This window comes from Phaseolus vulgaris, chromosome 2, assembly GCF_000499845.2.
Source record: "Phaseolus vulgaris cultivar G19833 chromosome 2, P. vulgaris v2.0, whole genome shotgun sequence".
Taxonomy (NCBI): Eukaryota; Viridiplantae; Streptophyta; class Magnoliopsida; order Fabales; family Fabaceae; genus Phaseolus; species Phaseolus vulgaris.
Genome location: NC_023758.2, coordinates 37,432,244 through 37,504,332, shown reverse-complemented (window position 1 = coordinate 37,504,332; position 72,089 = coordinate 37,432,244). Strand labels below are relative to the sequence as shown.

Genomic DNA, 72,089 nt, shown 5'->3' with positions numbered 1-72,089 from the left:
CCGTTTACCTTCTTTCATCTTCCAATTTCATTACACTAGCTCTTTCATTTCAAATACAGCCTTTCATGTGGGATCTCCTACATGCTCCAATTACACATTTCTTTCTTTCATCACCCCATGTTAGGACGTTCCATGAACACCATCATTGTCGAGCTGGAATGGAAAGAAGAAAAAAAATTAAAAAGTGAGACTGTGTGATTTAAAAAAGAGAGTACATAAATTTGATTAGAAATTTTATAATAAATGTGATTGAAAAATATTATATTATTTATTTCTTTTATATTAAAAAAATATTTAATTTCTTTATTTTAGTTTATTATATATAATAGAATACACTAATAAATACTAATAATATAATTATTAAAATCATTATAATTAATTGTATAAACAAAAATATTAATTAAATAGAGGCTAATCGGTTATAGGAAAATGTCTAATCGATTATCATAGGTTTTTTTCTTCTTTTCATTTTGACTGTTTTTGCATGTTTCGAGTGTATTGAGTTTTCAATTTTCTCTTCCATTACATCTGCAGCAACAGCAATTCTATAATGAGTTTGTTGAAGTTATTCGTTTGTCACGGCGCAGCATATTCTGTGCGAGATACTTTGACATCATAAATGTAAATTACTTTCATCTTACGTCTAAATAAATTATTACTTTATTACAATATAATGTTTTATTTTGTAGGGTAAATGTCTTTTGTGAACAGTGGTGACAAGAGTATTTTCCTTTTGTGCCAAGGAAACACCGAACCTATAAATAGTTATTGCTCAAAAGTTAAAGGGGGAAATAGGGTTTAAGCACTTACGAGTTTGCAATTAGCAACAAAATCTCAAGTATCTTGCATAATGATGAGATATGGAGGGGTAAAAAAATTTGCCAGGGACACGTATATTAAAAAGACCAGGGACAAACGAGTAGAGCAAAAACGAAAACAAAGACTCAAGTGCTAACACCTGCATGATGGAGGCATACCTGCATGAAAAGTGGAACATCTAGATGACTATTTTCTTTATAAAAAATTCAGCTTTTATTTTTAGATCCTTTGGAATACAGAGCTCACACTTGTCCATGGATATTCGATACTGATTTCCCTTTCCCCAAATCCTTGTTTCCTAGTGGAAAGGTTGGGCCATACATTTATATTGTTGCTTATTACCACTGACATTTTTAAAGAGTATTTCTTTAGCCACTAGAAAAATAACTCACCAGCATTCCATTTTACATTTCTGAACACTCTTCCTGAAATATTTCTGATCTGCAAAGAGACATAACCCAAATTTTTGAATTCACTATGGATGATAGTCATATATCTCCTTTATTTTTTTGCCAAAAATATTGCTTGCCAGGTTGAAGCTGATTAGGCAACTGAATATAATCATAGATTGTTTTCGAGTTGTTTTGTGATTCTTCAGGTAAACGGGTTGATAAAAGAAAGTAAAACGCTGAATTTCGCAAATGCATTTGCACGAAATAGTTCGTGCATGGAGACAAAAAAAATTCACGAATAATTGCGAGTTTTATCACTGATTAGCGGACTTTTGTTAAGTGTTTGGTGTTCCACTTATGCATTAAAAGGTGAATAAGGACACAGTTGTCACTGCTTGCAGGAGTGGACTCAATATAAAACAGGCCCTTCGGCCTAAAATTGTAAAGCTTACGGCGCTGGTCTGGTAAATTCAGATTAGTGGACTTTTACTATTTATGGGCAGTTTCTTCTTGCACCCTTACATTTTTCTTCCTGCACCCCCACAATGTTATGCAAAGACCAAATTGTCCTTATTATTTTTAAAAAACCATAAAATGCACTTGAAATTTATTTTTTGCATTATGGATTACGAAATCCGGAAAAATTTTGGATTGGCACTTTCGATAAAATTTTGGATCCACTAATCCGTAATTTAAAATATTTTCTCATTCAAAAAAAGCATTCCGAATCCTCCAATCCATAACATAAATATGCATTCCGGATTCAGAAATCCATAACTCAAAAAAAAGCATTCCAGATCCACGAATCCATAACAGGATTAGGCTTCCAGATTCAGCAATCCAGAAATCAATAATTTATGCAAAAATTGCTTCTGGAACACCCCCTCATCCAAAAAAAAAATATTTAGTTCCGGATTGATGAATCCGTAGAACACTCCCAGATCCCTATTTCCGGTAACTATGGTGTCCTTTTTCAAATAAAAGATTAAGGCCAATTTCGGGATTTAGAAAATTGTGGGGGTGCAGGAAGAAGAAGCCTTAATTATGATAGTGTAAATCTGATTGATTAACATTATTTAGCTGGTTTAGATATGAGGAATCACCCCTACTTATCTTCAAAAGAACGTTGTTTCCTTATAGGTGAAAAATAAATGTCTTTAGATCAATACTAAAGCACTATAGCAGCTTACTCTAAAATGGATGTGGAATATCATCTTCAAAATCCATAAATTTTACCCATCAACAACTCCCATTTATCTTTCAAAGCAAAAAACCTCGGATCCAATAATGGCATTGCTTAAGAAACAAGAAGGAAATAAAACATAACTACCAAACGGACCTACTTATGGGTGGCTCTGAACATCAACCAACATCTGGTGCTTCGGAAACAGCTTGATTAGCTTGGACTACCTTTCTGTTCACCGGTATTACCTTGATTTGGTTTCCCACCACAACAGAAAAAGTGTGGAAGCCTAACACGACCACAGCTCCTACAGAAGAAGTCAGGTCAATTACTCATCTAAACTGGAAAAATAGAAAAGTTTAATAGTTTAATCATTTCGCAAAAAGTACAGAATGGTCCTACACTAAGTAAAACCAACCTATGCACGTCACATATAGACAATAGAAATTCATTTGAATTTTATCAGTGCAAACCCGTTTTAAACACTGCACAGGCAGTTGATGATGGAATCCGCACATTGCAGATATATGGGGAAATAAATTTTAAAGTTTACCCTTCCCTGCCTCTCTTTTCTCCCTTTTGTTCAGAGAAATTCTATGTTAACTTCTTAGACAATGCTGAATCATCAGCTAAAAGGAGGGCCCAAGAACATGGATCAGGCTATTCAAGAGCAAGGTTGAAAGCGAAGTTCCCAAACTCTATTTTCTAATGTTTCTAAAAAATTGAACAATTGTCCAACAACACATGGTGAAAAAGAAAAACCAAGTCCGATTAAATATTTTACATATATGTCCTCTAGCTTAAGGTCAACCAATCCTTGGGTGTGATGATTCTCAACTCAACTACTAGTTGTCCTTCAACTTATGATGTATAAAGAAGAATTTGGAACAGACTGATATTGTCAGCAACTATCTAACTTCAGTGAACAGTTTGAGTAGCATTAGAAATGAAAACTAATTTAATTATTTGATAACTTCATATACAGTTTTTAAGCAAAACTAGAGCATATAATTTCTTGATTAATTCCTATTGAACTGAAAGTGCATTGCATAATAGATCCCAATTAATGAGATTTGAGGCTAGGATAGGAACTGGGCAAGCAAGAAACCAAACACAATGGTATAGAGGAGTAAAGTCTGGTAACTCACTCCTCAGGATCTTACCATCATTTCTGTTTTCTAGACTGTTTATTAGCAGGTTGATTAATTGTGGAATATCATGAGAGCAAGAAGGGGATCACATCTATGGCATGCAATGAAATAAAAAGTTCCATTCCTCTCCAAACATCAGAGTAGTTTCGCTTTAGAAAAATGTATTTTCTTTGTTGTGTTGTGAGCCTTATAGGTTGTGGGAAATTCTAAAACTATAATATTATAGACTGAAAGATATGACCATGCAGAGCTGAATTGTTCACTAGAAGTTTACTTCACACCTAAATTGAACTGTCTTATACTGATATGTATTTCATTTAAGTACCCGTCATTCAAAGGCTCTAATATAGCTAATAACAAGAAATTACCCGATATTTGCAAAACATATTAAATAATAGCAAACAATAATGCATAACAGATGAAGTCTTACTTGCATAGGACAATCACGGGAATAGGTTTCAGAGCTTTTGGCCCATTCCTTATTCCTCTTTTATGCGGAGAAACCTGCACGATATACAGAACCATTAAGAAAATGTAAAAACACAAAGCCGAAACAATAACAGTTCACAAATTATAACACTCACACCACTCTTGCTTAAAACACTACAATCACATCACTGTACTCTATCTATGGATATTCCCAGCAGTAAAATTCAAAACCTCTAGAATGCCAAACAAGAACAGGAAATCCAAAACGGCAAATAAGTGAACAGGGTACCTTGCGTTTTGGGACACCCATGAGCTCCATTGAGCCACCAAAAGAGAAACTCGGGGAACTGAACTCGGGCAAAACAGGCTGTGGTGACTGAACCCCAAAATCAATGCTCCTAGATAAAGCAGAAGATTGGGGCACCGATTGAATCAACCTACTAAATCCTAAAACACTTCCTAATTTCCCTTTCCCTCCGGTGCCCCTCACAATTGCGAGTCTCGCAGCCATTCCTGTGATTGAGCAACAACAACATCAAAAACACATTGAAGATAAAGATCCACAAAATGGTGGAGATTCAGAGGAAATAAAGCGAACGCAGAATTTGAATAAAAAATTAATGACAATTCGACCAAAAAAATAAAAGAATAAATCAATGAAGTTGGGAGTTACCGGAATGAAATTGTGTAGGAGCTCCGATGTTTGTAATGGAATTGAATTAAGCGAAGTTAATTATTGGTGGAAATAATGGATTGAGTATCGAGAAGCTGCATTAGTTTGAGGTGGTGTTCATGGTTGCTGCAAATTAAGTGCCACTTTTCAAACCCTAACATTACAGAGGATAAAGAAATAGGGTAAATGTAAAACCTCGTTTTCAGCATTTTTATTAAGGTATCGTAAAAAATGTATTTGTGTAAAAAGTGTATACATTGGACCACAATGTAAAATACTTTTAAACTGTTAAAAAGAAATAATATTTTTAATATAATTTATATTTAAAAAATACATATTTTAGACTTATGAAAGAACATTAGAAGATAATGATTATTTTTAAACAAATTAATCAAACCCAGACATAAATTATTAATCAATTTTGGTATTTCACAAATTAAGTATATTTGTAATTTATAAATAAATATATTAATTTATTCAAATATTGTTTAGATAAGTATTATAGTTTAGACACATGCAAATGCAAATGGATACTTGATACAATTCTAAAGAAGCATTTATCGTTTTCAATTAAATAAAATAGTATGAGTGTATATCTATCTATATTATATGAAAAGTCAACAAAATTAGAGTTAGTTAACTTCAAGTCAACAAATTCAATTATAAATTTGTAAATTTAGTAAAACAAGGGATTTTTTGTTATTGAAGATAAAAAAAATTATAAAAAATGAGAGTAAGGTGATTAAGAAACAAATTGGTTCTCCAGTTCATCCATCATTGAACTCTTCAAAAAAATAAAATTGAATTAACCAAACACACATTAAACCCTAAATCAATTCATATACTTTCTCATCCGCATCTAAGCATATACATGTGAAAGTTTTAGTCTTTTATCTCATGAAGTAAGCAAACAAAACATTGTTTAGAATAAAACAAACTAAACAATAATTCTAATTAAATAATATAATTGAATTATCAACAAGCGTTCAAAAATAATTCATAAGCAGAAATCAAAATTCAAAAAGACCAAACTATTCAATGTAGTCTATTACATAAATTGAAGAACAAAACTAAATTGCATAGAAACTTAGAATTCAATGTGAAATCACAAGAGAATCAACCTAAAAAGGTTTAGTTTTTCATGTGGAAGAAAAACGAAAAAAATTTACAAAGAAGAAAATAGAAAACCAAGGAAAATAGTGCAGCTAAGTTAAAAAGTCTCTTCCAGTGTGGAGTTTTGTTATGTCTTCTTATAAGTTTTCTCTTCCTCGTAGATTTCAAATTTATATTCCGTTATAGATTTTTGTTTTCAATATTCTTTTCACATATTTTTGTAGATTTTATTTATGAAATTTTGTAGATTTTATTCTCCAATTCATTTTCTCTAGTTTTGTAGATTTTGTTTTTGAAATTTTGTAGATTTTGTTCTTTAATTCCTTTTTACAGATTTTGTTTCCACTTTTCTTTAAAAAAAAAATTCTTCTAATTTTATTTTGAATAAACAAATTAGACTTTGATAATCGAGTCTAAAACAACACAATTTGCTTGTGTTAATCCATAGCAGATGAATCTAGAGCAAACGGTCCAATGAGCTTTGAATAATCAGACAATCTACTTTATACACAGCTTAGCTTTTCAGTCTTTAAAGTATTTTATTCCTTTACCAAACTCAAAATCCTAACTTTCTAAAACTATTGAAATCATTGAAAACAATCACTTGTAATTTAAGATATCATCAAAGTAATACAAGTAAGTTAATAGGCTTAAAAATGTGAATTTAATCAATAATTGCAGTTAAAGTCCAATTAAATCTAATTAAGTAATTTGTAATTAAAATAGTGAATTTATTCTCAATTACACTCCGAGAAAGTAAGCTTGAATACTTTAAGTGAGTAAAAATGTGTTCATCCAAGCACTAGACGCAAGCAGACAAGAATCGTACAAAGACCTCAAGAAAGCGCTAAATATAATATGTGCTACTGAAGAGAGTAAATGAAGTTTTATGTACAAATGTAAGATGCATATTCTAATTAATAGATGAAGCTAACGTGTAAATTAGAAAATCATTCATCAATGTGAGAACATCAATCTTTGAAGGAAGTTAACTCACACTTTCTAAAGATGATTCAAACAAAAACACACCAACCCCTTGAGCTTGCATGCTCAATCTAGTACTACTAGGGATACGGTACAAAATGCAAAGAAAATGTGCTCTTCACCATACAATTGTGTGTAATAATAAAAATTGTGAGAAAAAATTAACATATTACAAAAACACAAACACACACATGTAATGTAATGATCCTTTTAGGAGGTTTATATTTTCTTTTAAGACAAATAAAAAAAATTATTATAATATTATAAATAAATTAAACTATATGAACTTCTCCGAACATACCAAACCAGTCTCTTGTGTGAGTATGAAGATAACTTACATGCGTATTTTATCTTTTCCATAACATATATCAAATAGTTTTAAAGTTTATTAGTATAGTAAAACAAAACATAAAAGTGGTTGACACAAATGACTAAGCTCTATTGGTGCAATTACAACACAGCTCCAAAAAGGAATAAAATTTGGTTTAATTAATATTGATATAATTAATCTTTATAAATAAAGAGACACTTATTGACTCTGACTACATAAAAAGTTAGATGCAGGGAATATCTATATGATTAGACCTAGGAAAAATGAAATCCCCATAACCTATAAGCAAAATTTGTCGCTTTTGGTCAGTACATTGGTTATTCTCATAATTCATAATATAGTGTTAGAAGAATATCTTAGCCTATTCATTTATGTTTTTTTTTATAATTTTATTGATGAAATATTTCTATTTTTTTAATTTTACGATTTTTTTTTTCAACTTTCTATTTTTTAATCTTATTTTTTTAGTTGGAATAAACAAACTGTTAATTGTTATAAATAACTCATTTTTCTTCCTCATATATCTAAAAATTATATATTCAATTTTTAAATAAATAATATATATCAAATATTGAATTATACTACCTTAATAATTAGTTTAAAATAGTTAAAGAATATAATATTAATGTAGAATAATTATAATATTACTTCATAGGATTTAAAGTTTATAAACTCTAGAATTTATAGAAAAAATATGAAAGGTTAAAATTAAATACTATACTATAAAAAAAAAACTAAAAATATTTTCCACGTCTAATATTATAATATACATAAATTTTCAACATAAATATTTACATATATACATATACCGTATGAGTAGTAGTTCAAAATAATTTTTATTCATAGAGAATAATAAAAATATATATATATAATATTTCATATGCTCATTGGGGAGCTTCCACATCTAAAATCTCATATGTTCCCGTATATAATATACTATCATCATAGATAAAAAAAAAAAAAAAACACAATAAACAACTGGGTAAGTTAGCTATAAAAAAATATTTGTTAATTTCAGTTTTAATTAATAAAGTCATTAACTTTCATGCACTTTTTCAAAAGTCATTCTCATTGTTGATCTCATGAGTGAGGATGCTAGAATCTTAGAGAAAAAACAAAACATTTAGAGAAATGGTGATTCTTTAAAAAGAAAATATGAATAACTGAAATTTCTATTTATATAATTTTTTTTTTCATTTAAAATATATCACTTCTACTTTAAGATTATTTTCTAAATCCTTACAATTATGAAGTGTATTAGTACCATTCCATTAAAGTTAATTTCTAAATCTTTACAAATTATGAAATGTATTAGTACTATTACATTAAAGTTATTTTTTAAATCCTGCCAATATGAAGTGCATTAGTACCATTTCAGGTAAAAACTCAAGTTATTTAAGAAAATTATGAAAACTAAATGTAGATATTAAATTATTTTCTTAATTCAGAAAAATAGTATTATATTTTTTAGTACACTTTTAAATATTATTTAAATTTTATAGTTAAAGTGTGAATTCAATATCTATTCTTTTACATGATGAATTTAAATATTTATATTTTATTATTCATTAGAACACCACAAGAATATTACTAAATAGTAATAAAGTTTAGAGATAAAAAATAATTATTTACTATATTGATTAAATCATATACTATTTTATAGACTAAAAAATTATTAGTATCTAAAGTGGTTTATATTATTAATATAAATTTATAAAATGGTTTCTAGATTGGTATCTAAAGTAGCTACTCAAATTTAGGTACTAATCACTACAAGATAATCATAATCATGAAATAAAAACCAATTTTTCGAGACCAAAATAATTAGTTGCAATAGTAACTAAATTAGAGACCATTATAGAAACTACAAAAAATTGGTTTCTAAATTAGTTTTTATTATTGTTAAATAATTTCTAAATTTGTATTTAATTAGCAATCAAGGTTTTAGAAACCAAATTTAGAAACTAAATAATTGGTAGTTAAAACTTTGATTGCTAATTAGATATCAATTTAGAAACTATTTAACAATAATAGAAACTAATTTAGAAATCAATTTTTTAGTTAGTTTCTAAAATAGTCTCTAATTTAGTCACTATTGTAACTAATTATTTTGGTCTCTAAAAATTGGTTTTGGTTTCTATTTCATGATTTTCTTGTAGTGAATATTTTATATTCTAAATTAGTATCTAAAAGACTAATAAATCTAATTTAGAATATAAAGTAGTAAGTAGCTAAAATCTTGGTAGCTAAAGATTAAATACTAATTTATAAATTATTTTATAAATTTTTATTAATAATAGAAACTATCTTTAATATTAATAGTTTTTTAGTTTATAAGTTAATCTTTAATTTAGTGAAATAGTAACTAATCATTTTAATTTTTAAAATTAATTTTTATTTAAAGATTTTCTTGTAGTAAAAAAATATACCTTAAAAAATTCAGGTAAAAAAATTATAAATTACTGGGTCATAATTTTCTTAATTCTAAATTATATGAATTAATGCACCACTATTTTTATACATAATTCGCACACCATTCTATCATAAAAAAATATCATTGCATATATGCATTCGTTTCTTATAAACTACGAGTATAGTATAATAAAATGCGTACAAACAAATATAAATTTATTAAAATTTGTTTATTAATTTTGTTAACTAACAATTATTAGTTCATATTTTGTTGTCATTAATGTAGGCAATTATTTGTCAAATCCAAGTTCACATCTTGTACCAAACATGATTTAGAAATGAAACATTTTCTAATCACTTACAATAGTTCTTCACTTTAAATTGAATTTTGTTTCACGTGATAATTGTGTCTCAGTTTAAAATTGTGAACACAATATGTGCTATGTGGGCCAGTGCAATTTATAGCTTCCCTTGTAAGTGAACTTATAAAAGAACCAATAAAAATTACTTTTTGACACCTTCTTTCATTATTAAAACAACAATATTTTTCTATAATTTACCCTTTGGAGATCCCATGCTGTTGAACTTTCCATTATATTTTTTCTTTCTTTTTCATTTACAAATAATTGTTACAAGACATGATAACCTTGGTTTCAAGTAAGAAATCATATCTAACTACGTATATAAAAAAACAAAATTAATTTAAAGTTATTTATCAATTTATTTACAAAATTTAAATATAATTTAATTATTTCAAAAAAAATAATTAAATGTATATTTTGTGGTTATTATATTAAAAAAAAAAATTTAAAATTATAAAATTCTATCACCAAACAAGAACATTTGTGATTTTTTTTAAATCTTAAACTAATAATTGTATTTGAATTTGAAGAGGAACGCTGCAGAATATGTTTCTATATTTCATCCATTGATATTTATTTAAGTTTTAGAAAAATATTTTGTAGAATTTTAAAATTCTTTAGAAATTAATTTTTATAAGAGAGTATTAACTCTTTTACTTTGTATACAAAGCAACTTCATCTGTACCATACATAAAAAGATTTTTCATTATAACCGCTTTTTATGTAAACAAATTTATTAATGGGAAGTATTTTGTCATTTCATATGAATTATTTAAAAAATAAAATTATTTTTTAATTTTTTAAATTAATATTAATGTACAGTTTTTATATGACTCCTTACTTTTCTATTAGTTATTTATTTTAAAGCAACAAAGAGAGCATACTCTCACACATTTTCACACTAAATTTTACATATAAAATAAATTAACCTTCACTTTTAATCACTCTCTACACTCCAATTTTTGCTTTTCAATTTCGACTCATCCAAATTACATTTTTATCATCGTGAAAATTGAATAAAAGAGAAAAATGTGGATACACGGCGAATCGCATCTATGTTTCCATAGTAATTATAATGTTTTTTAAAATAAAAATATTTATTTAAAATAAAATAAAATAAAAGAACGTTAACCTTCTCACTTTCCTATTTTTGCTAGCCTCTTACTTTAGTTTTCATCATAGTTAGTTGGGAGAAGTTCTAGAAGAAGGTGTTTCCTCTTTAAATATATGAACATTATAATGGTTAAAATTGGTCCTTTCTTTTATATAGGTGTGTCTAGTGTGATTCCCAACCCATACAATATTGTTAAAACCATGATAACTATGTAGTAATACACATGACATGTATGCACGTGGGATTGCAATTTTCACATGTTAATTTATTTTTCATTAATTAATTATCCACTTAGTTATCCACATAAAATAAATTTTTATTAAGTATGTTTGCATATAATTTGAATGTCACATAATCTATTACTATACACGAGAATAAATTAAAATAATTTTTCTTATATTTTATAACTAGTTTATATATAAATTAATTTATAATTTGTATAAACTTTTAATTTTAAGATGTGGATGAATTTACTATAACTTCATCAAATTTCCACTCAATGAAACTTCAACATCAATCCAAACACCAATATTTTCTAATAAATCCTAAATTTTTATATTAGTTGTACAAGAAAATTCAACAAACTCCAAAAATGTAATTATATAGATTCTACCAATTTTCTTTTCATGCCACTTTATATATATATATATAATCATCATTACATAACCATTTTTTCTCAACATTACTTATATTTAAAAAATATACAACTAATCTATAAAAAAAATGTATAGCTCTTAAGAGTTCTCAAATCAATTTCTCCTATCATCACTATTATCAACATCAATTATTTTAATAAATCAAGTTAACTTCCTTTGTCTTAGAACAAATTAATTATGATATTTATATATAAGAAATATAAACATAACATTATGAATTGTGATATTTATATATGGAAATTTAAAATATAGTTTGTGAGTTTGTGATTTATCATTTATAAACATTTTAAGCTAATGGGCTCACTTAGGCGAGTAAAACCTAAAAAGGTCCAATGTTACTGGAGCAATCTCGCTTGAGCGAGATCTATTGGTGGCGTCTTGACTTTTTGCGAGTTTGGGGCAGCTTTTGCGATGTTGGTGCATTCCAACTTTCCCTTTTTAGCTTTGTATATTTTTCTTTTGCCCAATTATCTTTGTTCTTCCCTAAATCTTGAAATTAACATAGATTTTGGAATAAATCGTTCTTATTTAAATTAAAATCACAAAATATGTAAAAAGGTATAACTTGATACATTAGAGATTATTTTATTAATTAATACCCACATATATTTTAATATGAAATATTATTGAAAATTGACACTTGTCATTAATGCATGAGGTTGATTTTTTTTTTATATATTTCACTCAAGAGAATGATTATTTGCTCAAACAAAATAGAGTTCAAACTCAATATTTCCTCTCAACCTTATTTTTGCTCAAATGAAGAAATTTTTGCTCAAGCGAAAAATAAAGTTGAAATTCAACCTTTGCTCTCGATCCTACTTTTGCTCAAACAAAAAAAACTTTTGCTCAAACAATCACTCCCCTTTTGTCTCTTTAATTGATTGAATGTGAATATTAAATATAAATGTAATTAATATATTTATTTGACTTGTGGTTTTGTCTAAATGAACTATGTATGGAAATGGTTGTTGAGATTGATAAGAATTATATGAATTTGAGATTACAAATATGGGATAATTTTTGAATCACTGTTTGATTTGTTGTGTTAGGAAAAAAATATCTTGTAATAGAGTTTTCTAACTTCATTGATAGTCTAAATCACATAAATTAAGACATAAGATTATGAGAATCTGAAGGGGAGCTTATTGTATAGTCAGAACACCATACAATTGAGGTTTGTGTATACCTAAACTTACCCCGATCCATACAATCGAGGTTTGTGTATACTTGTAGCTAAAAATGGATCATATGTTAATATCTAATAGTGAATGTTTAATACGAGTCTTTCAGAAGACGTATGTAGATATTCCTTGGTGAATATCCTTCTATGTATAGACTTGTGTGGTCTATATGGTTATGCATGTTTATGTTTGATGAAATTGAGTTGGTTATGAATTGCTGGTTAAAATGTTTCCTTTTATATAGATTTGTCTCGTGTTGAAAAATTATTTCAATAACTTATCCTTATACGTGTTGTTTTTGTAGTGAACTGTTATGACTATACATGAGATGCAAATATAGGTTTTGAAGCTATATTTGGAAGAAACTAAGGAATAATATAAGTTATCTTGTTGAAAAAAATAAATATATGTACATATATTTTGTTATGTTTCATGTTTTTTTTAAAAACTAAATGTTTTGTACATGCCATTTGTTGGGTTTATAGTAAAGTGGGTAGTTTTGTGTAATGTTACAAACAAAAGTATGTGTAAACATGTACTTTAAACCCACATTGATCCACACATAGTCAAAAATACATACCGGAGGTGCTAAAATGAGTCTAATGTTAAATCTCTAGTGGAGAATGATTAACAGAGATCTTTCAGTAGAAAGAGTTAAAGTGGATGTTTGAGAAAAAATTATGAGAGTTTGTGAGTGTGATGTGATGACTCTGAGAAAATTTTAATTTTTTTTAAAGGTGTAAATTGTTATTTTACAAATTTACCATTGTTTATAAAAAAATTAATAATGAAATGAGTTATTTTTGTTTGAAAATAAACAACTTTCACATATTCGAAGATTTAAAAATTATAATTAGAAAATAAACATATATTAAATGTAAATAGGTATAATTTAAAAATTATAATTAGAAAAAAATATGTATTCAATAAATTAAAAAAAATAGAACTTTAAGTAATTTATTAAAATATTAAAATTGTAATATAAAATTGAAAAAAAAAATCAGATCTTATAGAAATAAAAAATTATTATTTTTAATATTAAAAATCATGTAGTAATGAAAAATAAAAATACTACAACAACAAAAATATAATGCAATTAACTATAGAAAAAAAATTCATAGTAAATTATTATCAAATAAATTAGAACTCATAAAGATAATAATTATACACAAAAATATATTAATATAAATACAACAAAAAATTAAATAAAACCAGAACATCAAGTAATTTTTAAAATATTAAACATATAATATAAAATTATAAAAAAAATCACATCTTATATAAATAAAAAATACTAGTTTTTAATATTAAAAAATTTACAACAATAAAAAATAAAAAATACTACAAACAATATAATCAAATAAATGAGGATAATTTTGAAATTTTTAAAAAAATAACACATGTTGACTTGTTTTTTTCTCTACATCTCTTTATTCTACAATTTTACAAAAAGATATTTACCATTCACACCTATATCATCTCCTTCTCCTTCCCATAAAATTATGAATTTAGATGAAAAGGAAAATGCATTTATAAGTTATTGTTAATAACCAAATGCAATTTTCTCTCCGCTTGTTGTGTTAACAAGATATTTGGTTTTATGTTATGTTGGTTAAGATTATTTACTGAAAAAAAAAAATATTATGAAACATTCTTACCTTTTAAATTTTTTTTAAGTACTGCATTGATATAGTTTTAATTCCAATGCCTAAGAGTACCGACAATTCCATTCGTAAGAATGTGAAAAGTTATTTTTTAACTTCTTATAACTTTAACTTTATTTTAAAATTTCAAAAACCTAAAAGTTAACGAAATATATTTTAAACACGTGTAAGAATTGCATAGAATACGGTTACAACATCCTTTATTGTTGTAATTCCCGAGAAGAACGTGTAGTTGAAACAAAAACTTCCCACTGACATCGGTTGAATTAATCACAATTTCCCTAATTCCCCTTTTATTTTGGAGAATAACACTCACAACCAATTTATGTTCCGATTTTTATTAGTTACTCTTATTATTAAAAAAATATTCTCATTTAAAAAATATTTAAAATTATTTTTGTTAGAAGATATTTTATCAGTTGTCTCTAACTTAACATATTTTTAGAAATTATTCTCATTTTAATTAAGTTATATATTATATATATTAATTATTAATTCCATATATTAAATATTCAGTTTTATTTGTTAAAATTTGTTTATTTCAAAATGTTTAAGAATAATACTTGTTGTAACATTTTTATTGTTGATTTATATATTTAATTGTGTCCTTGTATCTACAATTTTTTTGATTTAATTTTCATATTAAACTCAATTTTATGTTTATTCAAATTTTTTAAACTTTTTTCTTAAATTTAGAAATCTTATTTTCATATGGAGGTGTTGTTTACATACAAAAAATAAGAAAATAATTGTGTAATTTTTTTTATAGCTATTTTACTAATCTAAACTTTAACTCAAATATTCCTTACAAAATTACACAAACTTTACTTTCATATGTTTAATATTAAATATCATTTTTTTAAAAATAAACATAAAATTATTATATTTTAAAGTTAATTACCTGAGTTCAATTGTTTTGTATAAATTATCTTTTTAATTATTACAATTTTGTACATTTAAATTAAAATTGAAGAGATTATTAATCTAAATAAAATAAATTCACAATTAATATTTTATTTTAAAAATTAAATAATTAAAATATCATTTTTTACAAAAAAAATTATGAAAGATTATTAATTTTTTTTAACTAACTTTAATACTATTATATATAATATATTTAAAATAAGTTAATATAATATAGTATAAATAATAAATATAATATAACATAATATGGGATTGATTTTTTACTAAGTTCTTAATGTATCATGTATATAATCAAGTAATAATATATATATATATATATATATTAATTTTAAAAAATACGAGAGAAATGAAAATTATACATTTAGATTGTGAAACATAAGTAACTGGTAAACAGATGTAAAATAGAGATATGTTTTAATTTATTTTATTTCATTCATATTATATATTCACAATAAATATATAGTTATTTTTGTTGGATTAGTTGAATTTAAATACCCTTAATATTTATATTTCTCATACTAATTAAATGTATCACTTTTATATTTATTCTAACAAAATTGATTAATTTCTTCTTCTTCTTATTTTAATTAGTTTGTGGTTAAAAAATATAAGAGTCCTTTCATAAATTACTTATTTTATACTAGTCTAATTAAACATTTTAGAAAATAAAAAAAAATTCACTTTTAAATCCATTTTTATTAGTTAAACATATGAAATATTTTTATATTAAAAAAATAATGAATTATTTTTAGATGATAAAACATATGTAGAATTTGTTTTGAAATTGAAGGATCAAATTCATTTATATGAAAATGACTTTGCTTAAGTTTGATAAAAATTTCTGAAGTATTTTTTTTTTCAAAAATAAACTAATCCAAGACTTCTTATGTAAAATTATTTGACTATAAGTGTTTAATATAAACTCACTCAAAAAAAAAAATATTTTTAGGCATAACAATATGGCTTATTTAAATAAATATTACTATTACTTATTATTATCATATGATTTTTACAATATATTGAAAGTAACAGTTATTAATTTAAAATAATTAGTCTTTTACTATAGTTTGAGAGATATCCTTAATATTTTTTTTATTTAAATAATAATTGTGCTAATATAAATAAAGTTTCTACTTTGTAAGCTTTGTTAAATGATAAGATTATGTGCTATTATAAAGAAGTTAAACTCCACTATTAAGTTCAAACTTAAATATTTTTACTCTTTCTATATACCTTAACTAGTAATGATTTTGATTTTGACAATTTAAAATTTGTTCTACATTTGTTTCATTGACTTATTAGTTTAAGAACCTGTTTAGGAATACAATACAATATACTTGTTTAAAATGCTAAATGAAAAAACAGGATTTTGGGTACAATGCTATAAACTTGGTTTGAACTCATAATTAAGGTTTTTTAACATCTGATTTTTTTTGGTAAATGATTATATGAAATTTAAAAATATTAATATTTTAATTTAAAATAATTTGATATTCACCTAAAAAAGTTTTTCTCGTATATTTTTAGCATATATTGGCGTTCCCTCAACTATTTTTCTTTAATAAAATATTATCTTTAGTTTAATAATTCATAAAAATTATTTTAATTTTTTTAAAGGAGTTTTTCTCTTAAAGAATATTAACATAGAGAATAGTATATATTTTTGTTGATTTTCGGAGAAAGAAACATATTAACAAATTATTTCTATGATGCATAAATTATCATGATATATTAAAAGGATTTAATAGTTGTTTGGTGCAAAAATAATAATAAAAAATTTGAAATGATATTTAAATATGGTAAAAAATGATCGATAATTTGTGATATTTATACTATAAATAAATATATTCCAATTAAATATTCGCTCTATATAAATATAGAAAGCCCGTAGCGTCTGTTCTTGCTTCAGCTTTAATGGCCTGTGAGACTACGCTGAGTGTGTACGCCTACGGTTCCCAGTGACCGCATGTAAATCTTCAATATTTGCATGCTTCACCAACTCCTCTCAGACAATACCCATTACCCAAATAATATGATTTTCTCAAAATGCAAATGCAAATGCAATCCCAATTCTCTTCATAATAATAAAGGACCTAACTTTTTCAGTTTTTCCAACCACAGCCCAACCCAGATGACCCAAGACTCGTAATTTCTTATGGGATTGTGTTTTTCACTCTCTTTTAATCGGTATCTGAAATGGGTTTTCTGATTCATGGACTCTTTTGATTGCTGTGCGTGAGTTTGGTTTCTTCTTGTTTTTTGTTCTGTTTTTTTGTTGGCTTTTCTTTTTGTTGTGTTCTGTCAGTGGTTGTTGGTGTGTGAAAGCATTGAGATAGGGAAAGAGATGTTGGAGAACGTGAAGGACGACGGGGGGCTTGAGGAGCTTGAGATGCTGCTGAATGAGATCCCTCAGGCAACATCAAACAATCTTTACCACGGGAAATCACATGATGTTCATCATGGTGATGATCATCATAATCATGGTTCTTTGGTGTCTAATGGAATGTGTGGTGTGTGTGATGATGACCCATTTAGTCAGATTCAGTATCCTTGTGTCTCGTCTCCTGTGAGTGGTTTTTCTCTGCAATCTGATGGCTCTTCCTCTAGCTTGTTCTCTTCTGGCCATGCTTTGTCTGACACTGGATCACCAACCCCTCCTCCATTGGAGGATCTTAAATCCACCATGCCTTCCGGAGGTTCTTCTTCTTACCCTAATAACCGTTTCACCACACCTGATTCAACTGTTTTCAATATTGCCAATGGAGGTTTGGTTGATGAATTTGGCCTGTGTGCCAATTTAAGTAAAATGTACATCAGCAACCAACAAGAGAGACCTTGTGATTTCAAGCAGCCTTCAATGTCCATGAATAGGCCACTATTTCCTGAATGTTCCTTCACTGGAAATGGTCCAACCAATGTTCACACACAAGGGGCACATTGCAGTTTAAGAAAAGGTTCTTTGGATTGTTTTGGGGTTCAACCCCCTCTTCCTTGGAGTCCTGTAAATCATGATGGTGAAATGAATATGGCGATGTCCGGTTTGCCCCGGGACTATAGAATGCCTAATTTATTTGGATCAAGACAGTGTGCTGAAAGGACTGAGACAATGCTCTCTCAATTAAATGACTTCAGTGGTTCATTGGAGTCTCCGTGTCATCATACACGGCAGCTTATGAATAACTACTATTGTGGAGGAAGTCGAAGCCAGCCACCAGAGTACACTTCTTCTTTGAGCAGAAATCCAGTGGTTGATTCGTTACTTTATGCTCAGAACAATGGAATGCATCTAACTGAGGAAGCAGGCATGTCAAGATGGCCTAGCTCTTCTCGGTGTGTTAATGTAAGACCTTATTTGGGTGTTCAAGATTTACTGCAGTATAGCCGTTCTGTGCCTAATAATCCAAGAGCTGTGCCTCTATCAAATGCTAGAATCCCACAAGGAAATATAGATGCAATTGCAAGTGAGGGGAGCTTCATCATACAAGGTGAAGGTGTAAATTATGTTGCTGGCAGAGGTTCGGATTCTTCCATGTATCATAGTAGGTCTGCACTACGAGGCACTGGCTTTGATAGGCATTATAAGAGATCAGAGCTAGGCATGCCTTACCAGGTTGTAGGAAATTTTGACAATCCTAGGGGTGCCAGGATAGGTTGCTCCTTTCCTTTGGTGCCCAAATACAGTTCTGTAGCTGAAGCTCAGGGTTATATATATTTAATGGCTAAAGATCAGCATGGCTGTAGGTTCTTGCAGAAAATGTTTGACGAGGGTACACCGGAAGATGTTCAAGTGATATTTAACGAGATCATTGATCATGTAGTGGAACTTATGGTGAATCCTTTTGGAAATTACCTTATGCAGAAGTTATTAGATGTATGCAATGAAGAACAGAGGATGCAAATCCTACTAATCCTTACTGAAGAACCTGGCCAGCTTGTCAGAATCTCTTTAAACACTCATGGGTAATGGCACAACTTGCAACTACTTAAATATGATATGGTTGTGTTATATTGAATTTGACTTGATTTCTTTACCTTTTCTTTTATCAGCACTCGTGTGGTTCAGAAACTAATTGAGTCTCTCAGAACAAGGCAGCAAATTTCATTAGCTGTTTCAGCTCTTGAACCAGGATTCTTGGCTCTCATCAAAGATCTAAATGGAAACCATGTGGTTCAGCGCTGTTTGCTTTGTTTGAGCAATGAAGATAACAAGGCACGATTTCTATCTTTCTCATTAAAGCATTATATATTGGATAGTAATATTGTACATGATATTGTTATCAGTGAACAGAAATATGTATGCTTATCTCACTCTCTTGTTTCTGTTTTATAAACATTTTAGTCGGTGATAATTGATCATTTCATGTGAAATAGAATTTCCTTGTTTTCTTACATATTCATTTCATTCTGAAAATTCTTCTTCCTTAACATGCAACCCTTTTTAATCTGATAACAATATTGGTACTTTAAAAAATGGCACATATAAATGTTTGAACTTTTTGTGCCGTGGACTAGACTTCTTAAATGTGCTAAAAGTTTCATCTCCAAGACTAATAATGAATATGAATTTATATAAATGTCATGTGTTGCTCTAAGATTCCAATTCTGTTTCAAAGAAAAAAGTTGTATTGATTCATTATGTATAAAAACACCACTCTAACGACTAATGCTTAGGTCAGAAGAAACATTGCTTGTGAAGGGTTTTGAATTTAAGGGTTGGAGAAAATCCTATTACAAATTTTATAAGAATTAGAAAACTAGAGTTCTAAGGACATTTACTTCCATTGTGAAATTAACATCAAGTAGAGCAATATTAGAATAGGATCAAAAGAAACAAGCTTGTAATGATCTGGATTCTGGAATAAAGGGCTTGTGAACTATAATTGAAATGCTGTCCATTTTGGCGTTGAAAATTTGATTTTTGTTCTTGACTTGAACCATGACTGAAGTGTGATGAAACGCAGAATAAATTTGCAAATTGATGTCTGGTTGCATAAGTAAACATTTACTCTGTTTTTTGCATTCTGCAGTTCATTTTTGTTGCTGCTGCAAAGTATTGTGTTGACATTGCAACTCACCAACATGGATGTTGTGTTCTGCAAAGATGCATTGGCCATTCGAGCGGGGAGTACCGAGAAAAACTGATTGAAGAAATATGTGCTAATGCACTTCTGCTAGCTCAAGATCAATACGGGTAACTATTGGAAGCATTATAGCTTATAGAGCACGAAATTCCTTTGATTGGTTCATCTTCTTCTAGTTAGAATATGCACTTCCCATCCCACAAACATGCCTCTTTTTCTTCCGGAAGTGAGATTCATAGTTGTAGCCAAGTGTCATTGACATTTTGTATAAAAAGTTTATCCCATTTTCATGAGGCCAAGATTAATGAGGACTGGAAAATATGGCGGTCAGACAGTACCTGTTGTTCTACATTATCTTCTTTCACATATGACCATTCCTTGCGCTAGGACTGGAAAAAGTGAATAGTACACTAGGAAACAAGATTGTTAATAACTACTGGATCAATTTTACATTTGTTATCAGTTTTAACATCTCAGGAATTTGTTAAATCAGATGGTAGTACAAAGCACTCAAACAACTGTGAGCCTTTTTCTCTATTGACTCTGAATTCATTTTTCTACCCTTTCATCACTCTGTTCTTTATGCCTGCTGCAGAAATTATGTTGTTCAATTTATCTTGGACTTAAAGATTCCATCTGCCACCACATTTATAAGGTCGCAATTTGAAGCCAACTATGTGCACCTGTCAAGGCAGAAGTTTGGTAGTCACGTGATTGAAAAATGTCTTGCTGTATTCAATGATGAAAATCGATCAAGAGTCATTCTGGAGCTGTTGTCCACTCCTCACTTTGAACACTTGCTTCAAGATCCACATGCAAACTATGTTGTTCAATCAGCACTTCGACATTCTGAGGTTTGTAACATTACCACCTTAGTTTCTTTATCCTCTTTGAAAAGCCAGTGACAGAAAAATAATCAGTGCAAACTCCTGTCATAATTTATCACTGGCCAAAATCTATACCATCTACAAATATGTTGTAATACTACTGTTTTAGATCAGTAAATAGTGCGTATAATTTTTATACTTATATTATAGCAGTTTAAGAGCTTCATTTCATCACTGAGTTTTGATCCTGATCTAGTGGATTTTTTTTTGTTTCTTCTTCTCTCTTTGCCTTTTCCTTGTAAACTAGGGCCGTGTGCACAATGTACTGGTTGAAGCAATTGAGTCCCACAAAGCCATTTCTCGAAACAGCCCGTATTCCAAGAAGATTTTCTCGCAGAAGTTTTTGAAGAAATGATGTACATTCTCCCCTTGTGCAAGAAGTGTTCTTGTTGTTTAGGTCTGCCACAACAGTTTATGTATGTTTTGGATGGTTATTTAACTGTAAGTTGAAATGCTGATAACCATACAAAGGAGTTAAGGTCTCTGTTTATAAGTGTTTGTCCATCTGCTCAGCTAATTATGGAAAAAAGGGGAAGAGAAAAACAGAAGAGCAGAAATTTTGCTCACGTTTTAGATCTTTTGCATGTACTATTTTCTTGTATTTCAACTTATTGGGTAATATTATGATGTTAATTATGCTACTCTCACTCTGTGGGAATGTATGGTGTATATAACTAGATTTCTGCTTTTGTTGTGTAATGAAAAATGCTATCAAACCACTCTTTAAGATACTGTTTTGAACACACCTTTTTACTATTGGCTGAATCATAGTTTTCAATAAATACCAACTAATAATGGTGTGTATTAAAAGTGTATGACAAAAATGTCTTAGTAGCAATTCTCATTGCATATTTGTTCATGATTTTTAAATCTCATGTCTTAGGTAGGTTCTTCCACATGGAGGCTGAATTTGGCATTTTGGCCCCTCTAAAATGCATTCACCACCTTAAAACCAAAGTAGTATAGAACAATAATAGGTTATTACTAAATAAACGATTAAAATTGTTATTATATGTATATAATCACATAAGAATTTATTAAATTCTCAACCGTTTCCTAAAACAATCTTTTTTAAAGGACAGAGTAGGGTGGCTTTTCGGCTAAAATTTAAGGAACCTACCTAAACCTTTTAATGAAACAACATTAGGAGGAATGAAAAAGTTTTAATTTATTATTAAAATTAATGGACTAATAGTTCTACCATAACCTCATGGGACATGGAAATACATTTAGTTTCTAAATTTAATCCTTCCTTCATTCTCACATATGAGCCACAAAAATATACTAAACATAACTACTTGCGGATATTCAAGGTCGCTCTACTCGTTAACCCAAGAACATTCAAAACTTATATTTCAAAAAAACAAAAATTATGCATTTATTTGCAAACTTTACTTCTCTTGTTTTTCATCACTCATGAATATTTTTATAATTGTTCTCTTAGAAGGTGGAAAATAGTTCAACAAGTTCTGCAATGAGTAAAATCTTTGTGTTAGAGAATTCTTTTAAGATAAACTCTCATTTAATATATCTGATTAGGGAATGAATGAAGATTTATCTGCCGAACATCTTTTAATATTCAAGTCAATAAAAACTTGACAATAATATATTATTATTATTATTATTATTATGAGTAAACATAATTGCTTAAATGAGTATTCTAGTTGGTTAATACTTATATTTAAAGAATTTTGAGTATTAAATAATACTAAAATACAAAAAATATATTTGTAAACAATGATTATTAAAAATGTTTGCTCGTATTTAATAATAATAATAATAATAATAATAATAATAATAATAATAATAATAATAATAATGATGATGAGGACGAGGAGGAGAAATCCAAAAACATTCAATAATTTTAGCTGATTTTTGCTTGAACGATAATCTGATCATTTAAGCAAAATTTGGCTTGAATTGATTCTCTTTATACCGGACTATTTTTGTTTGAGTTAATTTTATTGTCACGTTTTTGTTTGAGCAAAAAAGGCTTTACTTGAGCAAATTGCATTGGTTGGGACATTTCAACACCGTCATACTTTCTCTTAGCAAAAATAGGCTCGAGGCAAACCTTCCCATGGAGGAAACCTCAATTTTCTCCCTAACAAACAAGTTTACCATCCCATCATATCATCAAAAACAACCAAACAATGACTTATACATCGAAAACAATATAGAATTAAGGTTTCAAACAAACATAATATAATCATTACCATCATTACATACTATGCGTCCTAGTTATTATCCTTGAATGTTAACTTCCCTAACATGGATTATGTTGTCTCCTTTTCTCAAACAAGAATAATACGAACCAAATCTTAGTTCTCATTTATCTCAGAATCTTAGGTAGCATTACCTCATAAACATAATCCAATTAGAAAAATCCTCAAAAAATAGAAACTCCTAAGAATAAATAGACTTAGACTTACTTGTTCACAAATATGGTCGGGTAGAGTCCATCCTCCCTTTATCAACTTTTTGTTACTTATTCCAAATTTAAAAACTGATAAAGTTTCAATCTATTTGCCTTAGTGAGAACTCATAGAGAATGTTAGTAGAAAGATAAAAGTTTTGTGAATAAATGAATAAATCTAAAATCAACTCACAATAGACTTAGACCTCTCAAGATACAAAGAAACACTCTCAAAGAGAGAATAACAAAATCTCATTGGGTATGCTTCACAACATGAAGGATTTACAATGTTTAGTTCACAATCCAAAAGACTACACACTCTATGTACAAATAATATGAACTTTGAGAATTGAAACTTTTCTAGACAAAAATGGTTTTCTAATTATTGTTGTTGTCTTCTTCAATTTTGAGTCCTTTATATAGTATTCAGAAATGTGAACATTGAAGCTTGAATCTGCAATACTCGAAGACTGCTCAATTTATGCACTATAGCTTTTTCTTTTTTTTTTTCATTAAAGGCTCTATATGAAAACTTCTACTTGTCTTAGACATTAAGGCTACTTCTGGAAATAGTTCAATTGTAATCAGAAAAGTCAAATAAAACTAAGTAGAGTGAAAGAGATTAAGATCAAAATCATTAATTCTTAAAACTTTTATTTTAGAAAGTTTACAGATAACATTATTTCAAAACATTATCATTTTTCTGTAAGTTTAAAATGTTAAACTATATCAAATATTTACTGAGATTTAATTTTATAGAGATGTAATCCTAAAAATGTAATAACAAATCCTTCTATTTTAAAAAACTTTTTGTTTATGTTTGCATTTTCAAAAACCTTTTATACTTTGTATGATTTCAAAACTTTGATGCATAAAAAAAGTCTTAAATGAGATTATTCCATTTAGAAAATATATTTCATTAAGACATTATCAATAAGAAGAAGATCTTCTATTTTCGATAGCCTCTGTTTAATGTTTGAGTCTAAAAAATGCTCAAGAATTGTTTAATTGAGATGTTGAACAAAAACTTTGATTCGAATGAATTAATAATATCAAAACAGGTTTCGAGAGCATATGGGATCATTAGAAATCATTTTAAGAACATAAGGATTGAATTTAGAGAGATCCAGATGTGTTAGACCCTCTAACGCATCTAACGAGTTGTACTCTAATGAGACTATCTAACAAGTCTAACATAAAGAGATTGTCAAACATGTTCAACAAAATGAGACCTTCTAGAACGTTGTAGTACTATGAGATCGTCTAACATATTTAGCAATGTGAGACTATCTAAGATGTTAATACTGTAGACTATCTAATAATTATTTTTTAATACCTGCACATCAACAACCTTTGTTATTTCCTTAACACATCTTATAATATTTTTTATCATCAAAGCCTCATAGATTCTCTTATCACGAGACCATCTAGTGGGGTATTAGATTGTTTAACATATTATTCTTTCTAATTGTCCATTTGCTTGGGAATGATATACAAAATTGAGTCTTAACTTTGTGCCCAATGTTTCTAATAATGTCTGTTAGAATCTATTAAATCTCACATATCTCTTTTATGTATAATTGGGCTAACTTGGACACAAACATCTTTAGGTTCATTAAAAGGAAATGAACACTCTTTGTCAATCTATTAATAATTATGCATATTGAGTTGTGCCTTTAGATCGTTCGTAGCAAGTGAGTAACAAAGTTCATTGTTATGCTATCCCACTTTCATTCTAGAATCACCATCTCCTGCAACACCACGTACCTTAACAAATACTTTCTCTATATGTTTAGGGCAATCTTCGATGAAGGACAACTTGATTATTATATCCTCAATGTGGACATTAATGGTTTTTTCGATGAGATCTTTAAATAATTTGTCCATCAATTTGGTATGTTGTGCATGTATATTTCAGACGAAAAGATATGACTTTGTATAGTAATTAACTCCATTTTCCACGAATGTTATCTTTTCTTCATCGATACATTATGATTTGATTATACATGAAAGTTGAGGAGCTCAAGCCTTGCCATCTTATCAACCAATTGATCTATGTTTAACAGATGGTATGTATTGAGACAAAATTTGTTAAGGAGGTCATTGTAGTTAATGTACATTTTCACCTAGGCGTTTGGATTTTTTTTTTTTTTTTTATCATAACCACATTGTTGAGTCATTTGGTGTAAGTAGTTTTTCTTATAAAATATGACATCACAACTTGTTAATCTCTTGCTTTACTATTTGTTGATTTCCTTTATTAGTTTTTATTTTTCTCTGGACTACTAGCTTGACTTGAGGGAGAATGATAAGTTTGGGACACATAAAATATGAGTGGCAAGTTTAGGTACAATAATATTTATTACTTTATAAAAAAAATTCTACTATATTTAAAATATAAAAATTAAATACTTATAATATAAAATAAAATCATTTCTATAAGTATTGTTTAAACTCATTTTCATGTTGAACGACAATACTTGAATTGATCGGAAATAAATTATAGATAATATCTTATTTTTGAAATCTGGTATCGATATGATAATGACTATGTATTCATCCTATCTCATATATATTCTCATTTTAAACTACTAAAACACTCTAGTTTAGTTGATACTATATTTTAAAATGTATATAATTATAATTTCTTTATTATTAGTTTTCCTTGACTAAAGAAAAATATGGTTTATATTATTGATAACATTATATTTCCTTTCTTCAGCTTTTTTTTTTATAAAAAAAATTATATAATTGTTTAGCTTGAAGATGATAATAAGTATAATCAAATTCACATTTAAACGCCACCTTGTCATTCATTTTCTAAAGAAAAATTTGGATCATTTTTTTATTAAAAACAAATTTTGGATTTTTTTTATCATTGTTTTACACTTGTTTCATATGTCTTTCTAGAACAAAGTTTTACTTTATGTTAAATTTTTGTAATTATACTTTCAAACTATTTTCTTTCAATTTGAAAAAAAAATAATCCTAAATTTAAACCGTTATAGTTTTATTTATTTGCTTAAAGTAGCTTTTTAGCTTGCACATTATACAAGGGAAGTATTTATTTTTGTATATTTAGATTCATAACAAACAAATAATTTTAATATATATATTGATTAATATTCATTAAAAATTATATATTTGAGTCATTAAAATATAGGAATAAAATGTCTTATTATGAAAGGTATGCATTTTTTTATTCAAAAGTAAAATAAAATAAACAACACTAGAACAATGATACTGATTTAATAATGTCAATATCTTTAACATCAAAATGTTTATTTCTAGACATATTTTTAGTTCCTGGTCCAATAAGGTGACCAATAAATTAATATTTATGTGAATGTATGATGTTATTTTTCTTGTCACAAACTAATATATTTTTTTAATAAAAAAACTAATATATATATATATATATTATGAATATCTTTAAATTACTTTTCAGAAGGTATATATTAAGTAAAATATCTTAATAAATAAAATATCAATATGAACATTAAAGCAACTTGCCTCACAAACATATTATTTTTTTTTTCATTTTGAGATTCATTAAAAAATATTCACATTAAATACTGATTCCTATCAAATAAAATATTATTAGTAATCATTTTTAAAATATAATAGAAAAGTAAATTGATTGGGTTTTTCTTGATAAGAAAGATGTTTCCACTGTTAGCTGATAGGTTCCATCAAGGTTAGGATGCATAACAACATCACATTAGAAATTGCTTACCAAATATAAAAACATTAGAAAATTATATTCCTTTTTAGATATTTATTATTAACTCTGGAATGAAATGAAACAAAAGTTTAAGATAAATTTTCAAATAGATAATAAAAACATTTAAAACTTTATTTTTGTTTTGAACTACCAAGATGAATAGTAATAACTGTTCCAAACCATAGGCACATAGATGAGAGTGGAATGTGAATGTTATTCCATTCTATTAGAGAAATGCAAATTATTAATGCTGCTATACCGTGAAGGTATGCTGCAATTTTGAGTGATTTTTAACAAAGGGTTAATTTTTTTCAAAATTACACGATTAAATAAATTATGTTTAAAAACATACTTTCATTTTGTTCTTCCAAATCTGTTTTCTCTTCTTTACTTAAATTGTACATAAAAGTATTTTTTATTAATATAATAAGCACAATTTTAGTCTAATTAAGTTTTAATAATGTATAAATTCACTGTTTTAATTAGAATTCTTCTAATTAAGTTTATTTGAGTTTTAATTTAGATTCTAAATTTGGTAACTAATTATATTCCAATTTAGAAACTAGTTTATATATTTTAATAATATAAACTATTTAGATATCAATAATATTTTTAATTTTTAAAATCGTATCTAATTTAATCAGTATAGTGATTAATTATTTTTTGTCAATGTATACAAGTTGGTAGCCTCAACGTAAAAAAATGTATTAGAGATATCACATCGATTAAAAATAAGATAATTTTATAATATAAAAATAGATGTAAACCTTATTTTACATGTCATTTTATAAAGTTAAGTTAGATTTAAAGATAATTTTATAATAATTTTACTATAAAATCTTTCCCAAATGTTTTCTTTGATATTCTTGTTATATAGTTTGATTAGATATATTTATCTTTAATTTTTTTTAATAAAAGAAAACTAGATATTATAAACTAATTTACTTGAATCTAACAAGTAAAAAAAGCTTATTAATAGCATAATAAATTAAGATTAGATTTTTTTTTCAGAAGTTGACAGTTTAATTTATCGTCTTCTAAATATTGCATCTTAAGTCGGAGTTAAATTTATCGTCAAAAAAATTTAGATTGAAATTATAAAAAAAAGAAGAAAAAGATTTGATGTTTGAGACTCATAATGGAATATAAGAATTGTGGTGTGTCAAAAAGAGAACACAAGATGTATTGAATTAAAGATGAAAGTGCGTGGACCTCCTTTCTTTCTCTGAAATTTCTTTTCTATGCTTCCTCTTGCGCTTCTTCCGGTTGAGTTGGGCTTCTATGCTTCCTCTTGTGCTTCCTTTTGAGTTGGGCTCACTTCTTATGTGGAAGTCCGTCTAATATTAATCATTTTTAGGAATTTTTCTTGAACAGCCGTGAGATAGAGAGAGAAAAGTAAAGGAGTAAAGAGGGAAGAGAGAATGTTTCGTTCAACAACTTTCAGCCACCGTCGCCGCTTCTTTCGCCGTTGGATCATACTGAAATTTTGTAAGAAGTTTCATATCTTGTGGTACTTCAATCTGACCGTTCGGATCTTGTAGAATTTGTTTTAGCAGTGAGAAATTCATTTCACACTGCAACAACGTTTTCAGGGTTTTTTTTAGAGCGAAAATTTTCGGATCACTGCTGTTGCTTCGTTTATAACTCGTGGTGCTTCAATTTGACCGTTCGGATTGTTGAAAAGTCATCAGAACAGTGACATATAGGCCGTGTATGGTAGCTGCAGTTTTGTGAATTTTTCAGGTTTCTTGTTCTCTTTTTCATCTCGGTTGTCTTGCTATTTGGCTTATTATTGAGTACAATTTATGTTGTAATATGAGACTATGTTGTGATTTGAGACTCTCTTGTAACCTTAATTTTGATATCACAGTGAAGCTTATTAACTGACTTGTACCTGTGGTTTTTACTTCTTACATTGAGAAGGTTTTACACGTTAAAATTTATGTTGTCCTTCAATGTGTTTTTGTTGTTGCCATTATTTGTTATATCTCCTCATAGATTCTTGCAAATTGGGGAAATTATTATTCACTACTTATTGTTCTTGTTAAATTATTATTTTATTGTGTTGAATTTCCCATCAGAGTGGTATTAGAGCTCCTTGGTTGGAGCTATTTGTCTGCTTGAATGATGGAGGCAAATACAAATAAGATGGTTTATTTGAACAACACTAACTATCACTTATGGAAAAATGAAGGATTTGTTATTTGTGAAGAAATTGTATCTTCTTGTGTTTGTTACTAAAAAGCTAAAAGACAAGACTGATAGAAATGAAAGTTTGAGCATTAACATGTTTATGGTTTTATTTGTCAGTCAGTATGTTGAAGATAATGTTTATAATCACATTGCTAATGAGGAAGATGCAAAATCCTTGTGGAAGAAGATTGAGACTTTGTATGCTTTAGTACAGGAAACAATAAATTATATTTGTTGAATTCCTTGATAAATTTGAGGTACAAGGAAGGGATTTTTATTTCAGATCACTTAAATGATTTTCAAGGACTTCAAGATCAATTGTCAAAAATGGGCATTGAGTTTGATGATGAAATTTTGGGATTATGGCTACTGAATACTCTACCAGATTCTTGAGAAACATTTCGGGTTTCAATGACAAGTACCTCAGAATAAGATGAAGTACCATGCACCTTCCTTCTCATCTCTTATTAAGAACACTACTCTTGACATTTTCCAAGGAGACAACACCACCAGGGGATGAGTTTGTAATTGAAACCCGAAATGTTTCCCAAGAATCCGGTAGAGTAATCAATATCCATAATCTCAACATTTCATCATCAAACTTGATGCCCATTTTTTACAATTGATCTTGGAGCTCTTGAAAATCATTTAAGTGATCTGAAATAAAAATCTCTTCCTTGTACCTCAAATTTATCAAGGAATTCAATAAATATAATTTACTGATTCTTGTACTAAAAGCATACATAGTCTCAATCTTCTTCCTCAAGGATTTTGCATCTTTCTCATTAGCAATGTGATTATAAACATTATCTTCAACATACTGACTGACGAAAACCATAAACAATGTGATGCTCAAACTTCCATTCCTATCAGTCTTGTCTTTGTGCTTTTCAGTAGCATACACAGGAAGATGCAATTTCTTCACAAATAACAGATCCTTCATTTTTTCCTTCCATAAATGATAGTTAGTATCGTTCAAACAAACCATCTTATTTGTATTTGCCTCCATCATTCAAGCAGTCAAATAGCTACAATCAAGGAGCTCTGATACCACTCTAATGGAAAATTCAACACGGTAAAATAATAACTCAACAAGAACAATAAGCAGGGAATAATAATTTCCCTAACTTGCAAGAATCTCTGAAGAGTAATAGCAAATAATGGCAACAACAAAAACACACTAAAGGAAGACACATAAAATTTTAACGTGGAAAACCTTCTCAATGTGAGAAGTAAAAACCACAAGCACAAGTCAGTCAATCAAGATCCACTATGATCAAAATTAAGGTTACAAGAGAATCTCAAATCAAAACACAAATTATGCTCAATAATCAACCAAATAACAAGACAATAAACCAGAAAATTCACCAAACTACAGCTATTGTACGCGGCCAATAGGTCACTGTTCCGGTGACATTTCAACAATCTGAACGGTCAAATTAAAGCACCACGAGTTATTACCCTGCTGAAAAATATCAGCCCAATCCGAAAAGTTTTCATCCTCAAAAAAACACTGCTGCAATGTGAGAGGAATTTCTCACTGCTCAAATAACTTCTCAAAGATCTGAACGGTCAGAATGAAGTACCACAAGTTATGAACCTATTGACAAAATTTCAGTTTGATCCAACGATGGACAAAGCATTTAGAGGTGGTCGGAAGTTACTGAACGAAACTTTCTCTTTTCACTATTTTCTCTTTTTATTCAAGAAAAAACCCTAAAGGTCCTCCACATAGAAAGTGAGTTCAACCCAACAGTCGAGACTACCAATATTTACATAAGACTATTGTGAACGATCCGATAACAGATGCTATGATATGTACAATAAACTCTCACTAAGATAAACTCTATATATCATGAGTGCACCATGATGAAGACATGGTAGAAAATAATGAAGATGTGACTATTGTCAAAGATTTATAAACTATTATTTATTTTATTAAAACATATTCGTCCATTATTAAATTAATTATTTATGGCATAATTGGTTTCTTTATTTTCTATTTCAACTTTATTTTTCTTCTATTTTTAAACAAAAAAATATTTTATTTTTACTTTATATATCTTCTTATATTTTCTCAACTTCATGCTTTCTTTCTGTCTATTTCTTCCCTTTGTCAAACAAAACGTAAAAGTAATGAAATATTATAAAAACATGTTAACAGATTGAAGTTTGGCATACTCTTTGAATACATAAAATCACAGTCTTCTAGTTCTATAGAGCAGCTACTATTGTGGTGAATAGCAAATACTAACAATTTTTTTAGGAAGAGCGAAGTGCATTAATTTTAATCTATATTCTTATATTTTTTTTTATAAAATGAAAGCATTTTATATTGAATGTTCAAGTAACATAAACTTAGAGCGGTTACACAAAATCAACCACAACCAAAAATACATTTGAAATTAAAAAAAAAAAAATACAATGGACTTAATTTCTTGAAATATACGAAATATAGGTTTAAATATATGTACTAATAAACTATTAAAAAATTATTAATATTTCCAAACAATCAAACTAAATATTTTAAGATTATATATTGTGCTTTAATACTCTCTCCTCTTATTTTTTATATAAAAGAAATCATAAAACATTTCAAATTAAATATAGCTCTTAATATTAGAAATTAAGGTTCATTAAATGTGATATTAAGAAATTTCAGCAACATAATACATTATTATTAAACTAAGTTTGATATGTTCAAAAGATAAAAACAATTATATTATACACCATCTTTATTTCAATATATCATATTTTAATTTTATTTATCAATTAAAAGGGGTATTTAAAAAAAATTATATATTTTTAAAAAATTGTAAATTTAATATCATATTTTAAATTACTCATTTTAAATATAAAGTTAGTATATATATATATATATTCAGTTTTGAGCATCCACCATTTTCATCCCTTTATAAACTATTCATAATAAGGTTTCGACCGAGAGTTGTCATTTTGTATGTGATAATATATATTTATGGAAGGTTAAAGAATCAAATAGTCCAACTAACTTTAATTAGAATAGATTTTAAATACTATAATGTTATAATATCATATTAAGAAGTAAATAAAAAAATCAATTAACTCACTTATATAATTTTCTTATTTATAGACTAGTGAACTTCAACCGAATGTATATTAAATTTAAAAAATTATAAAAAAATTGTGAAGTGCAGGAGATAAGCTATTTGGATGAAGATAAGGTTATAATGACATTGGTGGCAGTTACATATAGTGATGGGTACAACTTGGAAGAGCAGTGATAGAGCCAATACTAGAGACAACCCACAAAAGAACCAAGGTAGAAGAAGAGAAGAAAGAAAACCAAAATGAATGTAAAGATGCACTGTTTCCTGCAACTACACTTCATACAATATAATTATCATACAAATTATTTACAAAAATATCACAACAACTTTTATGTTGATTTGCATGGATGATGGGATTTTTTCTGGCTTAGTTGTTTTTGGTTCGTCTTATCTGTTTAAGGTTTAGTTTTCTTTGTTTACAAAACCACATTGTATGTTCCTTAATGAGTTCAATTAACATATGTGGTTGCACAAGGTCTACCAACAAAGATTTAAGAATCTCACAGGTTAGGTAGGGTAAAATATCCATTATATTTGACAAAATTACAAATTAGTATCTACACCATTTCTGTACTAAAAATTAATCAAAGAACCTTTCCACTCAAAAGAAATCACTGCAATCATTAAATTTATTCAAAGGTAGACATGACTTTTTCATACTAAAAAATGTTTCTTGTGTAATAAGACAAATAACTTCTGAAAAACACTATATAACAATTATTTCAAGATAAAAGTAGTAAATTCAAGAATAAGATCTAATTGTTTTGTATTTCCTGTATATATTTTTATTCTTAAATCAAACTAAACTTACCCCTTAAATGATAATCTCACACACCAAAACGTGCTCCATAATTTTATTCTATTCTAACAAAGTAACAATCTGAATATTTGATGAAGAAAACAGCCCATTGGTCTGTTTTTCAATATTTTTTTACATGTAATAATTCATTTTAAGAAAATGATCTTAATACATCTTAACTATTAAAAAATGATCATAAATATGTTTTAAGGACTTTTTCTTTAAACTATTCGAACATGCCCTAAAATTTATATTTCCGAAGAATAATTCTCGGTTGCAATACATAAAAACTAGAGACATCTGGAACTCTTGGTTCTATTCAACAGAGCCTGAAGAGATTTCTCTCTTACAGAACAAAAATCTGACTTAAGCTACAAACGTTGGCGTTGTCAACATCGAAATTTGTCAATTTAAAAATCATAGTCCTAAACACATAAAATTATATATAGCAGGTAACTGGTAACCTAACTTACAAGGAAACAAAGATAATGCTAATCAAACTGTTGCCTAAGATGCATCTCTGTTTCACTTTTCCAGGTTGCATGGGATGATTGGCCCTTCATTCTTTTAGATTTTTCTTTATCTTTGACAGTTGATCCTTTCTTCTTGGAGTCTGTGCTGGTATCATCTGGAGGGCGATCACCACATACAGGGCACACCATTCCACGAGCACTGGAGTAGGTCTTGGGAATCCCACACTGCAAGCACATTCTACACACAATATTTTCTAGTTATTACTATTATCTATTTCAAAGCTCATGTCATTAACATTTTTTTCCAAGATAATAATACACATGCACCAGAAGATGGAACTGGGGAATCGAGAATGCTTTATCATTCATAGTAATTCCCCACTTTAGGTTGTGCACATCATCCATGTTATATAATATATATACATACATACTCTTTGATTCTTGAGAGAGTTAGTGGAGACTATTTCATAGGACATAGACTAATCTTAAACGGGTGGAACTAAACTCACTTGTGTATTTTATCAAGTGATACATGAACACTATATCCAAAGTGCATTCACTATTATTATTTCCAATGCATACCTTAAAAGCTCTGCAGCATCTTCAGCATTAGGATTTGTTGCAGTTGGCACTCGCTTGCCTCCTTCTGACGTGCCAGAGGTAGCTGATGTTGGTGGTTGGCTACCATCAATGTCACTTCTTACTCGCTCATGAATCCCAGTTAGTTGAGGTTTTGCCTCTACTACCGCACCTATATGAAATATATCATAAATATGATACTTGATTAGTTTCAAAATGAACGGGAATGTAAACTCACAAAAGGCAAAGAATTAAGAGAGATTCTTCACTTTATTTTAACAAAACTACCAGCTGAGTTAACACATCACAGCACCGTAACAATCACTAAAAAGTTATTTTAACTGCCCATTAGATGTTTTTCCTGGTAAAAGTGCACTTAAGATTTGGCAACTGAAGCAACAAAACCCAGAAGCATTTCGAAAGGGATAGAGGCTTTTAAACTTGATTGGCAGTTAAGCAATTTATTTATTTAGCTTTCTTTTAAGAATAAAGCCGAATCAGAAGCATTTCTATCTTCGTGAGTGCATGTCAAAGAATAATTCATCCACGAAAAACCTGTAGAAGATATTTTCTTAAGAACAAACCATGAAGGAACAGAGGGGATAAAACTTCGTGAATCAATTTCCTAAGCAGTTGGCACTTTGTTTTAATTTTTTAGTCTCAAGCAACTAATGGCAGAAGGCTCAACACTCAATTTTTGGCAGGGGGGTCGGCACATTATAAGAAGTTGAAAATACAAAGTTTTTATTACAAAAGAAAGTACATATTACTATATAGAAAACATTACAGTCATTCAATGTTGGACTTTTAAGCAGCTTAAAGCATTTAGCAGGGTATACATATTGCTTTCACACAATGTCCATGAGCACAAAACAGAAAGCCTTATTTTACATCAGTTAAGTTTGATGTTTTGATAACCATTACGTATATTTTTTAATAAATCAAAGACTAACATACATAAACTTTTTAGTGTCAAAAAGGATTTTATTCATTTTGATTCCAGCGCCATTCATGGTGAAAATCTCACGAGAGGACACCAATCAATTATGTTAAAAATCAACAGCTTTTACATTACTGACTGGTATTGTTGTGACTTCCGGGGTGATCATTGTTGTGCCAGTCAACAAAGTTAAATCCACATATAAACAATGGTACATGGGAAAGCCATATCAACCATTTTGATACATGACCATAATAACCCGGAGGACACCCCTGCTTATATTGTTAATCTACCCCAAAAACAGGCCAAACAACTGAACTTACACAAGTAACAACATAACAACACGACAAAGCAGGAAAAATGTCTGCTATCAAATCTAAACAGCCACATCAATTTCACTGAATACTCTTTCTAGTTGTACACTATAAATGACAAGTCTAAATTATATGCAAGGAAACAACCCAAAAAATCAGTGTTAGCACCCCTATGAATACCATACCATTTTATAACATTGGCAAAGGAAAGATAGACCTGAGCTATCTCAAACCAAACGGAATCCTTGGTTTGCTCAACCACAACACAACCTCCACCCTCCAAACCAAACATGCCCTTTTACACCATGGGAGACCACCAGCTTAGCTTAAATATCTTGTCTTGGTCTAAAAATTATAAATTACAGCAGGAAGCATTTATTTGCAATTTATTTCTTATTTTCATTTTCTGTTTTCAGTTTTTAATCATCAAAGTGACACTTGTTTTCCAACCTGTTTTCTGTACAAAAGTTCGATAACAGAACAGATCGAAAACAAGGTAGCATTTTGATAATAAAAAACAAGAAACAACAGTGCAAGTAAAACCCCTTATTTTCTCCATTTAAAATATTTTCAATTTTCAAATACTAGAGGAAAAATAATAAAAGGACAAGGGTTCTACTTCTAGCCTCTTAAATTTCCCCTACTCCTCCATTAACTAAACAAAATAAAACAAACAATTAAATAAAAATCCCTAGAAAAAAGAAAGAAAAAAAAAAGATGAAAAAAAACACCTGTGGGTAAATCTTTCTTGTCCTTGCGGCGCCTCCTATTGCCTTGCCTCCCTTGTGGCTCATCACCGTCTCTCGAAGGGTTGCTGTTAAACTCGTCCACGCTGTTGTTCAGAAATTGGGGCGGTCCTGCAATCTCCGTTACGGCAACAACAACAGATTCAACAACTGAGGGGCAAATTTGAGAATTGAAAAGGGCATGAGAGGCAACGAAAGTTAGTTACTTCGGAGAAAGCGTCGAAGGCAGAAGGAAGACCGGAGACAGAAGGAGGGTTGGGAAGGTGGTTGAAGATGGATCTGTCGCCGAGAGAAGGGTGGCCCACGGCGGTGGCGACGGGGGCATCGTCGTCGGAATTTTCAAGGTCTGAATTTTGGGTTTGATCTTGGTCTTGTTCGTCTTCGGCAGAAGAATAACCTTGAATAAGGGACAAGCTCATTGCGTATGTATGTGTGTGCTTGACTTAACCCTACTCTGTTACTCACTCCTAAGTATCCACCCTCCACCATGGTTCTCACTTTCTCATTTATTTAAATTCAAATATTAAATTCATTTATATGATCGAAGAATATTAAATTGAAATGAAAATTAATTTTACTTCAAAGTTTGATGAGTTTTGCATTCTTTTTTTTTATATAAAAACTACTTATTATAGTAAATAAATATGTTAATTTTTATAACGGAAAAATAATGAGAGGGTTGATGTTTTGTACATGCTTTATATATTATTAAAAGTCATTATATTTAACATACTAAATTTACCTACCAAATCAGTTATTAAGAATGCAAATTAACGGAATAGCTGATTAATGTATCGGTCAGCTTTATGATATATCAACTATTGTTAAGATTATTATTTATCTTTTAATTACATCATTAATCTTTTAAAGGTTATATAATCACATTTACAGTATAGAAAGTATTACTTTTTAACTTAATTGTAGGTTAATATTTGATTTTTGGTTAATTTTATTGAAAGTTTTTACTCTTTCTTTCATTAAATTTACAATTTATTTTATAAAAACACAAAATTTATACATTAAAGACATTTTATTTTTCAGTCAAAATATTTGGTGTTTAATGTATAATATTGGTAAAAGAAAATTAGTCGATTCAAGTTTACAATATTATAAAAAATTAAATATTATTCACATTATTTGATAATGATTAAATGAACATATTTTTAATAATTAATAACTTTGGAGTTTATATGGAAAAAATATAACAAAATAATGAAAATATTTTTGTTAATCTTTGTGATGAAGCAACAAAAGAATGAAAGTGTATAATAAAAGAATGAGGAGAACCTAAAAGTTGAACTTGTAGAGTTGTAGAAAAAATCATTTGATAACTTGGAGCGTATTAAAAGGCATCATAAAGTGAAAATGATTTCAGTAATAACGATTTGTCACAAGGTCATTTTTTCATCATTTCTATTCTAACATTACAAATTGGACTACTTGCAAAATGCTCATGGACATGAAAGTTTAATTGATATCCTATATTGTTTCACTTTCTTCAAGTTCAACGTACTTATTAATCTCTTCATATCATATTTGACTAGATCTCCACACCACCTTTGGTAGTAACAAGTCAACAACTTATGTTTCTTTATACTTTAGTTAAAGTTGAAAACTCTTCCAATATGGTTATATGTCGGGGATCATATTCACATTACATATGACAATAAAAATCTTTATCAAGGACAAAATCATTATTATTATTAAGGAGGAAAGAGATTATTAAGTTAGGAGCTTAATTTTTTTTCATATATTTTAAATAATTAAAACTCCCAAAGCATGATAGTATCATTTAGTGTCAACTTCATCTAAAAACAAGCAATTAAGTTAATATAAGATCAACCTGAAGATAAAAGCACAACCTTTTGAGCACAACAATAATGTTGAGTTAATTATTCTAAATACAAAGTTGATTTAGATCCTCGAGCTAAATTTGAAGATAATTAGCCTTCATTCAATGAGTAAATGACCATTATTCAACTTAGGTCACAACCAAGTCAATGCACTCTATCGACTAAATAACCAATTGATACATTTAAAGACAAGTAGGGGAGGTTCTCACTCATAACTCTCACTTTTTTGCATGTAGCACATTTCACATCCACTAAATTACCCACTGATTTTTGGAAGTGGGTAAATTTGCTAAACCCACTAACATTTCCGTAGATAATGTTGCTTATGGAGGAATAGAAGATACACCCAAAAATTATATGGGTCATAAACACTTACCTACTGATAAAGGGTGGTCGAAAATAAAAAGCATGAGTAAAAAATTTAATCCATGGGTAAAATTACAAAAATATTAAAAATTAAATCAAAATATTAATAACACATTTTGATTCCAAAAATCATTTCGTGTTTCTCATAACTTTGTTGTCATGGTTCCAAATGTGAAGAAAACCCTAACAATGCTCAAATCTCTAATCTCCATTTCGCACCTGCAACCCTACAAATCTCAAACTCAACCCCTTGTTTTGAAATGTGACGCAATCAATGCATAGCCTACCGTTGTCGCGTCGTGAACCCATGGAGAGTTGGTGAATAACTCCATTGTAGTGTTGTGAAGTCGTGGTGAGTCGAAGAATAGCGAATGACACAAACGTTGATTAGGAAATAGAAAAATTAAGACATCACTACTGTGAAAGGAGACATTCAGACTCATAACAGAGGTAACGTTTTTCGTATTTGTTGAACATGGTGAACAAATGCCACATGTTAATGACAATCACGTTGGTGTACATTCATATGGTATGTATTCACGAAACATATAAGTTGCATTGGAATTTGTTGTAATTGATTTTAAATTATGTTTTATGATTATATATTATTCTATTATACAATGTTTGAAGGTTACATATTTGATAATACTGTGTTGGATTATATCCAATTTAAGAAGTTGGATGATATTGTCTTGCATAACAATAATATTATTTGTTTTTGTTGCTTTTAGGCAAAAAAGTTGGGTCGTCTTGCACATATTGATGAAGTATTTATGCATACTCATATACGGAAGAGTAATGGTGAATTTGTTCATGAAAGATCGAGACGGACACAAGTGAGTTACATTTTCTTGTTGTTATTTTTCTTTATTTTAGTTATATTGTACATATGACATTATTTTTATGTATGAATAATAGGAAGAATTTCATAGTAGATTTACTCAAGTCAGATCGAAGGCTGCATCTTATAGATCACAAAGTGAATCATCCCCCATAGATCCTGCATAAAAAGACAAAGAACTAAAAGTTGGCTTCTTGTTGCTTGGGCAAGAAGAAAGGTCGAATATACAGGGTTGGAGACCTGACTCATAATTTAAATTTGGTCATACTCTCACTTATCATGAACCTTCGAATTCCTCCAAGGATTCATCACGTTTTTTGTTGCTAGAGAAAAAAATCCAAAATTATAAGGAACATAATAATAGACTCACTGAACAAGTGAAATCATTGGTTAGTATCGTTATTCTTTTCCTTCCTCCTGTTGCACGAAGTGTCATTCAACAACAATCTGAACAAGTACTATCCTAACAAGAACCACCAAGGCAAAAGGAACCACCCCGACAACAACAAGATGATGATATTGATTATGCAGACTATTAGGATTATGTTTATAGTTTTTTTGAATTGCAGATTATATTACAAGTTCACTTGACTTTTGGATTATGGATCTTTAGTTATGTTTCAAGTTTGTTTGGATTTTTATAGATATTTCAAGTTGACTTAACTTTTGTATTATGTTATCTTTCATATGATGAGACTTCAATTATGTTATGTTTGAATTTGAAATTAAATGTGTGTTTTATTTTATGTTAGGTGTATTGGATGATGTCTGGTAATAGATTGTTCAATTAGTATATCTTGGATATGTTAAATTATAAAGGTGTTAAAAAAAAAACATTCATTTAAATGCATGAAAAAACATTTTGATGGATCTAGGATTACCTACGGATTTACCCATGAAATAAGGTTTGTGGGTAATGTATGTGTAGATTTCACCTACGGACTGGTGTTCGTAGATTATTATTCATAGATATTTCTTATGGACTGTTGTTCGTGGGTATTACCTACAAATTGTTGTTACCCACATACTCATATTTTGTAGGTAAATTACCTACGCCAACATTATGTATGAATTTCTTTTCATGGGTAATGTTGATTTACCTACGAATTTCTACTGTTACATACAAATTTGGTTTGTAGGTAAATCAATTTTTTTTTGTAGTGATCCTAAAAATAAGTTTTGACTTCATATGTCACAGGTTAACAACTTTACCTAAAGTCAAACTTATGGCTAAAGAAATGAAAGTTCGATGAAGAAAGAAGATAATAGTTTAACAAAAGATAAGAAAACTTTTGAAAGCCAACTTTATCACATAAGTCACCTATACCACATGACTTGTCAATGTAGTCATGGCCAATAAATAAAATGGAAATTGGTGTATGTGTACACATTACACTAATTTCAATAAAGGATTTTCAAAATGTTAGACCAAGATGATATGATCATTAAATTATTTAATTTAAGCATTTGATCTCTCATCAATTTAAATAATGATAATTTGTCTTCAAAGAATTATAAGACCATCAAGTGAAAGGAAGCTCAACCTTTTACAAGTTATTAGATCATCTTGCATCATGTGACTTCTAAACAACATTAATTAAAATGTCATCTAACTGGAAACTCAAATTGAGTTTGAATACGTCCAATTATCTTAAGAAGTCATCAACATGTTGACTTGTGCATCCCAACAAAGCTCAGCAAACCAACTTTGTGTAGTTGTATGTTAAGGTTGACACTATTAGTATAAGAAAACAATGTTCATTATGAAAGGTACTTTGAAGCATAGCAAGTTAAGTGCAACAAATATCTATGTCATCTAAAAGGCTACCAACAATTATTTGTATACATGTAATAGTATATAACAATGAACATTTTGATTTATACTGGTTCACCTCTATCTATGTTATGTTTGGTTCTCGTTTATCAATTGCAAAGGGTTTCACTAATCAAATATGATTATAAGTATTATCCATTGTCATTTTTTACTTACAAACAATTATATAAATACACTCCTGACTATCCTTGTATCCTTTCTTGAGATAAAGCACGATACACTATGTCATTCTTGAATGAGTAACACAATGACACACTTATAAATACAACAAAAGTTATTTTGGTGTTTACAAGAAAATCTATGGAAGAAAAGATATATGAAATAATCATTCATTGACTAGAGCCTAACTTCACAAAAGTGAAGGATTTATGAAAAAAGTTTTCACTCTAAAGTCATATAACAAATGAACTTTTACCACAAACACTTAGAAGTTTTTAGAATATTCTTATATACAAGTCTCACATAGATGACATATATTTCATTAGGTTCTTTTATGCGGTTCCAATTCTATTTTAAATATATTAAAAGAATCACGAATGTTGTGTTTCTTTTTGTCATTTGTTATTGTTTTTTTCAAATATGTTTGACTTTACACTAACAAATTTTACTATTACACTCATCATGCACGGTGAAGGATAACTTTTACTCTTCATCTTTTTTTTCTTCTAATATCACCATATTAAGCATGAAATCTCAAAGGTTTAGTGTGTTTTTGTCAATCGTTTTTAAGAAATGTGATTCAACTTCTTTTAAAGGTAGACATTCTCACACATTTACATATTTATCTTGTAATTTTCATGTATAAACTCTATTTACTATTGAATATCTTCACATTTGCTTCTAACACTACTTTAGACATGTGTTTAATCTTTGAGTATATGTATTTATTGCTTCATGCTTCTAGTCTTGGTAAACTTGTGTCTAACATTCCTTTGAACTTTGTGCAGTTTTCTCATATTTGTATAGGACTTCATTTGGTCATACTTGTATACAATTTTTCTCTACACTTCATTTATTCTTTTTATACTTGAGTTTAACACTTCTTTTGAATTCTGTCCAAACTCTTTTCGTTGGTCTATTTTATCTGTAAACTTCATTTACGTCTAATTATTCAGTTTTATAGATATATAAAATATATTATATAAATCAAGTAACTATACACTAAAATATGATACTATTTTTTATAATTTGAATATTAATTGTTTTTATCAAAATTCTCATATTTAAATTTACGCTTAATCATATGAATTCACGTCTACGCTTTAACAATTACACCAAATTTAGAAAACCTTCACACTTTTAGAAGGTATCTTTAAACAAGTTTAAAAATTATCTTTCTACCTAAAGTAAGTTTAAAAATTTCTAACATTGACTCACGTTTCTACCATATGAGTATCCTTTATCCTTTCATTGCAAAATAAATATTAAAAATATTTATATTTATTAATAGTAGATATCTATTAAAATTATCCATCATTTATATTATTAAAACGAAAAATAAATTAAATATGAGCCCATAGTTTAAAATTTGATCTCAGTAATTGTGTGTATATACAAGTAAAAAGTTTGGTGAAATTTGTACCCATTAACAACCAATCTTCAAAGATTTGTGTTTTCACCAATGAAGCAAACATATTTTAAGAAACAAGAAAATTCAGTTAATACGGTATCTGTGGTTGTTAAACGTAAATTCAAAAAGTTTTTTTTTTTATCCACTTTAGATAGCCCTAATCGGTTAAATATAGTTTTGAGAATTCATTTCCAAATTTAAAATGTTCAATTTTTACCAATCATTAGAAAATGTTTTTGAAAAATAAAAGGGGTTTTAGACGGCATGTTTGACTAAATTGACCTTGAATAAGAGGTCATATGATCCCGTGTTGCCTTCGGTCTTTCTTCATTCCTCAACAACCCATTCCTTCCCCACACGCCATTCTCCGGCCACCGTCGCTGACGGAGCGCCGTTCGTTGTATAATATTCTCGGAAAGGTGGGTACTTGCGAGGTTTCGGTGACTATCCATGGATAAAGTCTTCAACAAGCTCCGCAATTTGGACGCTTACCCGAAAGTCAATGAAGATTTTTACAGCCGGACGCTCGCCGGCGGCGTCGTCACCGTTGTTTCCGCCGCCGTCATGCTCTTCCTCTTCTTTTCCGAGCTAAGTATGGCTTGCATCTCCTGTTTTTATATTTCTTTTCCTTTAAATTTTTGTTGATTGTTGGAATTTTGATTTTTTTTTGTTGGCTGGTTGGGAAAGGTGGGAAATTTTAAAGTGGGGATTTGATTTTGTGGTGTTGAGAAAATTGTGTTTATTTGTGTCCTGTGCTTGACAATTTTTTTGCATTGAGCTGAATTTGAATTGTATTTTCATTGAGTGGTGAGGGAACTTAGGAATTAGGAAAGGTATTTTTTTTTTCATCCTCTTTCTCTTCCAAGCAATTTCCATGTTTATAATAAATTTATGGTTGATAGCTGAGAGTTCCAAGGCAATAAGGACCTAGATCCATTGATTCAATAATATTGATGACATGTTAAGGATTTCCGTAAAGGAGGGTTTGTTTGGCTTTGATTTGGGTGCACTGATTCATGTCACAGAGTATTGTGATAATATAACCCTGATATGTATGACACGAGTAATGTTCTAAATTATTGGCACAAATCAGTGATGGTCTAATGCTAATATCACACTTTTAAGTTTTTATCCAGATAAGCTTATTTTCTGCAATTATTTTTTGATGGATATTTAACTCTTGGTAGTTTTATTTAGAGATAAAAGGAATAGACCCAGTCGTAGAAAAAAAATTGAGTGATTTTAAATGAGCGAGTTTGGCTTTTCTCTTAATCATTTACCTTGTTGCCTGCATATGTGACTATTATCTTTCCCATTAAACTTCAATAATGTTATCTGTTACCTTTGATTGCAGATTTATATCTCTACACAGTTACAGAGAGTACGCTTTTGGTGGATACTTCAAGAGGAGATACCTTGCATATCAATGTAATTATTGTTGTTATATTTGCAGTTTAACTTTTTATAGTTTTATTCAGATCTTCATATTCCTAGTACAATCTATGAATCATGTTATGATTCCTGGATAATACTATTTTGCAATAAATTAATGACTTTGGTGATTTACTGTCAATAAAACTTGTATAAGTACCATATTTCTTGTTTGATTGGCCTTGTATCTTCATACATCCTCTAAGTCTTCCAGCATTAGTGTTTTTAACATTGACTTTACCTTTTAATACTAAATTTTGACTTATTTTTTCCCTTTTAAATGCAGTTTGATGTCACTTTTCCTGCTGTTCGATGTTCAATACTCAGTTTAGATGCAATGGATATTAGTGGGGAGCAGCACCTTGACATAGTATGTTCTGCTTAAATTAGCTTTTTATCAAATAATTTTCAGTTCCTGTAATTGTAGCTGCATATTTATGCGTCTTTATCTATCATTCCCCAAGTCTCATGGTCATACCATTGTTAGTTATTAATTATTATTCACACTGCACTATTTCTATTTGCAGCGACATAATATAGTGAAGAAAAGAATTGATGCTAATGGTAATGTGATTGAAGAGAGGAAGGATGGAATTGGTGCGCCAAAGGTTAGCTGAAATACCTTGGCTCTTTTTTACTGCATAATGGTTGCTTGCTTCGTGTTTACGGTGGAATTTGATCTATTTTACTCTTAACATCCCTTTACACTATTTATGATTTACTTTTAAAGGTAGCAACATACATCTTTAGTGCAATGTTCAAATGAATGCAGCTTCAAACTAAGGAGTTCTTTAAATGTACCAATTTTTAGTTCACTAAAAAAGTAGTGCTTATTGGTGTGATTGCAAGGTACCTACAAAACTGAAAGACAAGTTTTATTCCACAACTACACGTCTAGCTATACTGTATGGTAGTGAATGCCAGGCTTTAAAAGGACAGCATGAGAAAAAGGTGGGAATAGCAGAAATGAGAATGTTAAGATGGATGTGTGGTCATACAAGAAAGGATATGAAACGACTCTATACAAGGAAAGATTGGTGTAACACCCATTGAGGGACCAAAAAGGACATTTGAGGAAATCATTGGGGGATCTTAAGCTAAATAATGTTCTTGAAGCTTTAGTTTAACTGAATTGAGTGGTGTGGTCTATTTAGCCGACCTCACGTAATGGGTTAAGGCTTTGTTGTTGTTTTATAGTAGTGAATATTAGGGTTTTAAAAGAAAAGTATAGTCGAGAACAGAATGTTGAGCTAAATGAGTGGATATAAAAGAAAGGAGGAAATTGGGAGAAAGTTGGAGTAAGAAGATGACTAAACTTAGCTGAAGGTGGTTTGGAAATGTGGGAAAAGTTAATCAAATGGAAGATAGTTCAGCTAAAAGTTATAAAGGATGATTGATGATAACTTTAGGAGAAATGATGATAAAAGATTGAACTTTAAGATTTTATTGAAAATTTAGATTTTGGCAGATCCAAAGCTCTGCTGTGAGATAAGGCTACCTTATTTAATATTTTGTTGTATTTTAATACAAATTAAGAGGAATTATTGTGAATAGAAATGCTAGCCTGAAACACTTTCACTCTTTTGTAGTATTAGAGAACCATGTTAGCTATGACTTAATATTGCACTGAGCTGCTTGGAAATGAAAGGCTTTGCGCTTGTGTTTCTTATATTTATAGGGATGACTAGTAGAATAGAGGTTTTGGCCAGTTAGATTCTTCATGTTAGCTATCATCTTTGTTATATTCAGATATTTAATGTGAAAGTACTTTAAAATAAATATAAGCTTGTTACTCAAGGCAGGAATGGAATATGGATGATAGCATGATTGGTGCTTGTCAAGGAATGAAGCTCTTACAGACTTTTATGTGGGATCTTGAGTGTCTGCCTGCAAAAAGAACCTTTAGACTGGATGGTTGTAATGTAATTGGTAATTCATTGTTCAAAAAAGACTCTTATTACTTGGACTGGAGTTTGGCATTGTTTTTCTGAGTCTCTATGGTCATTTTTCTTGTTGGTTGCTTTTCCAGCATTATGTTTGTTCTCCCCAGTCAATAATGTCATTTTTACTGCTCAGTGGTTATAGGAAGTATAAGGTTCTCTAGTTTGAATTGTTTTATAATTTGATTTTGATCTGTGTTATTATACACAGTAATGAGTTGTTTATATTTGTATTCGATCACCTGTTGTGTTTGCCTTGATGAAATTTTCTTTTTGGATCTTGGTTGCCTCTTCAATTCATTACCAATGATGATTGGCATAAAGTAAAGTCAACTGTTGTAAATGTCTTTATACCCCTTGTTTCTACTAAATTTTTATGTTTGTCATGTGGAAGACAAAGGGATTTTGAAGACAAATGTCAGAATTCATGTATAATGAATTTTCATTTTTGTTTCCTGTACATCTTTCCTAATGCAGATTGAGAGACCCTTACAGAAACATGGTGGCAGACTTGGACATGATGAGAAGTATTGTGGTTCATGTTTTGGTGCAGAAGAGGTACCTTTTGACCATTTAATATACTTACAGTAGCTCAAGTTTTCTTATAATTTTGTAACTATCGTAACATGTTTTGGTGTCATTGTGGGGACTGTCAAGGCTTTGATGTTCTATAGAATTTTTTTAAAAATTGCATTAAGGATTTAAGGCTTTTAGGAAAAAAGAAGGTAGAAATTAGGTATCAAGGCTTTGAAGTTAAAATTGATTATTATTAAGAAGTAGATTTTAAACCTAACTCAATCTTATAGAATCGGCTTATAAGGTGAGATTTGCACTCATATTATGAAATGCTTTAATCTCTAGCCGATGTGAGATATCTAATAATTATAATTGATGCTTCATTTGAGTAGTTCAATATGCTGTCTAAACTTATGATTTACTGTGTATTTGTACACTTTCATGTCAGTGCAAATTATACTTTCCAATTGTTTAATAATTTCTTTTATGTCTATGGTTTCTCTCTTGCTCATTCTCATGCAGACAGATGAACAATGTTGTAATTCCTGTGAAGAAGTGCGTGAAGCATATAGGAAAAAGGGCTGGGCTCTGTCAAATATGGATTTGATTGATCAGGTTGGCTTGATACTGTCTTTCTATCACAATAAACACTGGAATTTTCTGTGGATTCAAATGCACACTTGTGAGGCTTTACATGTTTTATGTATATTGATGCTGAAGAACATTTATTATAATTTATGAAAACTTCCGGATGCAATGAGGAAGCTAACAGCAATGAGAAGGCTCCCTGTGTCTTATTCTATAGATCCTTGATTCATTATTTAGCGTGTTTCAGAGTTCGTGGCTGAATGAAATCCAACATTTGTGTTAATTATACTGGATTTGTGTACTTTGTCCTCATGTTTGAATTTGTAGGCGGTATATTGCATTCTGATGCTTGGTTTTGTTTTAGTGTCAAAGAGAAGGTTATGTGCAAAGGGTAAAGGATGAAGAAGGTGAAGGATGCAATATTCAAGGATCTCTTGAAGTCAATAAAGTGGCAGGAAATTTTCATTTTGCGACTGGGAAAAGCTTTCTTCAGTCTGCTATATTTCTGGCTGATCTGCTTGCTTTACAAGATAATCATTATAATGTAAGACTGAACTATTTTTTTATTATCCGTTGCCTGAATTAAGTATTGTATTTTGAAAACTTTGATATATTTTTTATGATTTCCCTTTCCTTGTAATCTCGTGGTTGATTTTCAAAATATGATGCAGATAAGCCATCGGATCAACAAATTAAGTTTTGGTCACCATTTCCCTGGATTGGTAAATCCTCTTGATGGGTAATTTTCTTCTCCAGCAGATGCCTTTATTTTCTGGTGTCAAGGATGGCACATGGGCATGTGTTTTCACATACTGAGATTTGTAAATTTGAATCTAATGCTATAGAATGAGATTCTAAAGTAAATTACTTTCCTCTCTATTATTAAAACTTAATCAAGTTTCCATTATATTAGTTAAAACACTTTGACTTGTAAAACACTATAGTTTGTTTTCAGTTTTCACTGTGAAGCATTGTTTCCTTGCATTGCAATTTGCAAGGCACTAAAATGAGATGTAAATGTTTTCTCATTCTCCCAGATGACCTTTTGAAATCTTAAAAAATAATAAACAACCAGATTGTAACAGATTTGATGACTAAGCCATAACATCACGTATAAGGTAGGCCAGATGTCATTTGTTTGTTACCCTTGTTCAGCTGTGTTGTTGAGAACAAGGAAGCATGCAAATGTTTGGAGATGAACCTTTCACTCGGCTATTGAATAAATGTGTTTTTCCCATTCTCTCCAACATATAGAGCTGAAACCAGGGTAACAGGCTTTTGATTGTAAAACATCCATTGGCTTATAAGTTATAACTGCACTACAACTATTATTCTTATTGTCTTGAAATTGTAACCTCTGACTTTTGTATTGGTTTCAATAGAGTACGTTTGTATTGAAAATGCAAAATACAATCGAAGGGGAGAGAACTCTTAATTATGATGTACCTAATAAAATTTGAAGTAACTATTGCCCACTCATGTGCAATACATTTTAAGGACCAACTCTACCTAAGAGTTAAGCTGTTAGGTAAAGGTTTAAGATTGGTTTTATATCTACAATACACATACATACGGACTTCAATTTTCATATTTTGCTACAATGAAGCCTTGCAATGAACTTTTTTTGAAGAAGCAGCAAATTGTTAATTTATTTTTCCCTTTCTTTACTCTCTGAGCATTTAATTTTACCATGATTGCAAAGTTATTTTGTCATGTATTATACTCATTAAATGATAGCCTTTTAAAAAAATCGTGACAAAATTTTTCTTCCCTTAACCATTTGAAAGTCTTCTAATTTTTTTTTCTCCTTCTAATCCTTTGCAGGGTAAAGTGGGTGCAAGGACCAACTCATGGCATGTACCAGTATTTCATAAAGGTTAGTGATATCAGGGAATATATTCCTAATTAAAGATTTTGTTTGAATGTTAAGTTTATCAAGTGATTGCTCAATGATGATGTTAAATCCAATTAATTTATTTGACTATTATGTCACATTTTTTTGTTGTACTGATACTTTTGTGGAAACTTACCAACTATCAAGTTTTCATAATGATAATGAACTCATTACTATTATGGATCTGTATTATGTTATTATCATTATCTCTTGTAGGTGCACTTCTTAAACGATGATATTGCATTTTTTATGTTTTCTTTTTTCTTTTAGTATACTGTATTTACAAACTTTAGTCTATTCTAGTATTTGTCTTGCCAAAGCTACGAGAGAACCAGCAAAAACGTTTTGAATATTTGCTTCAAATTATTGCATCATTTATGCTTTCTTCTAACTGCTTGAATATTGTGCATGCTATTATGCTCTAGCTTGATGCTTGTTTGGGCACGTGTCTTTGTCCTCATTGCAGGTGGTCCCTACAATATACACAGACATCAGAGGTCGTGTTATCCATTCAAATCAGGTATTGTTAATACTATGAACATGCTGTCATTTCACGATTCATTGGATAATATCTACTTAACATAATAAATGTTATTGCACAGTATTCCGTGACTGAGCATTTCAAGAGTTCAGAATTGGGTGTTGCAGTTCCTGGAGTTTTCTTCTTTTATGACATATCCCCAATTAAGGTAAAATTGCCCAATTTTGCTAGCAAATTGCATATAATGTTGATGTTTTTTCTTCTTCCCTTGACTGCACTTGAAGTTTGTATTTTTCTTCTTTAGTTTCATACAGCCAGCATGCATTAGTCTCAGTTTTTCCTGTAAGATAACCTTTTAAACATTTCCTCATACAGTGAATGGATATTGGGCAGGCACATTTCACTGTTAAGCCTTATCCATCTCCATTGTAATCTAATACAAAATCAATACTTAAACTTAAAAATTTTGGAGTAACTAGATCTCTAAAACCTCACAAACCGAAGATAATTTTATCAAAATCTTCTCACTATGTAGAACAACTTGAAAACACCCGTAGGGTGTAAGTGTAGGGAAATAGGAAGAAAATGCAAGATTTTGTATTTAGCTAGTGATTGTTCAGGTTTGTTTCTAGAGGTGCGAAGTTGTTACATTGATAGGATGACCTGGATGAAAATCTCAGTGGAATATGTTCACAGGATGAAAATAACGTGCAGTGTCTTTGTGTAGACACGATTATCACTGCCCGAGTCCAATGGTTCTTTAAAATGCTGCGAAATAAGAGCACTTGCACAAGTCAAAACTTCATTTTTTCATTGTACATAATTTGCCAACGGTATCAGTTTCTTGAACCTAAGATACTGATTAAACATATTATTCTGGTTTTGCGTTATCAATGAGTGCAAGATATTCAGAGTCACTTTGTGGCTCTGACTGAATTCAGATATATTGAGGATTGTGATCCCTCTCCTACTTTAGTGATAATTTTAAGGTGGCACAGAGTTATTGTTGAACCCAACTTCATAGTTCTGTTGAAGCATATTGTAGTGCAAGTTAAAGAAGATGTGCATTGGATCTTAAATTGATATGTTTTATGTTGCAGGTCAACTTTAAAGAGGAACACATTCCATTCTTACATTTCCTAACCAATGTTTGTGCAATTATTGGAGGTAATTCCTTGTTCTTTCTATCATATCCTGCCTGGGAAAGATAACAGTGAAAAATTAATTTCGAATAAACTTTTGTCATATGATTAAAAGTTATGAACTTTTGGACCAATCATTTTAAAAGTTATATCTAAAATGATTTCTGATTAGTAGACGGCATAAGTATCTTTACAATAACACAATGTATCAAAATTAAGCTCTAAATGAAAATAGTGTAATTTGTAGCCAGCCTGAACTAGGAATAGTAGCACTTAATGTTTTTGCTATTCATAATCCACTTGTCCTTTACATTAGGGACGTCTATGTTTTCATGTTACCCAACTGATTAAAATTTAATCTGAACCTTTCTGGCAGGTATATTTACCGTTGCAGGGATCATAGATTCATCAATATATTATGGTCAGAGAACAATCAAAAAGAAGATGGAGATTGGAAAATATACATGATTTGGTCACATTCTGCATGAGTGCTCAAATTTCCTAATTGAGTCTTCTTTTGACGTACTTGGTTGGGTGGTGCATTGAGTATAGTTTATAATGTGGCAGCATATGCACATGATGCCAAGGGTTAAGCAGAGCTGTAGATTCAGTTGATGCATGAAATGTATTTTTGGATCATGATTTTTCATTCAGATGTAGCAATTTCATTTCAGTTGCTATTTTGATGGCTTTTTAATATTACAGGATGAAGATGAGGAATGCAGAGAGTTTATTGGGATCTTTTAGATATTTTTCCTGCATAGTACATGAAATGGTTGATTATGCATAACATACGGTTCTTGTATTGCTAGCACAACTACGTTGTAATCTTTGCCAATATTTTCATTGAACTGAAGAATTTGAAACTGTTGAGTTAGGATTTTAATCTTTTCTCCCTTTTCCTAACTACTTTGTTATTGTTCATGATTCTAGGGCAGCAATGCTATTTGATACGAATGAGAAATGTTTCAAATGCTTCTTATACCAAGCAACTATCTCATATAAATTTTTACTTAATTATATTTATAGTCTATTTAGTTTAGATTGTGAATGCTTGTTACTTCAATTTTATAGGTTAATTTAAGTTTCTCCATTCTTTAAAATTAGTCAACTTCCATCTATCCATTTTTAATTAAGATAAATTGTAAATTAAATTAATTAAGAAAGTTTCAATCTTGCTCAAAGTTTACCGATTAAAACGACAATATTTACTTGAATAAAAAAAAGTTCGGAAAAATCCTATAAACGTAGATTTTAATTTAACATCATTTTTTTTAATAAAATAGTTTACTTCTAAACACTTAAAAATTATTCCGTGCTTTATAACTATTGTAAATTTCTAAATAATTTAATAGAAAATAATAGATTGAGTATTTTAGGGTGGAGGAAATAGATAATAGAATCAGAATTAACATAATTTTAAAATAAAGAGAATTTTAATAAATTCAATTATGTTATAGTTTATTTAAAATTTGAAATTACTGTTTCTAATCTTTATATAATAAGGGGAATTTAGTTTTAGTCTTGTTAAATATTTTCTTTGATTTTTACCGCTCTAAAACTTGAAATCATAAGTTTTGTTACTTAATATTTATTTTAAAATTAACAAATAACGTTTACTTTATATATTTTAAAGAAATTTAAAAATTCACATATTATCATAAATATTAGTAGTTGCCACTTATAACTTTATCTTTAGCTCAACACAAATAATTAATTAGTGTAGGATATAATTTTTAATTTAAGAGGGGGTGAAAAATGATTTTTTTTTCTTACAAATACCTAAATCAAATTCACCACTAATCCTATTTAAGTCATTTAAAAAATGAGTATTTAAGAATTTAAAAATCAGTGAAAAAAAAATGTAAATAGCAGCAAATATATTTAGGGTTTTCCAATAAAGTTAACTTCTCACTTTCATATTGCACACTGCAACTTTAATTATCATTAATTAAAATATTGAAATGCTTCCAATAATCTTTATTTGGACAACTAGATTCTGATCTTTAGACATGATATAATGTAAGATTGTTGTTTGGATTTGTGATTCAATGCAATGAGATAGTTTTTATTTGATTCTAAATTTAAGTTATGTTTTATTTGCTTGTAAACATAATAAAATGTCCCTGTTTTTGAAGGATTTAATACATGACTCTGTTATTTGACTTACTAATTCAACTGTTATGATGTAACTAAATGAGATTGTAGAACACAAAAGTTTCATTTCAACATCCATCTAATATATTAATGTAAGTAGATATAATTTTATAATTATATAAATCAGACAAGTCTAATACTTTATTGATAATGATTTTCACAAAATGTATAGTTTATATTACTGAATTAAATTATAGTTCCTAAGAGAACATGAGTCAATAAAATATTTTATCCTTCTCTAAATAGAAAGATAACTAACCTTTAATCATAATATAATATTAGGTCATACCATAACTTCAACACAAGATTGATAATTGAATTTGACCAAATAAGTAGACATTTTGTGATATTTCTAAACTCTAAATTTTATCATCTGCTAATTAACGAGCTCATCTAGATAAATATCTCAGGTTATACATTCTATTCTAAGAAAATAAAATATACTAAACCATTTTAATTAAAAAAAAATCTAATATTCTCCCACTTTGTTGATTGAGTTTTATTTATTTTTTGAAATTTATTTATCCTCTTTGTATAATGATAAAGATATTCTTAAATTATCTAAGTTAAATCATGTTAATACGAGTCCATTCACATTAGCATCACTAAACATAGTACGAGTTTGCAATTTTTTATATGAAAATGTCTTTAACTTTTCGTCTAACTTTATCATAAACTAAAACTCTGCCATATATAGTTATGATATTCCATCATTTAAGAAGATTATTAATCATTCAATTTATAATATCGATCCGAAGGTGTTATTGTTTATTGTGATCTCTTACTACTAGGTTTAATCCAATAAATAAATAAATACAAGGTGATTTCGAAAATACAAATTTGATCACTTATAAACTAATTGAATTTGTAAAAATAAATATACAAAGGCATGCATTCAAATATATTTTAGAGAAATAAAATACACCAAACCATAGAAGACCACAAAATATTCTAACGTAACATGCCAACAAATCTATAAGTATCCTTCAACTATTATTAATTCTAAGGGATACATGATGTGTTTAAATTTTATACCAAAATTCCTAGTTATAATCTTTAATCCTTAATGTTAAAAGGACATGCCATTTAAATATTATATTTTATTTTTTTTACTTTTTTTTACTATAAAACATGGGCTAACGTTTATATTTTAAGTTGTTGATTTTCTTTTTTATCGATAGCAAAATGTCGCAAGAAAATATTTATTCCTTTAAAGTCGAACATTCTCTATTTATAGTTAAGGAAAAATCTATCTTTAAATATCTTTCCGAAAAGATAATTGGTTTTTTTTACGTTTTCAACAAAGTGGGTTAGAAAAAATAATTATAATTTATTATAGTTAATCACAATTTCTTCACGTGTCATGTAAGATTCATCTAAGAATCTCAATCTTTTATGTAACCTAAATACTAAAAAAAATATGATTTTTTTTTCACCCTCACTTTCATGAATTAGTAGTTTTGCTTTTCTTTTTGGTGCTCAACAATGGCTAGCACTTCATCTTGTGATCATCTTCTGCTCCTACAAGCTCCCTTTTAGAAACTACAACGACCAATAAACTACTGGACCAGCTATTCGTAATTTTTTTAAATGTCTTCTTTCGAACTGATTCAAATTTTGATCACTTGCTGCTCTCGTATTCATTAAAAGCTCACACAAACTATTCAGAATAAGAAGCCTCCTGTTTCAACTTTCGTACATACAATCTTTTTTTGACAAATTTGCATTAAGAAAAAGAAAAATACATCAGTGATAGAAGATAAAACAAGCAATAATATGGGGAATGTTTGCTCAATGATCATGGAAAATTTTCAAAAGAATCAATAGACAAATTGAACTTGACTAACAAAATTATATTAAGATTAACTAACAACAATAATGGGAATGATTAGTGTGGCATACACAAGTTACACAACTACTATTTAGTCTCTAAGAGAACCTGAATTCCTTCCTGATTAACTGAACCATTGGAAAGCTTTAACTTGATAGCTTCAAACTCAGCATTTTGCATCTCCTGGCTAGACAACCAGAGAGGTAAACAATGATCAATCAAGTCCTGTCCACAACTCAAGGGTGAAGCTCCCTTTAAAATGCGGGTTGTCCCAAACCTTGTAATTGTTGCTAGGTTAGAATCAGAGGGTTCCTCAGCATAACACTCTATTATCTCCCTGATGGCATTGCACCAGATAGGTCGAGCTACCTTAAGGAAGTCATGCAACACTAGTACAGGAAGGTTCACACTTCCCAGCTCAGATTCATTGTGCCCTCCTCTCCCATGATAGTCTGACCCTCCAATCTTTAAAAGCCCATAAGCATCAGCCAAGTCACTATATGCTGCAAACCAAGACCAAGAATTAACATGCAAGACTTTACTAGGATTTTGTTTCTATTTGTACCTGATCATATGATTCCCATCACACAACTGTGACCTCGTGAAATGCAGTTTGTTAAATGAATGCTTTCAGTGTTCATACTGTTTGTCTTATGATTAGATGTGGATAATCTTGTCAGTTAGACTACAATTTAATGTGCTAACACCAAAGTTGACAGTGATGAGTTTTTCTCTCCCATAGTGGAATTAACTTTACACAAGGTAGTTCAGATGATGAAAACAGTGGAATAGGGCAAGTGGGAGGTGTGGTTGGAAAGAACTGTTTTGGAGTATATCTGAATAATCCTAAACTATGCAACAACATCATTTTAATGATCAAGCAAATGAGAAAAGTTTTGTACAGAGCATGCATGTACCTGCCAGCTTTCCATCACTTTTGTGGACCTCCATCCCATGAAGACCAGCTTCTTTTAACCTCCTGACTATGGGAACTGGATGTTTTAATGCCCATGGATGAGCCAGAACAGCAACACCCCCAGTATGACAAATCATTTTTACTGCTTCCTCCGCCAGAGGCTCACTTCCCCTGAAACACAATGTTAACATCCTTAACCATTTTCCCTAACCACACAAATAGTAACAACCTACAAGACCAAACAATGCAATATTACTTGGAGTAAGCGGGTCCCCCATCGAAAAGATACCGAGCAAAGGCTTGTCTAAGATTTTCTACACAACCTGCCTCAACCATGGCCCGGGCCACATGAAGTCTTCCAGGGGCAACCCCCTTGCCAGCAATCCTGCAAACATGCTCCCATTTAAGAGGCAATTTGAGCTTGTTCAGTTTTAAGACAATGTTCTTTGCACGAAGAAAACGTCCATCCCTTATATTCGATAGAAACTTGTCCAGCTCCTCAAACCTTGATGGTCCAATACTGCTGTAATATGCTAAAATGTGAACTGGTTCCTCTAATTCAGAGTCTCCCCTGCCAGTGGATTTGCATGTATTAGACGTGATGTAGATATTAAGCTTTAATTGATTTTCACAATTTAAGTTTATAATTTTTCTTCTTTCCATCTCTTTATAGAGGGAAGAGAAGAGACAAAATAACATAAGTGTAAATTCAATTAACAAGCATCAAGAATATGTGATATTTAAAAATAAAAATTACCTTGGAGAAAATATGGAACTAATTTCAACACCTGGGATAATCTTGATGCCATATTTCCGAGCTGACTCTACAGCTTCAGGAATGCCTGCCATAGTGTCATGATCTGTCAGAGCAAGAACTTTCACCTGTTATGAGTAAATAATATTAATTAAAAAAGAGCCTACCACTAAAAAGGGTAACCCTATGAACACCAGGGGATCCCTTAGGCAATCCTCTTTCACTATCATGGGCAAACAGGAATTTTGAATTAACTGAAAAAACTCAATCCATAAACAAACTGCATTGGCCTTAAATTTCAGTTGACTTTCTATGAGCCATACCATCTCTCAAGTATCCTCATTAAATAAACAAAGGGATATTTAGAAAGCATATTGGTTGAAGATGCCCATATTTCAAGAAAATCTCAGATAATATATAAATACTAATCCATGTTCTGACTCTGATTCTTTGGTTTGGGGGATAATACCAAAATGAAAAGTTTGTGCAAAAGACAACAAGAGAGAGCAACCTAACTCTCATCTGTCAGGACACTAACAAACTCACAACACAAACTCACATTCATCTGACTTCATTCTAATATCTAGTCTTATTTCTGCTTATGAACAATAACTACCTTGAAATAAATCCAATAGGAAGGTAACTAACTGCTTTGGAAGTTTGTTCCAAAAGACACTTCCCAATCACACTCAAGCAAGTTAGTATAAAATAAAATAAATAAAAAACACAACTTTGTATGATTAAAAAAAAAGATCTGAAAAGTGAGACGAAGATTGAAACTTACGCCATTGATGTGAGCTCTCTCAATAACCTTGGAAGGGGAGAAGAAGCCATCACTGAATTTGGAGTGTGAATGCAATTCAAAGACGAGTTTCTCCCCACCTCTTCCCACAGGCTTCTGCACCCCAAAATCATCGACAACACAGGAAGCAGCAGAAGGAGAAGAAGATGATGATGAAGCAGAAGGGTGATCCAAAAATACCCAGTCACTGACGAACTTGAAGGCGAGAAGCTGGTCGTGGGTCATCTTCTTCTTGGTGCGACCCCTGTTCTTGTTCTTCTTCTTATTCTTCTTGTTAGAAGTGGGTGTGGCCTGAATCACGCACCCATCTCCCATGAGTGACAATGGCGACGAAAGGAGTAAAATTTGAAGGAAAAAATTGGTTCTTTGTTAGGCCACGAGGTAGGGAGAGTGAATCGTTAGGGTATATGACATGAAAGTAACATAATGAGTGAAGAGAGAGAGAAGGGTGTGGGGCTATGTAGGCGTGGAGATAGAGGAGAGGGCAGGGGTTACTTACCCTTAAATCCAAGGGCAGTCTTCAGGTCACAGGTGTCCTCCTCCTTAGCCCTTCGGTGTCTATGCTCAGACAGGTGTACCCCAATAGTTATACTCTGTTTTCTGTCATGCACTCTTTTTTTCTTTTTTCTTTTAATAAATATGTATTTTGCTTTTTAAACCTGTGAATTGCAATTTAATTATTGAAACTTTTAAGATTACATATATTAAAAGTGGAAAATTAAGATTTATGCATAGTTTATCATTGATTATAGTAATATTAATGAATAAAAGTGTTTTTTAAGGAATCATACATAATATAACCAAAATCCTAAACCAGTTCTGCTTACAAAATATGAAATAAAATTTAAAAATTAATCTACATTAAAATTATGCAATACATTAAAGATTAAATAATTTTTTAGACTTTAGAGTTTAAAATTATTAGAAACTAAATTTCAATTATGTAATGTTTCATGAATTAAAGTGTCATTGAATTTTTTCTCAACTAATTTTATTTTACTAGATCCAAATTTAAAATTAAAAAAAAACATAAATGGCATCATCTTTTTTAAAAGAGAACATATAATTTTGTTATAAGAAAACATAAGTTTTTTTCTGTAATAGTTTCGTACTCAGAATCAAATTTAAACAGTAAATATAGTTTATTTTCTGTAATAGTTTCGTACTCAGAATCAAATTTAAATAGCAAATAAAGTTAATTAAATCTTGCAAAACAGTATATTTTATAGGCAGGATCTGTACACTTTTTATTCAAAAAGATAAAAGTTGTTAAAGCTGCATAGTTGAAATAGTGGTTGTACTTTGTTGGCAACGAGCATTTCAATTCAGTACATTTTAATGAAAATAAGTAATATTGAGGTTTTTTTATTAATTACAAAAAATAATGTATATAAAATAAAGATGATAGCTTGAATATGCATGTGTAGAAAGTTTATGTTTATAATAGATATGAGAAAAAATAATTTATATTAGTGGAGTCTTATATGGATAAAAAATAAACTTAGAGGATATGTGACATACTGAACTGTTAAAATAAATATATATGTAGAATATTAAGTTATTTATTTTTTCTTTTCTGTTCTCTCTAGTTAGTTTTGATGTGGTTATGTTTGTCTTTATTATAAGTTTTTGGTTTTTATATATAAAGATTTTAGCTTTAAGATTAGTCACGGTTAGTTCATAATTCTAGTGATATAGTTAAAAAAAAATTATCAGAATTTTGTGGTACAGATTAAGTTGTCAATGGGTCTTGTAGAAGTTGGAACTCTTAATGAGCACATGCTCAAAATCAGGTAAGGAAAGTTAGTTTAAATTTTAACTATAAATTAGAAGATCTATTCTGAATTATGTATAATATATGTTGATTTAGATATGAATAAGTTATTAAATTCATTTTGTTTAAGATTGTAAAGGTTTCAATGAGAGTATGAATGTTGAATCGTATTGTGAATCTTTGAGGTATAAAAATTGATTGAGTATTGATTATTTGATTTTGAATGACTTGATTTAGAGATAATGAATATATACTTATATAGGTTTACAAAGTAGCTTTTTGAGAGTAACCCTGCAATTATGAGTCAAGAGATGTTAATTTGATGTCATAATACAAATTTAAATGTAAAGATATATGAGAAATTTTTTCGATATTTTTCATTTTTCGTTTAATTGAGACCTTTCTCACTCAAACTGGTACAATAAGTTCTACACTCATTATCACTTAAGCAAATTCTCGTTCAAACAAAAATGAGATAAAAAAATGAGATGTTATCGAATCTATTTTCACTCAAATTAAAAAAATCATTTGTTTATTACAAAGAAATTTCCGTTATAAACAAATCATAATCCATTATTACTAAATATTAACATTTTAATTTAAATAAACCAAAATATTAAGACTAGAATAAAAAATATATCAAAATTAAAGATATTTTTGAATAATTTTGAGTTTTAAATATAAAATATGTATAAGAAACACAATAATTTTAAAAAAAATACAAAAAAAGTACTTTCTACTAGGACAATAAAATACAAAATCTGTTTTATTTTGCAGCCTTTTATTATGTTTCGAAGGCTATGCATGTGAATGACAACAGATATGTAATGATTTTGACTGCAACAACTCAACTTTTAAAATTGCATAACTTACCTCTTCTTGCTGTTCAATTCATTCAATCTTTACACTCACCACTTAGTTTTTTTAGTTAATTTTATCTTAAACTATATAAGAAAAGTGTATTCATTATCATTATAAGTAATGAATTACTAAATAATATATTTCAACCATCACTAAGATCCCATGTTATATGCATGTGGTGGTTCTCTTCTTTCTATTTAACTTTTTTATTATTGCATTTCTGGTATCTTACACTCTCTTATCACTTTCATCCTTTAATTAAAAAAACTAAGATGGAATAAATTTAATTGATATAATAAAATATACTTTATATATATTAATTTATAAAATAAATTTTAAAATAAAATAAACAATTGTTATAAATTTAATAAATTAATAATTACATTTTAAAATAAAAATAAATTACTTTACAAATGATTAAAATTTAAACTAATTTTTGTTATTATAATTTTGATAACTAATTGGAATTACAATTTGTCACAAATTCTCTTTTTCTTTATTATGTAAGAGTAAGAAGAATACTTAATAAAAAAAATGTAAAACAGGTTGCAAGATGACGTGCTGAATGAAGTGGATCTAAATCTATGGTATTATTAATTAATGCATGCATATGTTTTATTGTTTAAATTATATATGCAAAATGTTGGAAGCATAAATTAGACATAATGATAAAAAGGTGAAGGTGTGACGTAGATGTTACAGTAGTCTGAATGAGATGAGATGTGTATAACATGTGAATACTGAATGTGTAGAAGAAGACAGTATCCATAGCATAAGGTTGCAAGCTGCATGCATAGGACAGATAAGACTCTTCAGAACCCTAGATTGACCATTGGGTGTACAACCTCCTATCTCTCATTTCTTGTTTAGACCATATGAGAGAGAGAAAAAAAGTAAGAGAATCAAATTATTTGAATTTACTAAAAGGTAAACACTTTTTTAGTAAACACTTTCTGTTCATATTTTTTATTTTAATTTTATATGTTTCTTTAATAATAATAATTATTATTATTATTATACTTAAAATAGTAAATACTAATAAGATATTTATAATATACACAAAATAATTTTATAATCAAAATGATAAATATATAAATAGAAAATTCACTCAAATTTTATTTTAAAATAATTATGATTTTTTATTTTTATTTTTTTCTTCTAACTTTTGGAACATCTCTGTCATCAAAATGATTATTAAAGTTTGTTATTAGATTTCTGACAACTAAAGTTTGTTATTAGATTTCTGACAACGAATGTTACAAGACTGTCCAAAAAGAATTTTAGACTGAGTAAATTCATTTTTGCTCATTCTTCCTTTGAGTCGGTTTTAAAATTGTTAGATTATTTTTTGTATAGGTTTGGCATATGGTGTTTTTAGCTTCAAGACTAATATTTATTAGCTTAGAGTCTGTGCGTGCGTGCGTGTGCGTGTGCGTGTAGGTTTAAGAAAAGAAAAAGGGGCTTAGGCCCAACATGAAGTTTATCACCCCCCTCCTCAAGTTGGAAATAAATGTTTTTCATTCCCAGTGCAGAAGTTGAAAGGTGGACGGAGGGAGTGGCTTTGTGAAGATATCAACATTCTGCATGGAGGATGAGATGAGAAACAACTTTAGGAGACCAACATTAAGCTTTTCTCGAACAATATGCAATTGATCTCGATGTGTTTAGTGCGTTCGTGGAAAACCTAATTTGATGTAATCTAGATGGCAAATTAATTATCACAGTACATGGTTGTTGGTTGAGTGTAGAAGACACCAAGATCTTGTAGTAGACACGTGAGCCATTGGAGTTCGCAGGTTGTGGCAACCATGACTTTGTACTCAGCCTCAGAGAAACTCTTGGAAATGGTTTGTTGTTTCTTTGATTTCCAAAAGATAAGAGATTCCCCTAAATATATGGAGAAACCAATAACATATTTTCTAGTCTCAGGGCAAGTGGCTCAATCAGAGTCACTGTAAGCTTTTAAATGTATAAAGTATCCATAACGCCACCATGTTTAATAGAAGGGGAAATTGAATGAACTAACCATAACGCCACCATGTTATTACACCTTGTCCAAGTTGAGAAAGTAGGATCATCCTTCGGTGGGAAAGGATGTGAACCCAAAACAAACTCCACTTTGTTTTTCGTGCTTAAGGTGGTGATGACGGACCTACTCCAAGAGTGGTAATTTGTTGAGTCTTAAACTGGTGAGACAAGCGAAAACGCTGGATTTTCACTGGATGAAGGTAAAGATATCTACTCGTTGATGAATATGAGGAAGTTGATCTCGCCATTCCTTCTTCTGCCATAACCCTAAAGAAAACAAGAACAAAAGAATAAGAATAGGAGAATTTAGAAAAAGAACAGAGAAAGAATTCAAGAATCAGAGCCCAAATCCATATTACTTTTAATCCACTTAAATGGATTTATCTCAAATCCAAATTCATATTTTTGGATTTTAAGTCCAGTCCATTTAATTGGATATGAATTACATATAGATTGGATACATTTTTGGATTATCCAAATTGGATTTTGGGTTGGATTTTCACTTGGCCCAAACCCAGGTTGAGTAGAGTCAATTCGGGTCCATGTTGAGCTAAGTCGACTTGAACTCATGTCGATCGGAGTCGGCCCGGGCCAAAGTCAACTAGTGTCAGCCCTGACTGATTTTTGGAGTTGGCGTGGGTCGATGTCGAGTGAAGTTGGCCCGGGTCAATGTCGAGTGAAGTTGGCTCGGGTCGATGTCGAGCGTAGACGACCCGATTTTATGTCGAGCAGAGTCGGTTCGGGTCTTTGTCGAGGGTAGTCAACCCAGGTTGATGTCAAGCGGAGTTAGCCTGGGTCCATGTCGAGCGGAGACGACCCACTTTTATGTCGAGTGGAGTTGGTCTGGGTCGTTGTCGAGGGTACTCAGCCCAGGTTGATGTCGAGAGGAGTGGGCCTAGGTCGATGTCGAGTAGAGTGGGCCCAGGTCGATGTCGACCGGAGTCGACCTGGGCCGATGTCGATTGCAATTGGCCCGGGTCAATGTCGAGCAGAGTCGGCACAAGCCGATGTCGAGTGGAGTTGGCCCGGGCCGAACTCGACTAGTGTCGACTCGAGCCGATTTCCGGAGTAGGCCCTGATCGATGATGAGCGGAGTCGGCCTGAGTCTATGTCGAGCGAAGTCGGCTCGGGTCGATGTCGAGCGGAGTCGGCCTGAGGCGATGTCAAGGGGAGTCGACTTGGGTCGATGTCGAGTGGAGTCAGCCTGGGTCGATGTCGAGCGAAGTGGGCCTGGGCCGATGTCGAGCAGAGTGGGCCCAGGAAGATGTCGAGCGGAGTCGAACCGAGTCAATGTCGAGTTGAGTCGTCCCGAGCCAAGGTTGATTCGCCACTAAACCCATGTAGAGTCAAGTCGACCCTGACAGAGTCAATTTGGGCCCAAGTCTAGTCGGGTTGGGCCGATGTATAGCCAAGTCGGTTAGTTTACATGTTTAGTCGTGTGGGCCATAGTCCATGTCGAGTCGAGTGGGTCAAAGTACATGTTGAGTCGATTGAACCCGAAACTTTTCAAGCTAAGTCAGTTAAGACCCATATCTAGATAGATTTTATCTAATTAACAAAGTGAATTTAATTTAATTGACAAAGTAAATTTAATCTAATTGAAAAAAATAAATTTAATCTAATTAAAAAAGTGGATTTAATCTAGTTAAAGTGGATATGGACTCTAAATTCAATTCATTTGATTGGATTATATTGGATTTTGAAAAATTCAAGATCTATCACTACCTATCGAGTCTTATAAACCTTTGAAACTTTTCTGGATAGCATTGATTTAAGAAGATTTGCAATATTAAGTGAATATTTAGTTTTGTATTGAAACAAGTTAAATGTAAATTTATGATCTACATCTAAGTTAAAGTGAATATTAGAAGTTTCTTCCATATCAAAATGGGGATTACTATTAACACCTAACACTTAATGGTTTTAACATCTGGTATGGTAGAAGTTTTTTTCATGACAAGATTTACTATTTAACACCTATAATGTTTTTTTATATTTTATTTACAGTGAAGTCCTGTATATTATTAATATATATATATATATATATATATATATATATATATATGACTTACATTTTTCTATTTCTAATAAATTTCTAACATTTTTGTCTTTAATAATTTTATATTTTGTATTTGTTCATTAAATTTTTTTAGATAGTACTTTGAACAATCAAATAAAGTTATTTAGATTAAAAAAATATATTAGAAACGATTTCTTACAAAAAATTAGTAGGGTAAAAAACAAAACAAAAATATTATGTATATTATAATAAAATATAAATGGCATAATATTGTTGTTCACTTATTTAGTTGTTATCTTTAATTCAATGTTCTTATTTTCAGAGCTCAAAATTTGGTTATTAAAAAGCACCAATTTCATAGGTTTCACTTATTATTTAATGGTATTGTAAGGACCGAGAAAAATAGTCTTAGAGTAGAAATGATACAATTAAAATGACACCTGAATATTTTATTTTATTATTAAAGTGAAAAGGATATATAAATAGAAATTTAGTTATTCAGGTTTCATTTTAAAAAGAACTATCATCTCTCTAAAAACTCCTTTTTCCTTTCCTCTGCCTTCTCTTTAAAATCTCAACCTCCTCGCTCATCTGTTTGATGATCGGAGTCCACCATTGGACTCCTGGCAGCGAGATCTACAATATTGACCGATCAGAATCTTTCATACAGTATGTTCATTTTTGTTCTCTCTTTCCTTTCCTCTCCCTTCTCTCTTAGATTTTGACCTCCTCTTTCGTCAGTTTAATGATCAGAGTATGCCATTGGACTCCTGGCAGCGAACTCTACAAGATTAACCAATCAAAATCTTAGATAGAGTAAGTTCATTCTTGGCTCTTTTTCCTTTGACTTAGTTTTGATCTGGTTGGGTTGCCTTTTAATTTAAGTTTGCATGTGAGGTTTTTATCTTCAGAATTAGTCTCTGTTAGCTCAAGGTCCTAGTGATGTAGTTAGATTTGTGATCAGGACTCTGTGGTGCAGATTAGGGTATCCTTAAGCTTTTGGTGGGTTTGGAGCTCTTAGTGAGCATCTACTAAAGTTCAGGTAAGGGAAGCTAGTTTAAAATCTTCAATAGAACCCTAGGTTAGAAGATTTGAATGTGAGTGTGACGTGATCACCAATTCCAAATTTTGTTGCAAAATTTCTTGTTTTGAGTAGATTGTAGTTTGATTGAAATTGAAAGTGTTATGATTGAGAATTGGTTGTTTGATTTAAATGGTTGTAGAATTAGAAATCATATATGTATAGATGGAGATAATAACTCAATGATTCAATGAGAGTGATTGTATCATGTTGAACAGGAACTACCAATGTAATGTGTAGATTTATAATTTATGAATCGAATGAGATGTTGATTTATAATCTGATAGGTATATTAAGTTATGCAGAATTTTTCTGCATATTTCGCCCAAGCTAGCAAGTTCTAGCTCAAGCTAGAAAATTATGGGTGCTCTCTGGAGGATTTTAGCTCAAGCTAACGAATTCTAGCTCAAGCTAAAATTCTGGGTGCTCTTTGGAGGATTTTAGCTCAAGCTAGCGAATTCTAGCTCAAGCTAAAGTCTAAAATAAATAAATAAATAATAAATAAATAAAAATAAAATATATTAAACTAATTTTTATTTGCTTTTAAAAGATTGATTTATTTATTTATATATAGTTTTTCTTATAAAGTATGTAAACTTTTATTTCATGTATAGTTAATTGAAAATCTCTTTAATTAGACATTTATATGATTAGTCAATGAATTGTTGTGTATTTTGGAAATTTTAAACATTGGTATGATTTGATTGTTTGATGGTGGATATTTTGAGGTTCAAAATATGAATTCTAATCAAGACATAGTATTTTCAGGAAAGAAAATACCGTGTTAAGATTGTTTAGGATGTGCATTGACTAGGGATTCGTCTAGAAGGAGATAATTAATTATTTTATAGATGAAGTTATTCAGGTGGTGAGAGTCGTAGGAGGTTCATATGAATGAGTAAGTTGTTTGAAAGATAATTAACTTGACCTGTTATATGAATTAACCCTGTCATACTAGGAGAGAGATGATATTGAGATTTTATTATGCGCATAGCTGTGTGGATTTCACAGTGATGTAGTATGACAGGTGCAGATCTCTGAGTCTAAGTCAACGCACGAGTCTTCCGGAAGTAGAGTCAAGTATCTATGTGTTATGAGTCAGTAGAAGTCTGACATGAGACAGATGAATATCGAAATTGTTGATAGACACTTGATGGTTATGTGAAATGCATGAGAAATGATGAATTTATGTGGATGTTTAAACTCATATTTGTGTTATAAGTTTTAAAAATACCTAGCTTACCCTTTGTTTTGTTTTGTGGTTGTTTTTCTTTGATATGTGATGATCGTGTATTTTACACGGGAGCAGATGATGTTACAGATGATAAAGTTTCTCGGTGAGAAGATGGATAATGGAAAATGTTTATTTTTCTTTTGAAATTTTGTTTTAAAATTTATGTAAATGTTTCAAGTCTTATGAAGAGAGAGATAATTTGAAACATTATAATAATGAAATTTTAGATATATTTGTATTATGTTTATATATTTATTTTAATATTTCATACAGATTATGGTTATAGATATGAAAAAAACATAGCGATGTTATAGGTATGGTATTTTTTTTTTAATTTAAAAAATTCACTAAAGTTGATGATTTAATTTGACTTAATCGTAATGAAGACAGATTATGAAAACATAATACTAAAAAAAAAATATTTGTGAATTTTCATAGTTAAAAACTGTTAATACATTACAAGAAAGTTATTAGATATCAATTAATTTAGAAATAGAAATAATTAATAATTATATTAACTAAATTAAATATATTTGATAAATTAAAAACATGTTAGTATTTAAAATAATTTTTATTGTTAATAAAAATTTATAAATTAATTTAAAAATGTTATTTAATATTAATTATCAAAATTTTAGTTATTGACTATTTTATATTTTAAATTATTTCTAGATATCAAAGTTTTAGTTAATAATTATTTTAAATTTTAAATTAATAACTAATTTAAATAAAAACTAATTTTAAATTTAAAATAGTCATACCTAATGTTAGATAATACTTTATAATCTAATTTATAATTTTTATTAATAATCAAAATTATTTTAAATATCAATAATTTTTTAATTTATAAAATAGTATTTAACTTAATTAACATAATAATTAATTATTTTATCTTTAAAATTAATTGTTATTTAATAAAAAATTTTAATGATACTTTAATTCATGATATTTTTTTTATTTTTTTTTATAAAAACCTTTTATGTTAGGCATCACTATGTTACTTTACATCCGAGTTAGGTTGACACCTCAAATAACAACAATAATTTACCATCACATAAAAAAAATATTATTAAAAAAATAAAAAATATGAGGAGACTAGACCATAACCCATATGTTAACAAAAACGATATATAGGTAGACTATACATATTAATAAAGAATTCTAAGAACATACTAGATGGAAGCCTATTATGCCAATGAAATGATTCTTTATGAATAAATCATAAATTAGCCAACTTATCAGAACACACATTTCTTTTACGAAAAATATGAATAACCCTAAACCTGATTTGTCCACAATAATTAAGACAAATATTTCATCGATTATGAAGCATCCAAGGAACATTTGTCCTAGCAGTAAACGTAACACAAACAAAACAAAGAAAGAGTCACGTTCCAGTCACACATATACATTATTTTAATTTTCAGTTCTAGAAATATTTGTGTTTTTATTCTCTATTTTGAAAAAAATTACTAAAAGATGACATTGCAAACCAAGTGCCATGTATTGGCACTATATGTTTCAAGTAGGCATATTTATCACATAATTATAGTTTTGCGTCATCCAACTAAAGAATAGACAGTAAAATGAGAGAAAAAAGCAGATATGAGAGGATTTGTAAAATGAAACATTAAAAAAATATTAGAAACTGAAATAATCAAAATAATTTTAAGAAAAATAAATAAATAATAAAATAAAATAATATATATATATATATATATATATATATATATATATATAAACTATAGGCTAAAATCACCACAATAGTTTAAGTCAAATTTATATTAAAATAAAAAAAAAATTAAAAGTTCCATTCATAATTTCTACTGCACACCCTAAGCCAATATGTAGTCTAAAACAATAATATTTGTTATTATGTTCTATGGTATGAATCAATCATAAATCTTCATAATCTTAAGTTTGTAATTAGTTATATAGTCTTCCATCAAATCCAAATATTATATTTATAAGGTATTTGGTCCTCAGAAGCAAACCCTGAAGCTAATTTGTATGTGACATCTAAAATACCTAAAAAAGCAGAAGGGGAGTGAGAATGATAGAAACTTGACAGCATATATAATGATTTTAAAGGCAGAACCTGTACCCTACTATATTCATCAATGGTATCTACTTTGTAAACTGCATCAACACACAAAGACAAGACAAAGACTCAACAGAAGCCTCCATTTTAGACCTCAAGTGCAGGCACTGGTTAGGTTATAAAATGGTGTGTGAGACTGAGAACATTCTAATATCCTGTGAGTTATAGCTTGGTTTCTATTCAATGATGAAGGGAAGTACCTGAATAGCCATCATTGCAAGCTCTTTTGTTCCCACTTTCACAGAACTTTGTTGCTTTGCTTTATCATTACATTCTCCAAGTCTGTACTTAATTTGTGTCTACATGGTCATATCAGTGGTTTCATGTAATAATAAAGGAATTTTTTTAATACTCAACCAGTAAATAACATACTTTTAACACTCAATTATAATAATATAATAGTATTTTAAATTAAAAATAAAATAAATATAATTAAAATAATAATTTATTGATATATAGAATGGATGTATTTTACTGTTTGTAGTGTTAAACCATCCAATAATAAATGTTTGCATGTTGGAAAACTTATTATGTAAGAGGAAAAAAATTGTTTGAGATCTTATGTAGTAAAAATATCCTCTTGACACCACATTATAATAATATTATAATATTTAAAATTAAAAAATAAATTAAATATAATTAAAATATTATTTTATTAGTTTGTGAAGTGTATGTTATTTATTATTTGTGATCTCAATATATTACCACTCTATATAAGAACATCTAGGTGAACAATTTTTTTTTATAATTTTATATAAATATTAGGTTTAAATAAGTTTCGAGGAGGAGGGTTTCTTTTAAGTTGTAATAAATTTACATATTTTTAATTAAATTTTATTTAAAAATTTATTAATAACTAAACAAGGATGGTAAAGGTTAAGTAGCCACTACTATGAATCGACCAATGAAAATACAAAAACGGTGCAAATACATTAATAGTAAGCCTAACTAAAATTGTAATTCCAAGATTTTTTTGAGTGCATACTCTTTTACCATGTTTACCATAACTCAGTCATGGAGACTGTGAACTAAATGCTATCAAAAACCGCAATTTTAACCATATTAGCAACTGTACTCAATTACATAAAAATATCTGTAAAATTTAAATTAAAGAACTTACTGTAATATATTTTAAATAAGTTATTAATCAAATTTATGATGTATTGTATTATAAATGGAAAAGAATTGAAAGAATAAACTATAATTGATGTTTCCTGGAGCATGTTAGATAAGAAAAAAACCAGAAACAAAACTCTTATACCAATATAAAAGCTGTTTCTTCCTGCACCCCATGACTTCTTCAATCACCCCTTAAGTAAAAAGTTAAAAATAAAAGACATTGATAGTGTTGGTTGGTTAGTGAGTGAAAGGAGTGTGGGTTGAAGGTGGTGGTGGTAGGTTGTGTTCACGGTAATTGGCAATCGTTATCAGCGGTTCATCGTGGTGATATTTTCCAGTGAGTTTTCAACTTTCTTATCTAATGGTTGCATTACAGAGGTATTAGAAATTATATTACTTCTAAATTCAGATTAACATTCTAGCTTCCACGATACAACTTTGTATTCCGGATCATATAAATCAAAATGTTAATATTACTTAATTTTATAACTTAAGGATTTTCAGATTACATAATCCGGTTTCAATATGTTCCCATTTTATCCTTCCGATTTACATAAACTAGAAGTTCTATGTTCCCATTTATCCTTCTGATTTACATAAACTAGAAGTTCTGAATGAAAAAAAAAACAGCAACATCCAAATAGTACCAAATATTGCAACAAAACACTCCAAAAAATTGCAAATATTCAGTACTACAACATATTCAACTACAAAATCGCAAGCAGGAGACAATTTTAAAAACTGCGAAGAATCACACAAATGGTCTTGGAGGTACGCTGGAATGAAATTCCAGCCTTGAAGGTGCACTGGAATGAATCAAGAAGACAATATAACAATAATTTCCTATCTAGTATGGAGGTAAGTCATGGGTACATGAAAAAGCAGCCTAATATACACCTTGGGAGCCCAAGTGACCTACAACATCTTAATATCCTCAAATTTTAATATTTCTGTAAAATTACAGATGTAGGCACAAACATAATTAGGCCAAAAGTGGCCACATGTCATAACAATTACTTTATCCACAGTCCTCTGTTACTACAAATTAGGCATAAGATGTCTTCAATCAAAGATGCAATAATTTATCTAACCCATCTACTGCTCATACAAGAATTGTATGGGATGAACAGCCATATATATAAAGAGAAAATTCAGAATGAGATGTATTGCAAAGTTAAACTGATGCTTTTTGAGGAAAAGCATGCTACCGATTATATTTCCATTTTCAAATTTCGCATTACTTGTACATATAACAGATGATGTGAATATATTCCAGATTTATTGTTGGATCCTTAATCTTGATTCTAACACATATTAGTAGCAATTTTGTTTAAAAATAAGTAAATGATTGTTCTATTTATTTCATAAGAAATTTTGAATTCAATTCCAGTGAAGCTGTTACTAGATTGCAATGAGGGAATGTTGGGATTAGAAAAATAAAAGTAAATTAAGAGGATAAGGATATTTTACATATTTGGTGCACAGCATGCACTAGTTAAGGAAGAATTATTTGATAGAAGAAGAATGAAGAGGAAAAGGGAAGTTAAGAAGATGGGTAATTTGATTGGAGTGGGTATTTGCAAACTTTACATGAGGTAGTGCGGCTAGTTATTTTCACAAACTTTACATTTCCGATTATCAATATTGGGCAAGAGAGAGGTGTGGGGGTGTATTTGCTAATATCCTGCACATGCCAAGAATATGGCCAAAGTAGTCCTTATAACAAGACTTGCATAATCTTACCCTTCTTAAACTAGCTTTTGGGATAAAGCTAGGCCTAATCCATTTCTAATATACAACTAGCTTTTGAAATTTACTTGCACATGCTCAATAACTGCATGCATGACTAACCAAAAGACTGTATAAAGTAAGGATAGGTATATAACACTATATTGTATTACCTAAGCATCGAAACAGTATCTGATAACAAGGAGAAAACTCCAAAGTCCCCTTCAATTATAGACAAAAAGAATGAAAAACATTTTTGTAACAGGGTATATAAGCCAAACCACACTGCAAAACTGAAGACAAGAGTTCATCAGTTCAAATATAACAAGGGTAGCAGAATTGACCAAATGAAGTTTCTAGTTCCAGCACAAACTTAAACTTTGGCACTTCTAAATCTACAATCGCCAGCAGTATGGAGTTCAAATTATCCTAGGGAGTATCATTCTACAAAATTGTTTCTCTTTCATTTCATCTAATGAGTACTACAATAGATTCATTCATACTGTCAAATGTAACTATATCCCAATGACAAGAATAAAAAGACTCTAGAAGTTATTCTCCACAACCTGTTTGAGCAGAAAATCATAGGTGGTAC

At 29.5% G+C, this 72,089-nt stretch overlaps 6 protein-coding genes across 7 annotated transcripts in view; 2 read left to right on the top strand and 4 right to left on the bottom strand.

Moving 5' to 3' along the window:
• Positions 1 to 187, bottom strand: part of LOC137811841 (pentatricopeptide repeat-containing protein At5g18390, mitochondrial) — a 2,329-nt gene extending 2,142 nt beyond the window's left edge. The window contains exon 1 of the mRNA XM_068613696.1: positions 1 to 187. This exon is cut by the window's left edge and continues 1,491 nt beyond it. The gene's annotated coding sequence lies outside the window, so the exon portion shown is untranslated.
• A 2,210-nt stretch (positions 188 to 2,397) lies between these two features.
• Positions 2,398 to 4,856, bottom strand: LOC137811839 (uncharacterized). The gene is made up of 4 exons (XM_068613695.1): positions 4,648 to 4,856; positions 4,264 to 4,487; positions 3,976 to 4,049; positions 2,398 to 2,701 (listed from the first exon to the last, which is right to left on the bottom strand). The coding sequence occupies exons 2-4, from the start codon at positions 4,483 to 4,485 to the stop codon at positions 2,608 to 2,610; spliced, it is 390 nt and encodes a 129-aa protein (XP_068469796.1). The 5' UTR covers positions 4,486 to 4,487; positions 4,648 to 4,856; the 3' UTR covers positions 2,398 to 2,607.
• A 12,431-nt stretch (positions 4,857 to 17,287) lies between these two features.
• LOC137811838 (putative pumilio homolog 8, chloroplastic) lies at positions 17,288 to 21,995 on the top strand. 2 transcript variants are annotated; one of them, XM_068613694.1, is made up of 5 exons: positions 17,288 to 19,351; positions 19,439 to 19,601; positions 20,419 to 20,582; positions 21,068 to 21,326; positions 21,607 to 21,995. In XM_068613694.1, the coding sequence occupies exons 1-5, from the start codon at positions 17,736 to 17,738 to the stop codon at positions 21,712 to 21,714; spliced, it is 2,310 nt and encodes a 769-aa protein (XP_068469795.1). In that variant the 5' UTR covers positions 17,288 to 17,735; the 3' UTR covers positions 21,715 to 21,995. The 2 variants fall into 2 exon arrangements, 1 of the variants encoding a protein (XP_068469795.1); XR_011081167.1 differs by having other exon boundaries at positions 17,294 to 19,351; positions 20,419 to 20,992.
• Positions 21,996 to 33,794: 11,799 nt separating this feature from the next.
• On the bottom strand, positions 33,795 to 37,141 carry LOC137811837 (uncharacterized). The gene is made up of 4 exons (XM_068613693.1): positions 36,839 to 37,141; positions 36,618 to 36,750; positions 34,636 to 34,804; positions 33,795 to 34,291 (listed from the first exon to the last, which is right to left on the bottom strand). The coding sequence occupies exons 1-4, from the start codon at positions 37,049 to 37,051 to the stop codon at positions 34,072 to 34,074; spliced, it is 735 nt and encodes a 244-aa protein (XP_068469794.1). The 5' UTR covers positions 37,052 to 37,141; the 3' UTR covers positions 33,795 to 34,071.
• Positions 37,142 to 43,236: 6,095 nt separating this feature from the next.
• On the top strand, positions 43,237 to 51,974 carry LOC137811836 (uncharacterized). The gene is made up of 13 exons (XM_068613692.1): positions 43,237 to 43,688; positions 44,451 to 44,524; positions 44,814 to 44,897; positions 45,055 to 45,135; positions 46,945 to 47,025; positions 47,506 to 47,598; positions 47,936 to 48,115; positions 48,243 to 48,310; positions 49,396 to 49,447; positions 49,932 to 49,985; positions 50,068 to 50,154; positions 51,047 to 51,113; positions 51,465 to 51,974. Exons 1-13 carry the CDS (start codon positions 43,547 to 43,549, stop codon positions 51,554 to 51,556), a joined length of 1,155 nt encoding a protein of 384 aa, XP_068469793.1. The 5' UTR covers positions 43,237 to 43,546; the 3' UTR covers positions 51,557 to 51,974.
• A 3,109-nt stretch (positions 51,975 to 55,083) lies between these two features.
• On the bottom strand, positions 55,084 to 58,150 carry LOC137811835 (uncharacterized). The gene is made up of 5 exons (XM_068613691.1): positions 57,531 to 58,150; positions 56,750 to 56,874; positions 56,249 to 56,563; positions 55,994 to 56,163; positions 55,084 to 55,579 (listed from the first exon to the last, which is right to left on the bottom strand). Exons 1-5 carry the CDS (start codon positions 57,861 to 57,863, stop codon positions 55,164 to 55,166), a joined length of 1,359 nt encoding a protein of 452 aa, XP_068469792.1. The 5' UTR covers positions 57,864 to 58,150; the 3' UTR covers positions 55,084 to 55,163.
• Between the last annotated feature and the right edge of the window lie 13,939 nt (positions 58,151 to 72,089).

Bases quoted from the DNA above. Each gene is read 5' to 3' on its own strand.
- LOC137811839 (XM_068613695.1), bottom strand. From the start codon at position 4,485: ATGGCTGCGAGACTCGCAATTGTGAGGGGCACCGGAGGGAAAGGGAAA. The intron at 4,050-4,263 runs GTACCCTGTTCA...TATATCGTGCAG, and splicing joins TGGGTGTCCCAAAACGCAAG to GTTTCTCCGCATAAAAGAGG. The intron at 2,702-3,975 runs GTAAGACTTCAT...CTTCTTCTGTAG, and splicing joins CCCGTGATTGTCCTATGCAA to GAGCTGTGGTCGTGTTAGGC.
- LOC137811838 (XM_068613694.1), top strand. From the start codon at position 17,736: ATGTTGGAGAACGTGAAGGACGACGGGGGGCTTGAGGAGCTTGAGATG. The intron at 20,583-21,067 runs GTAACTATTGGA...TGCCTGCTGCAG, and splicing joins CTAGCTCAAGATCAATACGG to AAATTATGTTGTTCAATTTA. The intron at 21,327-21,606 runs GTTTGTAACATT...CTTGTAAACTAG, and splicing joins CAGCACTTCGACATTCTGAG to GGCCGTGTGCACAATGTACT.
- LOC137811837 (XM_068613693.1), bottom strand. From the start codon at position 37,051: ATGAGCTTGTCCCTTATTCAAGGTTATTCTTCTGCCGAAGACGAACAA. The intron at 34,805-36,617 runs GTGTTTTTTTTC...TATTTCATATAG, and splicing joins CAAGAAAGATTTACCCACAG to GTGCGGTAGTAGAGGCAAAA. The intron at 34,292-34,635 runs GTATGCATTGGA...TATTGTGTGTAG, and splicing joins GATGCTGCAGAGCTTTTAAG to AATGTGCTTGCAGTGTGGGA.
- LOC137811836 (XM_068613692.1), top strand. From the start codon at position 43,547: ATGGATAAAGTCTTCAACAAGCTCCGCAATTTGGACGCTTACCCGAAA. The intron at 45,136-46,944 runs GTTAGCTGAAAT...TTCCTAATGCAG, and splicing joins ATGGAATTGGTGCGCCAAAG to ATTGAGAGACCCTTACAGAA. The intron at 49,986-50,067 runs GTATTGTTAATA...GTTATTGCACAG, and splicing joins GTGTTATCCATTCAAATCAG to TATTCCGTGACTGAGCATTT.
- LOC137811835 (XM_068613691.1), bottom strand. From the start codon at position 57,863: ATGGGAGATGGGTGCGTGATTCAGGCCACACCCACTTCTAACAAGAAG. The intron at 56,164-56,248 runs GTAATATTGCAT...ATTGTGTTTCAG, and splicing joins GGGGGACCCGCTTACTCCAA to GGGAAGTGAGCCTCTGGCGG. The intron at 55,580-55,993 runs GTACATGCATGC...CTTGGTTTGCAG, and splicing joins AAGTGATGGAAAGCTGGCAG to CATATAGTGACTTGGCTGAT.